The following is a 72,089-nucleotide window of genomic DNA, read 5'->3' on the forward strand; positions in this document are numbered from 1 at the left end:
AGTAATGCACTGGGGACACTCGTCTGTATGGGCCGGACACTTTGGGTTTCAAAAAACCCTCCGTCTGATTTCTCGACAGTACCGATGGCCTCATATGAACCAAGATATCCTTCAGTTTGTCACGACCTGCCCCACCTGTGCCCGGACCAAGTCTGTTGTGGGGCGCCCCTGGGGGAATCTGCAGCTCTTGCCCATTCCTGCAGCCCCTGGGAAGAATTGTCTATGGATTTCATTACGGATCTTCCCCGCTCCCAGGGGCACACTGTGATATGGGTGGTGGTAGACCGGTTCTCCCGCATGGCGCACTTCGTTCCCCTGCCAGGGCTTCCATCGGCAGCACGGTTAGCCCAGCAGTTCATCCAGCACATCTTCCGGCTCCATGGGCTACCAGTCAGGATAATCAGCGACCGGGGAGCCCAGTTCACTTCGCGATTCTGGAGAGCCCTGTGTTCCGCCCTGGGGGTCGTCACCTATTTCTCCTCTGCCTACCATCCCCAGACCAACGGGATGGTCGAGCGGATTAACCAGACGTTAAAGGGATTCTTGCGGGCTTTTGTCAACAGGTGGCAAGATAACTGGCCATCTCTTCTCCCTTGGGCCAAGTTCGCTTATAACCACAGTGAACACTCTGCTTCCGGGCAGTCTCCATTCTTCATTGTGTACGGACAACATCCGCGGCTTCCTCTGCCCATTCCCTCTGACTCCTCTACGCCCCTGGTTACTCAAACCCTTGCTGACCTGCGGGAAGTCTGGAACATGGCCCAAGAACATGTTGACTCTGTCCCATTAAACCATGTTTGTTTGTGCATTCAGTGATTTTATTCTTTATAATAGTTTCCACTGTTTTGCCCAGCACTGATGTCAGGCTTACTGGTATGTAATTTCCCGGATCACCCCAGGATCCCTTTTAAAAAATAGGCATTACATTGGCCACCCTCCAATCTTCAGGTACTACAGACAATTTTAACAACAAATTATAGATCACTAACAGCAAATCTGCAATTTCTTCCAGTACCCTGGGGTGTATACCATCTGGTCCAGGCGATTTACTACTCTTTTATTTGTCAGTTTGGCTCAGTACATCTTCCAGGTTCACCGAGATTTCTTTCAGTTCCTCTGCATTGTCACCCTTGAAAACCATCTCTGGTACAGGGGGATCTCTTACATCTTCTTCAGTAAAGTTCAAGGCAATTCATTCAGCCTCTCTGCTATTTCCCTGAGTGCCCCTTTACTCCTTGATGATCTAACGGTCCCACAGATTCCCTCACAGGCTTTCTGTTTCTGATATACCTGAAAAAGTTATTACAATGAGTTTTTGCCTCCGAGACAAGTTTCTCTTTTATTCTCTTTTGGCCTTCTCTATCAATTCTTTGCATCTAACTTGCAACTTGTCAGTGCTTATGCTGCTTCTTGTTTTCTTCATTCAGATCTTTTTTCTGTATTCTGAAAGATGTTCTTTTGACTCTAATAGCCACTTTCACGTCTCCCTTTAACCATGCTGGCTGTCATTTGCTCTGCTTTTCACTTATATTAATACATTGAATACATGTGGTCTGGAATACCAAAATGGTATTTTTAAACAATATCCATGCCGGATTAAAGTCCTAACTTTTGCATCTGAGTCTTTCAACTTTTTTAAACCATTTTTCTCATTTTATCATAGTTACCCTTTTGAAAATAAAATGCTGCTACAGTAGATTTCTTTAGTGACTGCACTCCAATTATTAAGTCAAATTTGATCATGTTATGATCACTGTTTTCCAGTGGACCCAACACCATCTAAGTCCTGCATTCCACTAAGGACAAGTCTAAAATAGCTCCCCCTCTATGTGTCTATTCTTTCCCTTCACACTTGGAGTGTAGTGGATCTGTGTGTCTCTGCTGTGTGCTATTACTGGTTATGCAATGCTGAAATTGTGTGTTATTGTAGTTCCTTAAAAATGTTTTTTGAAAAGAGATGGAACCATCCCAATGAACAAAGCTACATAGTAAATAAACCAGATTGATCCAGGGACCCTGACCTTGCCAGATTAGAAACACGTTATTTTGTTATCAACACACAAAGGTTTCATGCTGTACAGTGATTTGCAATCCTAAACACACAGTTGAAACCACTGTGTAGTGGGTGGGTGGTCAGAATGTGTCATGGAATTTATTTTTAAGGTGAAGGCAAGAGTGAGATAATGATTTTTAGATCAGCATATATGACTGACTCTCTCTGTCTCTCTCAACAGCCCTGATTTACACTCTCTGAGGAGGTGCATATTTGTGCATGGGCATTTGTACCCTATTACAGCTGCTTCTGGGTGCCTATTTTAGAAAGCCATATAGGCACCTACATTGTCTTTATAAAAAAGAGGGGGTAAATATTCAGCCGGAGACAGTGAGCATTTTTCCAACTGCTGCCTGAGCTATTTCCAGTTATTCAATGCTGAGCTAACATATGGCCAGTTAAGTCGATATTCAGAACTTAACTGGCCATGGGTTGCTGCATAAAGATAGAACTGGCTTTTATGCGGTTAACCTGGCTGGTTAAATGCTGAATATCGGCACTTGGCCAAGTGCCGACTCCGCCCCTGGAATGCTCCCAAAAATAGCTGGCTTTTATTTAGGCGCTCTCCGCTAATTTTCAGCAGGGAAAAAATGGTTATGTGCTGCTGAAAATTAACAGATAGCCCAGAACAAACAATTTAACTGGTCGAAAGCCATTTCTGTCCGGTTAAATCATTTGGAATACCTACCAGAAGGTGCCTTTCTGGGCTTCTCACATAATTACTCTGTTGTAACATCACCGCTTGTATGCACACATTTGTTTCTCATTTGGAAGCAATCACAAAAGTTCCCCCACCTCCACTCCGATTTTGCATATGTATTTTTTACCCAAAGGTTGTACATTTACAGGCAGGTTTCACAATCAGGCCTTCCTCATGAAGTCATTATGAAAAATCTTTCTTTTTATCAACCTCAGATTAAAAAAAAAAATGTTTTCACCCCTCATCTTCTTAACTCTATCTTATAGGTATTTCACAAGACCTGAAATACCAGTGCAAGCCAATGTAGGCAAATATATCTCATGCATATTCATTAAAGGTGGCCTGTAATCTCAAGGAATGGGATGGAATGTAGTGTAGCTTGCATCCTTGGTTTGTTGCTTGGCACTTCAGTAAAAACAGCAGTGATATCCACAGCAAAAGATTATGCTCCTGATTACAGAGACTGGCAATAATGGCAGAAGGTGATCACAGCTGAGTCTAATTTAGTCTACTTTTTTAATGCACAGATAAACAATTAACTTTCACTCATCACCTGGAGACTTTCTGTATCTTGGGATATGTTATTTCTGTTTGGATTTAATGGAAATTCTAGGTCTCCTGGTATGTGATGCAACTTTTACAGCCTTCCCCACCTGATCCTGGAGACTGACCATCAGTTTAGTTTAGTTTATTCAGGTGTATGCTATACCGCTCCTTGTCTGAGACTTCAGGATGGTTTACAATCACAAAATTAAAATAGATGAGACAGAGAACATGGAAAGATCATGAGCAAGCCTCTGGAAGCAAAGGACAGAATTTTTGTTTTTTTGTTACATTTGTACCCCGTGCTTTCCCACTCATGGCAGGCTCAATGCGGCTTACATGGGGCAATGGAGGGTTAAGTGACTTGCCCAGAGTCACAAGGAGCTGCCTGTGCTGGGAATTGAACTCAGTTCCTCAGGACCAAAGTCCACCACCTCAATACAGCTTACATGGGGGAAGGGAGGGTTAAGTGACTTGCCCAGAGTCACAAGGAGCTGCCTGTGCCTGAGGTGGGAATTGAACTCAGTTCCTCAGGACCAAAGTCCACCACCCTAACCACTAGGCCACTCCTCCACTCCAGAAGGGAAAGAGCACCTGTCCTTTTAATCAAGATGTCACCCTTCAGGTCAGAAGGCTGTTTTTTTTTTTTTGTCAGCTGTCCGATCTTCTCATGCATTGGCTCCATATTAGAGAGTTGCATGGGTACAGAAATGTTACCTATTCCCAGCCATCCCTGCTGGAATCTAATCCATCGTCCTCCTGTTCCCACTGGAATCTCCTCTGCCCTCGCCCATCCCCGCAGGTAATCTCTTCCATCCCCGCCCGTCCCCTGTGCTAAAATAACCCAACTTGTGGTACAATAACTCAACAGTAGCCCATGTTGATAATTTCCCCTCTCAGTGCTTATGGGGATTTCAATGCTATCAACCATATCCATTAATTATTTTAGTGCTATTATAATTGCCATGGCTCAAGGAAAGGATTGGTAAACTGGCCTGACACCACACTTCTGCAGGAACCCCGCAGGACCTGCGACCATCCTCACAGGATCCTGCAGGAATCCCGTGGACCTGTAGGGGTTCCCTGCAGGAATCCAACGGGAACTGCAGGATTCCCGCTAACCCCATTCCCATGCAGCTCTCTACTCCATATCTGAGCAGGAAATGAAGGACTTTACTAAAGCACATTAGTAGTTTGCTTGCTTACTTTTCTTTTTTTGGTGTGGTGGGGGGGGGGGGGTGGAGCAAGGGGTAAGGAAATCATATAAGCTGTGGAAGGAGAGGGACTAATTCAGCATTAATACCTGCAATATTTGGGGAGGGGTCACCCCAAACTATGGATTTGCTAAAGCAGTAGGACTTACAGCATGGGAGGAGAAATAAGCCACGTTGCAATCTAATTATAGACCTGATTCTCAGCCCATTACATTATTCATCAGGTTAATTTTTCACTCCAAGAAAATAACCATGAAATAACTGCATCTTTAGGGATTTAAGATCCTGAAGCTCTCTTTCCCTTAAGTGAAAATCTAGAGAAAATTACGGAACTCTGGATGTCCTTGGTTAAAAATAAACATCAGGAAAGAATCAATCAGGTACATTAGAAGGGTCTGTTTGTTCATGAGGATTTATCAGCCCATCACAAAAAACAGTCGGTACAGTTCAGATCAAACTTCCTGATTGATCATCAAACTCACATTAACTCAGAAGCTCCTGCAAAGCAAAAAAGGTTAATTTGGAATTCCTTAAGGATAATTTCATTCATTCGCCTGTTTTAATTCAGCAAAAGGGCATGTAGTCTGAGGGCCAGCCGGGGCATGCTCTGTCTTTAAAAGGTCAGTGGATAGCTTCAGGCTATTAAAAATAAGCTAATCTACTCATACTTTATGTAATTAAATGATTTCCTCTAATAAAAGTAGGAATATAAATCGAATAGAGACCAGTACCAGGACTGAGTCAAGCTGTCTCCATGATAACCTTGAAGGACCTTACTGCAGCAATGGAAGAACCATCACTTGTAAAAGCAGAATTTAGACATCTATGCATGCAAGGAGGTTTGATAACAGGAGATACAATGAGCCTATCTGGCCCATTATGTGGGCTGAAGCCAATAGGCAGAGCTCGTTGCCCTATCAATGTTATTGTTTTGGGTGTACCAAGATGGCAGAAGTTATATTGGAGAGAATTAAAACCTCCTTGGATGGAGTGGGTGGAGACCGACTTCAGCCTTGTGGCATCATGCCATCTCCTGTTATCAAACCTCCTTGTATGCATGATAGAGGTCTAAGTGCCAGTTTATGGACAACCAGTGTTAATGGTGCTTCTAAAACAAGCATCTTAATATTTATTCATTCATTTAAAAGAAATTTGACACACCATCTTAACTAACCAGTAGATCTAGGCGGTGTACAATAAAAGCAATAACGGCAATCTTGTGAAAAAGAAAAAGAGTAACTACAAAATGAGATAGGAAAGGATAAACATGCATTCATCACTATCTAAATCAATCAATGCAGAGGAAAGGATAATGGAGTTGAAGGGATAATGAAGATAAAAGAGAGGATAAGATGGGGAGTAGGGCTGGGATAATTTGGGGGGAACAATGGTATTAGCAGCACACAGTCCTATGGAATGTTGAATGCCTGGCGAAAAAGCTAGGTCTTTATAGCTGGTTTAAATTTTATAAGGACAATTCAGCTCTGATATCACAATAGAGAGAATTCCAATGAAAGAGAGGTACAAAATAAAAAGCATAATGTCTGGTAGATTCTAAAACAGTTGCTTAGGATGAGGCAAAACCAAGTGATAGTCATTGGGAGAGTATGGAATAATGAGATTAGATAAGTATTGTGAAACACCCATCCATAAAGCTTTAAAGGTGAGAGTTAAGAGCTTGTGGATGATTCGCTGCTCAATAGGAAGCTAATGGTATTTCTGAAACAAAGGTGAGGCATGGTCAAATTTCATAGCATGGCTAAGTAGCTTGATTGCAGTGTTTTGTAGCATTAGCTCACATTTGAACAACAGGCTTATTTTTGAAAGAGAAGGGTGCTCATCTTTCAACACAAATCGCAAGATGGGCGTCCTTCTCACAGGGTCACACAAATCGGCATAATCGAAAGCCGATTTTGGGCATCCTCAACTGCTTTCCGTCACAGGGACAACCAAAGTTCACGGGGGCATGTCAGAGGCGTAGTGAAGGTGGGACTGGGGCATGCCTAACACATGGGCATCCTCGACCGATAATGGAAAAAAGAAGGGCGTTCCTGATGAACACTTGGACGACTTTACTTGGTCCTTTTTTTCTTACGACCAAGGCACAATGTGCCCTAAATGACCAGGTGACCACCGGAGGGAATCGGGGATGACCTCCCCTTATTCCCCCAGTGGTCAATAACCCCCTCCCACCCTAAAAAAAATGTAAATATTTTTTCCAGCCTCTATGCCAGCCTCAAATATCATACCCAGATCCGTGACAGCAGTATGCAGGTCCCTGGAGCAGTTTTAGTGCTTGCAGTGCACTTCAGGCAGGCGGACCCAGGCCCATCCCCTCCTACCTGTTACACTTGTGGTGGTAAATGTGAGCCCTTCAAAACCTACCAGAAACCCACTGTACCCACATGTAGGTGCCCCCTTTCACCCATAAGGGCTATGGTAGTGGTGTACAGATGTGGGGAGTGGGTTTTGGGGGGGGGTTGGGGGGGCTCAGCACACAAGGTAATGGAGCTATGCACCTGGGAGAAATTTTTGAAGTCCACTGCAGTGCCCCCTAGGGTGCCCGGTTGGTGTCCTGGCATGTCAGGGGGACCAGTGCACTATGAATTCTGGCTCCTCCCACCACAAAAGGGCTTTGATTTGGTCATTCCTGAGATGGGCGTCCTTGGTTTCCATTATCGCCGAAAATCGGGGACGACCATCTCTAAGGTCGACCTAAATGTTGAGATTTGGGTGTCCCCGACCGTATTATCGAAACAAAAGATGGAAGCCCATCTTGTTTTGATAATACGGGTTTTCCCGCCCCTTCGCCGGGACGTCCTGCGAGAACGTCCTCAGCAAAACTTGGGCGCCCCTCTCAATTATGCCCCTCCACATCTCCCAGGTCATTTCCAAATCATTCACAACTCTCTGGAAGCTTAAGTGCATCAGGCCCTACTTTACATCTGGAACCCTTAGCCTACTGGTTCAATCTCTAGTTCTGTCACAGTTGGATTACTGTAACGCTGTATACTCGGGTTGTAAGAAGCAGGTCCTAAAAAGACTCCAAACTGTACAAAACACAGCTGCTCGATTTATTTTTAAAGTACCCCGTTTTGAGCAAGCCAGTCCTTTATTAATTAGATTACATTGGCTTCCCATTAAAGCCCAGGATCTCAATCAAGCTATGTACCTTTATATTGCAGATATTGCATGGACTGGCTCCAGATTATATGAACAAATTTTTAATAGAAATATAGTCACATAAAGCCTTCCTTGGAGCCAGGGACCCTTGCATATTTTGTCCACCAAATTTTTAAAACATCTATATACTATAATAAAACTCACCCTCAACGTTCTGAAGACAATGTTCTGAAGTCACTCAATCACTCCCTGAAGGGTTCGTGGATTCATGGTGGTGAAGCCAGCCAGCCTATGCCCCGCCCTCGCGTCAAACGTCAATGGAAGAAAACATTCACATTGCCAGGCAACGGTAATCACGTAGGAGGCATGAAGGACCGATCAGAAAATACCACACACAATGTGAACCGTTACCAGGCAATGCAATGCGACGTTAGGCGGACCAATCACAGGAACGTACAAGGCAAGAAGGGAGGAGTATTCAACAGCAGAACGCCACATTATTGTGCAGCACAGAGAACAGAGGAGCAACGCTAGAACGATAGCACAATATTCCTACTGTGGGCATTGAAGAGCGGATCAGAACGGAGAGTAGAGGACCACCGCTACCTGTGGGTATGTGCGAAATACTTGCATTCCATTCACGTGGACTAGGTGGAGCCGAAAAACAAAAGCATGCCCCTCACCATCAGGGACGTCGCCGCCCACAAAAAGCTGTCACTAACAGAAACCTGTCGCCCAGCTGGAATGATTAGCCATGAGACAGCCAGTAGCAAACAGCGACCGACACAGGGGGAGGAGTGTTTCCCTACTCCTCCCCTGCCTCGGAATCACTGGAGACTGGCTGCAAACCTGCAAAACCAACCCCACACCGACGCACCCCCCCCCCCCAATTCCCACACTGACACACCCCCCTTCAAGCGTTTCCCTCCAGCGGACTGCAAAAGACAAAATGTTCCGGTTCACCCCCCGACGCCCCAACAACGTGCTCTTCTCCCTTCCGACTCCGGCAAGTTGTTTCACAAATCCACGATGCCAACAAACCTTCCACAAGACGTTCCCGTTCACTCCCCCCCCCCCCCACGCCCCAACAACGTGCTCCTCTCCTTTCTCACCTGGGGAAATCGTCAAAAAAATCCAGGATGCCCACAAACCTTGCAGAAGACGTTCCGGTTCACTGCACCCCTCCCCCACGCCCCAACAACGTGCTCCTCTCCCTTCTCACCCGGGGAAATCGTCAAAAAAATCCAGGATGCCCACAAACCTTCCACAAGACGTTCCCGTTCACTCCCCCCCTCCCCAACAACGTGCTCCTCTCCCTTCTCACCTGGGGAAATCGTCAAAAAAATCCAGGATGCCCACAAACCTTCCAGAAGATGTTCCGGTTCACTCCCCCCCTCCCCCATGCCCCAACAACGTGCTCCTCTCCCTTCTCACCCGGGGAAATCGTCAAAAAAATCCAGGATGCCCACAAACCTTCCAGAAGACGTTCCGGTTCACTCCCCCCCCCCCCCCGACGCCCCAACAACGTGCTCCTCTCCCTTCCACCTCGGGAAAATCATTTCACTAATCCAGGATGCCAAAAAACCTTCCAGAAGCAAAGCACTTCTCTCTTCCTCCCTTACCCGACACAAAATAACATGCTCCTCTTCCTTCAAAAAATATAAAACAACAATGCTCTTCAGCAAAACAAAGAAAAAAAAAACTTATCCAACAATCAGGAAAGGATAACCCCAAGACACACATTTACATTTCTGAAAAAACAACTCCACAAACCCCCCCCCCCCCGATACACAACAGCACACCACGTCCCTCAAACCCCCACCCCCCCCCCCCCCCAAAAAAAAAACTGAACAAACACTTATATCCCTTAATATCAAACAGGAAAAACAAAAAAATAATAACCTAAACCATATGCTAGCGCCCGTTTCATTTGTTACGGAAATGGGCCTTTTTTACTAGTGGTATATAAATTAGTATTTTCTGCTGATTTCACCTATAGTGGAACCAAATGTTGGAACTCTCACCCAAAATCTATTATTATTATTACACTTGTATCCCACATTTTCCTACCTATTTGCTGGCTCAGTGTGGCTTACATAATACCATGAGGCGTTCGCCAAGTCCGGTAGGGAGACAGATACAAGGTGATGTTGTGGTAGAATAAGGTATGTGTGTTTCAGGTACTATGGGGGTTGAAGAAAGGAAGGTTATATAGTGTCCAATAGATCCTTTATCTATTTTTTCATTTTCTTCCCATTGTATTATATATATCAAGTACTGAGCTTTACTTCTTCTTAAATCCTTCATTAAACCGTAGTGAATGAGAACTTATATGGAGACTGACCTTGAGACAGCCATCGGCAAAACGTGAATACATGTGGTTCGAAGTGTCTCCTACTATGATTTTATTTGCACTCTATAATGAAGGATTTAAGAAGTAAAGCTCAGTACTTGATATATATAATACACTGGAAAGAAAATGAAAACATAGATAAAGGATCGGTGATGATTACAGGCTCAGCCTTATTCACTTATTCATGCTTGGCTCAAATAATTTAGCCTAACGGTTGAAGCATGCGTATCTGGCGGATCCAACAGTAACTCTACAAAGTATTTCTAAAGTGTTTGTTGGTGAAAAATGATTATTGGAACTAGGCTTGATAGTAAGGTGAATATTATCTAAGCCAGGGTAGGAGTGTATAAACTGGACTAGTATGTGCAGCTGATGTCACTCATTCTGTTTTTGTGTGTGTGTGACAAGCAAGTTAGTTACTTCTACCATTAAAGGCCTGGTTAAGAGCCCTGACAAGAGCATTGACAAGCTTAAGGGTTAATTGGCAATTTGAATTTTAATCATTACAAATGACCATTATAACAGCATTGGGTTATATGTAATTTGCAGTATCATTAGTTACCCCCACTATTCAACAATTTGGACACAGCATACCTTAATCATATGTTATGTGAAGTCAGCATACAAAACAATGTGCCAATATAGGAAGTGGTGTGCTGGAGCCAGCTCACACCAGCTTGCCAGAGCCACTTGTTATTTTTGAAAGAATTTTGGGAGCCGGTTGTTAAACTTTTAACAACCGGCTCCCAAAATTTGGGCTGGGGTGACTCAGGTCTCCTCCTGGTTAGGGTTACCGTATTTTGTCCCCCCAAAAGGAGGACACATGCCCTGCCCCCTTTCACACCCCACCCCACCCCCTTTCATGCCCTTGCTCCGCCCCCTGTCACATCCCCCCCCCCGTCACACACCCCATCACTCCCCCTCCCCATCACCCCCCTCCCCTTACCTTACTACTGCCCTGGTGGTCTAATGACCTCTTCGGGGCAGGAAACAGCCCCCTCTTTCCTGCCCGGAGCGCTGCCCTGCATACATCCTTCCTGTTCGTGATCTCGGTGCCGATTCAAAATGGCCACCGAGAGTTGAAGTCTCGCGAGGTCACAACTTTCCTGCCCCGAAGGCGGAAGAGGTCACTAGACCACCAGGGCAGTAGTAAGGGGAGGGTAGGCTAGCAATCTGCCCATTTGTCCGGATTTCTGGACAAACGGACAGGCTGGCGGGCGGTCTGGTTATAGGGACACTGTAGCATGTGTTGTAATTGTCCAGAGATTTTTTTCTCCTGGTAAAGGGCCACTAAAACAGACATCATGCTATGAGAATCAGGTGCTCAACATTCGGCGTTCCTATCTATTTATTTACTTATTTATATCCCACATTAAACATGAATTAGGTTGAAACCTGGGAGCATTTAAATATTTTTTTTCCTGTGCCTAGATCAAAAAAGAAAGATGGTTGGCATCCCTGCCAGCAAAGTTATGCCTAGCGTGCCCGCATAAGGGGGAGGAGAGAGAGGAATGTGTTGCTCCCCCAGTCCACCCCGGGCCCCCCGCCCCTCCCCACCCCAAATTGCATGGCAGGCTATGCCCGGAGAGAACCTGTTGTTAAAAATTTTTCCAGCACACTACTGAATATAGCCATCCCATTACAGGGTGGGTTGCGTCAGAGTCACACAGTTACAACACCTGAAAGCTGCTACATTTTGGATTCTTTTGCAGAATTAGGTTATAAATGCGTACGTACAGACTGTAGACGTCTCTGTACGACATCCGTCTTTTTGCTTAACCGAGACAGCTACTAAAGCACTGACTGGTTCCACTTTTGAGCCACTTAGCCCAGTCTTCAACTGTCTACACACCTTGTTCTGTCCAAGTCTGGGGGTTATCACATGCTTTTTCCTTTTTTCCTCCATGCTTCTCTGTCAGTCCTCATCCATTAAAAATGTGGGCCGAGTATTAAATAAATACAATTAATGAAATATAAATAAAATGGAGTCTGTTAGTAACAGCATTTCTGGCCTGTGAGTCATGAACAGGTATTGCGATCATTGCTTAGCAGCTGAGTTCTCTATGTAAATAAGATAGTCAGCGTATCAAACACGGATTCCATCTGCTGAAGCGGAAAAGGACACATTTTAATCCTCATTTGGATAGAAAAATATTTACATTCCAATGAGGGAAATTAAAAATGGAGCTCTATCAGATGACTTGGAGTCAACTGCTTAAAGAAGGAATTAATAAAAAAATGAAAGCAGGATTGTAGTTAAACTTGATGATAATATAAGGAAAGCTTTATGAGTAGAAAGAATTGGAGGATAGCCATTGATCAGATCATGCACCACCATGCTGAAAGGCTGTTAGAATCAGGGCTGTAATCAGGGGCATAACCAGACCTCGAGGTGGGAGGAGGCCAGAGCCCAAAGTGGGTGGGGGGGGGATGGGACATTTTGGTCCACCGCCATGCCCCCCCCCCCCCCCCCCCCGCCACCCTGCCGCTCCCCAATCCCCGCCAGCTGATGCCTTTGTCCAGTGCTGATCTCCGGCACCGCCATATTTGCTTCCACTTAAAGAACGTATTGCGTTCAAATTTTGCACCCTGGTTCATAAAATTATTCACAGCGAGGCCCCAGTCTACATGACAGACCTCACAGATCTACCAACCAGGAACACAAAAAGGTCAGCACGCACATTCCTGAATCTCCACTACCCTAGCTGCAAAGGACTAAAATATAAATCAACATATGCATCCAGCTTCTCCTACATAAGCAACTTCTCCTACATACTACTACTACTACTTAACATTTCTAAAGCGCTACTAGGGTTACGCAGCGCTGTACAATTTAACATAGAACGACAGTCCCTGCTCAAAGAGCAACTATGGAATGTACTACCAAACGTCATAAAAACAATGCACGACCTAACAAACTTCCGAAAATCACTAAAATCCAATCTGTTGAAAAAGGCATACCACAATGATCCATCCTAAATACCAGACAACGAAACTTATACCAGAACTGGACAAAACTGAACCCTCTATACTTGATTGCTTAATTTACTCTGTCACTAATGAACTTTAACGCAATACCGCTGTATTTCTCATTCCGGAAATGAACACTCTATACCTGACTGCTTAAAATACTCTGTCACTTATGAACTTTAATGCAATACCACTCTGTATTTCTTATTCCGGTAATGGCGATCGCCATTACAGCATAATTTAAGCCACATTGAGCCTGCAAAGAGGTGGGGAAATGTGGGATACAAACGCAACAAATAATAATAATAATAATAATAATACCCTTCTCTCTCTTCCCCTCACATCCGGCATGCTCAGTTTCACTAAATGGAGCGTGCCGCACCATGAGGGGAACAGAGAGCAAGGCAGGCAATGCAGCAGTGCCGGAGACCAGCACTGGACGAAGGCTTCAGCTGGCGGGAGTTGGGGATCCCCACCAGCCAAACCAGGGGCCCAGAGCAAATTTGGGGCGGCCCAGGGCCCCATGTAGCTACATCACTGGATGTAATGAAAGTGTATAAGGTGTTTTTTTTACATTGCATTACTTGCCATTTCTATCAAGCATTAGCCGTAAAGGGGGTTGGATGATTCTATATATGGCGTCCAGGGCTGCCGAGAGACTGGGCCAGGCCCGGGACAAGGCTGCCCCCGGGCCCCTGGCCCGGCCCCCACTGCCACCCCCCCAGGTTGTCGCCGCCCCCCCTGAGGGAGGCCCGGCGCCACAGTCCTACCCGCCTTCACCACCGGGCCGGGTCCCTTCCACTCGAACCCCCGCCAACAGAAGTGCTGTCTTCTGACTCCGGCGAGTCAGAAGACAGCACTTCTGCTGGTGGGGGTTCGGGTGGAAGGGGCCCAGTGGCGGTGACGGGTGGGACTGCGGCGCCAGGCCCCTCTTGGAGGCCCGGGCCCTGGGAATTTTGTCCCCCCCTGTCCCCCCCCCTCTCGGCGGCCCTGATGGCGTCTAAAAAATCTGCATGGAAAACATTTCCACCTAAGCATACTCTATAAGCAGCTCCCCTGGCGACTCACCTAGCTACACCTCTGAAGAGTAAGTATATCTTTGTCCGGTTCCAACTTAACCGGCCAGCGCTGAATATTGGCTTGGCCAGTTAAGTTGGAACTGGCCAAAAATAAACCGAATATTCAATGCCAGTCACCGGAAATGGCCTGGCATTGAATATCCAGACTCAGCGTTGACTGCAGGAGGCAGCCCAGCTACCTCCCGCGGTCTGAACATTGGCCTCAGTATCACATTATGAATCCAAAATTTTCCAAAATAAAAAAAAGATTTTAATGCTTTTTGAAACAATCCGTAAAATCCCAAAGACCTGATTTCTAATGAGCATTAGCTACGACATGGTTTGTAGTTGATGCTAAAACTGATAAACAAGCTTAGAAAAATACTGAGAAAAAAATGTGCTAAAAATGAAAAGATAAAGATGGGCTTGTCAGGACACCCCCCCAAGTTTCTGTAGAACCTAAAGGAAAGAAATGGAATGAAATGCAAGAGAAGCAATAGCTTTAGTATAAGGGAATATAAACATCTGCTGTAAGTGACAGTTGCTATACGAATATGCAGCTAGAAAGAAAAGCATGGTGTTGACCAGAGGCATAGCCAGACTCAGTATTTTGGATGGGCCCTTCCATCCCTTCCCTCCCCCCAAATATCTTTACAGTGATTCATTCTCGCTACTTGAGCCAGCCCTACAGACTTCCATCCGCCGCGTGCCCATGTCCCGCCCTCACTGACATCATTGCCTGTTTCCAGTTCTGCTGGAAGGGTCGGCAGCTCACTCCCCTCCTCCCACCTGGGTTCAGCATCCTCCCTCAATCTCCCCACCACCACCACCAGTCTACCTTAAAGGTGGTCCCCAGAAGAGGCAGCGTGCTACACAAGCTGCCTATGGCCTTCTCCAAAGTGAAAGATGGCAGAAGAGATGTTTCGAGGAGATAGGAGACTCTGCAATGTGACTAATATTTTAATTGTGAGTAATGATTAATGCATTAATCACAGAGTTAACTGTAATTAAAATGCAGTTCTAAAAATAATAGAAAAAAATGTAATTGGTTGAGAAACCTTTGTCACACATCCATTTGGCACAGCAGAAGAAACAAAACTGAGGAGCTGAGAAGATCACTGTGCTCAGGAAATAGCCATGCATGCTCAGAACCTTACACTAAGTTCTGAGCTCTGGGCGAGCAGATCCATTGCGAGGATGTCGAATGACATCACTCCACTTGTGTGCCTGACTCAGTCAAATAGGTGAATAAAACAACCTCCATTTGGGTATTTTTATGACACTTTCCCTCACTGTAAAACCTGTTGTACACATGGAAAAGGTGTTCCTGGGGACAGATTTGTCATGCTTATGTGTATTTTTTAAAATACATACCTAGGACCCTGTTTACTAAGCCACGCTATAGGCGTACTAGTGTTTTTAGAGTGCGCCAATGGTAGAGATACCCATAGAAATATATGGGCATATCTAGTGTTTAGCACAAGCTAAAAACGCTAGCGCACCTTAGAAAACAGGGCCTCGAGTACACGCCCACATTGACACCTGCCTCGGAGCAGGTGTAATATTTTGTATGAAGAATGTGTGTGCTATTGAGGATAGTTCTGGCTGGCTATTTCATAGAAGGTACAGAGCCTCCCTTTTCAATTTTCCACATAGGTGCCCTTATTATGTCTATGTTCAATTTATTATTTTCTTTATTGTAAAAATAGCATTCTTAAATACAGATGGCTCTCATGTATTTCAGCTTTGATATACTGCCAATTGGAATACTGTCACGTCAGCATTTATAGGAAAATAAATGGGAAAGAAAAAAGGGATGGCTTAGGAATCAAAGTTACATAATTGATGAGAGAGAAAATTAGGTATAGAGTCCAGGTCTTGAGGTAGCCTCTGCATCCCAGGTTCCTGCCTTGGGTATAAGTCTGAAACAAATATGTCTTAAGCCATCTTTAAACCAGTGGAAAGAGATATCAAGTCTGTGATATAAAGAAGGAATAGTTCTAGTGTGGGTCCTGTTAGGCTAAATAAGGCATGATGGATGGTATTGCTTCTAGTATGCCTAAAGGATGGTATAACTAGGAGATTTTATTGAGCAGATCAAAGTGTTCTCAAGGGGGAATATGGTATCAGATTCCTAAATAAAAATAAATAGACATATGCTTGTAGTGAATTTTATGAGCTATGGTTAGAATTTTAAAAGGGGTCCTTGATGAAGTAGGTAGCCAGTGCTCAGCCTAAGCCTCAGTCAACAGATATTGCACTGGACCCTAATATGTTTGAATGTAATAGAGGTTTAGATCATGCCAGAGGCAGATAATTCAGTGAGGGTTCAATACACCATTTTAAAACCACCACATTGAAATGGAAAAGCTCTATCGCTCCCCGGACGTTTTCTCAGCCAGCTGTGACCTCTGCTGCCCGCTGCAGATGATCAAAAACCAGTTTGAAACCCAGTATGTTTTGTTCTTTCCATGTGGGAATAAAGCTGTCAGGATTCCAAATTTATACTTTGGTAATTATGTAGTGCAATGTTAGTTGGAAATCCTGCAGCATCACTGACTGCATTCTAGGCGTATTCCATTGTGTATGAATAAAATCAATAAATACCTTTGTCTTGCTGATAAAATAGCATAATTTTTCTCTCCCATTTTTGGCATGTTTTGCCCAAGTGATCGTGCGTATTGATGAGGTTCCATTCGCCTGCCTGTGTCCACATCATAGGCATAAATACACAAACAAAAACAGATATACACATGTATACACACACGCACACACACCCTATATTGTCACACAAAAGGTGTGCATTTCCACTAGTTATTGATGGTTGACTTTCTGTAAGTGTTCAATATCTCTTCTAACATAAGACGTTAATACTATAATATATGATATGATATAGTACTTCTATTCTGCCAACGCCCAAAATTTGGTTCAAAGTGGATTCCAAGTACAAATATAAAAATAACCTAAACATTACAAACAGGATTTCTGAAGCAGAAAAGTCTTCAAACTCTTCCGAAAGGAAAAGTAAGTGGGAAATGTTCTCAATGAAATAGGTAAAGAATTCTAAGTTTGAACAGCTTGATACAGAAAAGATGTTTGTAAAGATTTTTTTAAATATTTTACACCAGTAAATGATGGAAAATAAAGATGATGATAATCACCTGCTCTAGAGAAAGCAGGGTCTAAAGGAAAAGAAAAAAGATTGGCCCAATATTCTGGACAAGAACCACTGAACATTTTGGAGACCCGACTGGCCAATTCAAATGAAACTTGAGCATCCACAAAAAGCCAGTGCAGCTTAACCAAACAAGCGGTAGCATGGTCAAATCTTTTCTTTTTAAACACCATCTTAGCTGCAATATTTTGTAAAAGCTGTAATTTTGAAATTAACTGATCAGATAGAAGACAATATGGGACTTATTCTATGAAGGGTATGCTCATAAATTTACACTCTTAAATTTATGCTCATAAATTTAGGAGCATAATTTATACTCCTAAATGCATGCTAAATCTATGAGCATAATAGGCCCTAAATTAGGAGCAAAAATTTAGGAGCATAACCTTTATAGAATAAGGCCCTATATGCCATAACAATAATCTAAAAAAGATAGAACAACAGACTGAGCCAACACAGAAAAATGCTTTTGTGTTAATAATGTATGAATATACCTAAGATGATGCAATTTAAAAATATATGGCCCAGTTATGGCATTAACCTTAAATAGGAAATTGAGTCAAATAAAATAAACATTCCACGTCACAGATAGCAGTGTGGAATCATTATGGATAGACATTCCATCTGTGAAGGGAAGGAGTGTTCTTGTAGGGCTGTACCACCGTCCGCCGGGACAGAACGAACAGACAGATGAAGAAATGTTTACAGACATTAGGAAAGCTGGCAAATTGGGCAACACTATATTAATGGGTGATTTCAATTACCCTGATATTGACTGGATAAATGTTACATCAGGGAATGCCAGGGAGATAAAATTTCTAGATGTAATAAACGACTGCTTCTTGGAGCAACTGGTCCAGGAACCAACGAGAGGGGGAGCCATTTTGGAAATGTCCTTGGTGGCGTGCAGGGCATAGTGCGAGAGGTGGTAGTGTTGGGTCCCCTGGGAACAGTGATCATAACACGATCAAGTTTGAGCTACTATATGGGATGAACCCACAAAGGAAATCTACTGTAGCTGCATTTAATTTTTGAAAGGGTGACTATAGTAAAATGAGGAAAATGGTTAAAAAGAAACTAAAAGGATCGGCTGCTAAGGTTAGGACACTAAATCAGGCATGGACATTATTCAAAAATACCATCTTGGAAGCCCAGTCCAGATGCATTCCACATATTTGCAAAGGTGGAAAGAAGAGAAAACGTCAGCCAGCATAGTGAAAAAAGTGAAGGAAAAGAGGTCATTACAGCCAAAAGATTGTCCTTCAAAGAATGGAAAAAGGATCCAAATGAAGAAAATAAGAATCAACATAAGTACTGGCAAGTCAGATGCAAAACATTAATAAAGAAGACTAAAAGAGAATATGAAGAGAAACTTGCCACAGAGGCTAAAACTCACAGTAATAACTTTTTCAGGTACATCAGAAGCAGAAAGCCTGTGAGGGAATCCGTGGGACCATTAGATCACAAAGGAGCAAAAGGGGCACTCAGAGAGGACAAGGCCATAGTGGGGAAACAATGAATTCTTTGCTTATGTCTTTACAGGAGAAGATGTAAGAGATCTGCCTGTACCGGAAATGGATTTCAAGGGTGATGATGCAGAGGAACTGAAAGAAATCTCGGTGAATCTGGAAGATGTACTGAGCCAATTTGACAAATTAAAGAATAGTAAATCACCTGGACTGGATAGCATACAACCAAGGGTACTCAAGCATGAAATTGCTGATCTGCTGTTAGTAATATTTAACCTGTCGTTAAAATCATCCATAGTACCTGAAGATTGGAGGGTGGCCAATGTGATGCCGATTTTTGAAAAGGGTTCTAGGGGTGATCCAGGAAATTATAGACTGGTAAGCCTAATGTCAGTGCTGGGCAAAATAGTGGAAACTATTATCTCTATATATATAAAACGCACCTCCAATGTTCTAATGAAGCCTCAGCCGGAAACTTGAGGTGGCATAGATATCCGGTTTAGTGTCTGCCCCGCCCTCTCGTCACAACGTGATGACGTCGAGGACGGAGCACTGACACTGAACGAATGGCATCGCCTTGCCAACCCGTTGCTCAGCAGCCTGCAGCGGTGAAGGCGGCTCTGCACCAGCGAGGGGCAATGGTCTGCGTCCTCCTCTCCTGCTCCGCTGTCTCCTGCAGCCGTTACCATGGAGGACTGTCAGGCAGGCAAGAAGCTCTACCGGGCCGAGTACGCCAAGAGTGGCCGAGGTTCGTGCAAGAAATGTGGGCACAGCATCGCCAAGGACTCGCTGTGACTGCCCATCATGGTGCAGGTAGGCACGCGCGCTGCAGCACATGGGGGCGGGGAGCAGGGCTCACATACCGGCGATCATGCTGATCACTCAAAACCTTGCTAGCGCCCGTTTCATTGCTTTCTGAAACGGGCCTTTTTTACTAGTAAAGAATAAAATTACAGAACACTTAGACAGAGCAGACTAAGAGCCAGGAAAGCCATGATTCAAATGAAAACGATAATGGAATTCAAACATGCGTGGGATAAACATAAAGGAATCCTGTTCGGAGGAAGGGATCCTCAGGAGCTTAGCGGAGAATGGATGGCAGAGGCGAGGCTGGTGGTTGGGAGGTGGGGTTAGTGCTGGGCAGACTTATACGGTCTGTGCCCTGAAAAAGAGAGATACAAATCAAGGGGCTGGTGGTTGGGAGACGGGGCTAGTGCTGGGTAGACTTATACGGTCTGTGCCCTGAAAATGACAGATACAAATCAAGGTGCTGGTGGTTGGGAGGCGGGGCTAGTGCTGGGCAGACTTATAAGGTCTGTGCCCTGAAAAAGACAGATACAAATCAAGGTAAGGTATACACAAAAAGTAGCACATATGAGTTATCTTGTTGGGCAGACTGGATGGCCTGTGCAGGTCTTTTTCTGCCGTCATCTACTATATTACTATGTTACATGGTTTAATGGAACAGAGTCAGCATGAATTCAGCCAAGGGAAGTCTTGCCTCACCAATTTGCTTCATTTCTTTGAAGGTGTGAATAAACATGTGGCTAAAGGTGAGTCAATTGATGTAGTGTATCTACATTTTCAGAAAGCTTTTGATAAAGTTCCTCATGAGAAACTAAGAAAATTAAAGTCATGGGATAGGAGGCAAGGTTCTGGTGTGGAGTAGGAATTGGTTATTGGACAGAAAACAGAGGGTAGGGTTAAATGGTCATTTCTCTCAATAGAGGAGGGTGAACAATGGAGTGCCGCAGGGATCTGTACTGGGACCGGTGCTATTTAACATATTTATAAATGATATGGAAATTGGAACAACGAGTGAGGTGATTAAATTTGCAGATGATACAAAACTATTCAAGGTTGTTAAAACACATGCGGACTGTGAAACATTGCAGGAAGACCTTAGGAAAAAGACTGGGCATCCAAATGGCAGATGAAATTTAATGTGGACAAATGTAAGGTGATGCCCATTGGAAAGAATCATCCGAATCATAGTTTCCTGATGCAAGGGTCTACCTTGGGGGTCAGCACTCAAGAAAAAAAATCTAAGTGTCGTTGTAGATAATACGGCGGCCAAAAAAGCAAACAGGATGCTAGGAATTATCAGGAAAGGGATGGTGAATAAAACAAAAAATACTATAATGCCTTTGTATTGCTCCATGGTGCATCCTCACCTTGAGTATTGTGTTCAATTCTAGTCGCCATATCTCAAAAAAGATATAGCAGAATTAGAAAAGGTTCAAAGAAGAGTGACCAAAATGATATAGGGGATGGAACTTCTCTCGTATGAGGAAAGGCTAAAGAGGTTAGTGCCCTTCAGCCTGGAAAAGAGATGGATAAGGGGAGATATGACTGAGGTCTACAAAATCCTGAGTGGTGTAGAATGAATAGAAGTAAATCAATTTTTTACTCTTTCCAAAAGTACAAAGACTAGGGGACACTCAGGGAAGTTACATTGAAATACTTTTAAAACAAATAAGAGGAAATATTTTTTCACTCAACGAATAGTTAAGCTCTGGAACTCTTTGCTGGAGGATGTAGTAATGGCAGTTAGCGTATCTGGGTTTAAAAAGGACAAATTCCTGGAGGAAAAGTCCATAGTCTCCTATTGAGATAGACATGGGGAAGCAACTGAATGCCCTGGGATTTATAGTATGAAATGTTGCCATGATTTGGGTTCTGCCAGGTACTTGTGACCTGGTTTGGCCACTGTTTGGAAAACAGGATACTGAGCTAGATGGACCATTGGTCTGACCCAGTATGGCTATTCTTATGTTCTTATAACCTGAGGTATCATTGATAAAAATGTGTCCAAAAAGACACCAAGTATCTTTGATACTTTTTCCAACTTTAAAATCACTAAATCTATAGCAATAGTGTTCTCTTGTCTACTAAACCAAAGAAGTTTAGTTTTGTCCTTATTTAATTTAAACCCATGTATAGAACTCTGATTTTCAATTGTATTTATACATGACAATACATGTGATAAAGTAGATGTCATCATTAATCGGTATTAATACAAACATGTCATCTGCGAATGAAAAAAAAACTATAGACCCAACATAGACCTAATAGTAGAAAAATCATGGCAGAAAGAAATATAGATATTTAACAAAAACAGGTTGCGTAACATCCAACTGTGCACCCTTAAGAATTGGTGTTAAAATTATACCTCATAATGAAGATAGAAAAATACCCATCTGTAAAAAGTCATTCTCCAAAGCTACAAGCTATTCATTTATAGACTGGAGGATTAGCTATCAAATAAGCAAGACATGTATTCAGTAGGCAATTAGATTTAGAAAGTATTTTCAGCAGAGATTTAGCTTTATCAGTCATTACAAGAGGGAAATCAGACTATAATCTATCAGCTGGATAGCAATCAGATGCATTAAAAGAGATTGAATTAATTCTAGATCAGGGAGTGTATGAAGTCCTAATTTTATGAATTTTCTCTAAAAAATAAGAAGCTAACTGATCAGCAGGACACGACTGAATATCGGCATTATCTGATTTTGAAGTTGTCAACCTATGAAAAATATTAAAAAGCTTTTTTTGATCTGAAAAACTGTCTTTTATCTGAGAAGACACTATATTGCACTGGATGAGCAAAGGAATTGTTCCATCATCTATCTTCTATTTTCCATAGCTAGGATTCAGGAAGCGATAGTGTGAAGCGATGATGTATTTAATGTTATATTGGCATCCTAATAAAAAGCGATATATTTAAGGATCAGTTTAAGAAAGGTCGCCTAAAGTGAGATGCTAAAATGTAATGCACAGGGGGTCCAAGATGGCGTCTTAGTGAGTCTCTGCACCAGATGCTCTCAGATCTGCTCTGTGTTGGCGCTGAGAAGGACTCCTGAATTTCCCATGAGAGAATGGGGAAAAGGAGAGGGAAAGTAAGGGATTCTCCCTTAAACCCCTGCTGGAACTCACCCATCTCAGCAGCCGACGCTGGAGCGCTTTGGGGAGACAATGGGACCTAGGCATGCTTCTTCTCCTACTATGGTGCCGATACATCAACTTCGGCAGTGTAGATGGGGTTTCTTTAAGCCCCGTCAAGCGTGCGGCACCCCCACAGCCAAGAGGAGGAGGTATGGAAGCGGGGCCTGCTATTCGGTCTCCAGAGGAGGGGCAGAATATTCAGGAAGGGAACCTAACCATACCAAAGGAAGTGGTGGAGAGTGGTCTGGTAGGTGAATATAATTCATGTTTCCCTTAAAGACAATTGAAAGTTTGAACCAGATCTTACAGGTTCTCCTCCAGCTGTTACTTTGGGGTTACAGACTAAACCTGCCGTAGTGACATTGGAGTCACTCTGGGACTTGACATTTTCACTTCATTCTTCCTTACAAATGTTGGTTTCCAAAAATTCAGAGGAGATTAAGGTTTTGACCAAAACACTCCTATTTCAGGAGCAGATAAATAAACAGCAGAACTTTGAAATGAAACAATTTGAGAAAATTTTACAAAAACTGGACAGCCTGTCTTTAGTTTCAATTAAGGAAATAAATTTTACATTGCGCAGATTGGAATATTTGGAAAACCAATCTAGGAAACGTAATTTAAGATTTACGAATTTTCCAAGGTCTCCATTAATTTCATCAGTGGACATGGTTAAAAAATACATGGTGGAGGTTCCAGGGATGTCTAAAGATTCACTGCCTCCTTTAGTGCGGGTTCAATATCTTCAGTATAATGTAAAAATTGGTAATGAGACTTTACAACCCCGTATAGGAGACGGTATGAACTGGAATCATCTTTGGAAATAATTACTCAAAGGACTACTGCTGTAGTAACATTTGCCCTTGAAATAGATTGGGATGTTGTTCTTAGACTTTTCTTCAGACATTTAGATTCTCTTTTTTTGGGCTCCAAGATAAGAATATATCCGGATTTATCCAGGGAAACACAGAAGAGACATTAAGACTTTTTGTAAATGCGTCAGCGGACTTTGGCTCAAGGGGCCAGTTTTATACTTAAATTTCCGTGTATTTGTCGAATACTGTATCAGTCAAAAAATTACCAATTCTTTGAGCCTAAACAATTAGAAGAGTTTTTGCTTTCCAAAGAAGGAATGAATGTGAAAGTAAATGTTTAATTAACAGGTGCACACTGTAAGAAAGATTGGGGGAACCAATAGATCAGCAGAGACTCCTGGGTTTAATTAATTACTAATAATGTAGTAATAACTATATTACATTATTATCTTCTTTTTTTTCTTGGACTTATATTGCTTATTATTTAGGACGATGTATTTTAATAATTTCAATTATGTAAAGAAAATTTTGGTTTGACTAAATATTACAGATTGCTTTATTGTTTCAGTTTTGGCTGTATAATAATATAAATAAGAAAGATATAAAATATAATGCAATGCACTCTGGGCAAATTCTATATATGGGCTTGCTGCTGAGATGTGTGTGCAAATGAATTGGTTAACGAGCTCTTACCAATAACTGAGTGCCAAAACCAGTTATTGATGTTAATTGGCACTCACTAAGATTTGTGCGTGCATCTGGATACGCTATTCTATAAGGCATGGCGTGTAACTCAAAAGGCGATATGGCTGGGGCAGGCCAAAAAAGTTTTAGAATACAGCCTCAGCACGCCTAGCTTGGGCACCAACATTTACACCAGGTTTCAGCAGGCGTAAGTCTAGTACCTAAAGTTAAGCCTGGGAATCGACGCTAAGCACAATTCTATAAAGAGTGTTCATCGTTTATAGAATAGCGCTTTCTGCTGATTTTTTTCCGCAGCCATTTTGAGCATCATTTATAGAATCCACCCCCCCTTTACACACACACACTATAGAAAAGAGTCATAACTCACGCGTGTGACTGCAAACTACTGCCAATTAGTGCTAATTAAGGACAGTTAGCGCCAAGAAAGAGCCAATTAAGCAATTAATTTATGCACATAATGGTACTATTCTATATTTATGAATGTAATTATGTGGTTACAGGGGCAAACTAACAGTGACCTGGGTCCCCAGGTAATAAGAATCATTGGGGGCCCCCATCCCATCCGTGTCAGAACCCAAGCAGTAAGAATGGGAAGGAGATGCCGAGTCCACACTTACTATACTGAGGCCTGATACGCTAACACTAGAACCTCCCAGTGCCGCGGCCCCTATGTCAGAAGCAGCAGGTCACGGCAGAGAGAAGTTCCAGTGTCAGCGGACCAGGCCTCAGGATAAGTGCGGACTTGGCTTCTCCTTCCCCATCTCAGCACTTGGATTGGAAGCTCTTTTCTCACTCCAGGTGGTGGTGGTGATGGTGGGGGTTCGGAGATGGCAGCATGGAAGGGGGTGTCCTGGTCCTGGGGATGGAGGAGAGAGAGAGATGTTGGGCACGTGGGAGGGAAGTACTGGGTCCCCCATTGCCTTGGGCACTGCTTGGTTGCCCAAATGGTTAATGTAACTTTTTCTATAGTACTGACTATGCCATCAGCATGGGAAAGAGAAAGGGGATGGGATGCAATATACCACTGTTCTGTGGTTACACTTAATGCGGTTTACATATTATATACAGGCACTTATTTATTTATATATTTGAGATATCACTGTGGCCTAACAAAAAGACGTAAAGCGGTTTACAAAATAGAAAATCTACTTTACAAAGAAAAATAAAAAGCAATTAACGTTACACATAAAGGGTCAGATTCTATATATGGCGCCTGAAAAATCCATGTGGTAAAAAAAATACGCCTAGGTGTATTCTGCAAAGTACGCCTACATGTTATAGAAAAGGCTTAAATTTCCACACAGTATATAGAATACGTTGAGCGCTCACCACATGACCAAATTTGGTCGCGTTCATTTAGGCTTCGTTTTACTTGGTGTAAATCCCAATGCCTAAATTAGGCACCGATCAGGTGCATTCTATAATACTGCACATAGATTTTAGAAATACCCACACCCCGCCTTGGCCATGTCCCCTTTTCAACTATGTGACTTAGAATTTAGGCGCACCACATTATAGAATACACTTAGAGAATTGTTCATGTAAATCTCAATTAATGCCAATTAGTGCTGATAATTGCTTATCATCCAATTAACAGCGCTGATTAGCTAGTTAACCAATTAAGTTATGCGCATTGTTATAGAATATGCTTCGGTTTCCACGCGGATTTTTAGTTGCCAGATATAGAATCCAGGGGGACATGTACAATAAAAACAGAGTTTAAAAAATGGTATCATGAGGAAGAGGGAAAGATCAAGGAAAACAGATAGATCTTCAGGGTTCGTTTAAAGGTCGGGAGAGAGGATAGATTATGAATACTGGAAGGGAGGTTATTCCATAGTTTAGGACCAAGATAGCTGAAAGCTGTGTCAAGGGTAGTTGTTAAACAGATCTGTGAAGGAAAGGGGAGGGTGAGTGGGTTGTGGTCTGCTGAGTGAAGGAAGTGTAAAGGTGTGAGATTAAAGAGATAGGAAGGAGCAGAGAAAAGCTTTGACTTGAATATGAGAGTTAGAATTTTGAACTATATACGTGCTGATAAAGGAAGCCAATGTTCAGAGGCAAGATGAGGTGTAACGTGTTCAAATCTGTGTGCATTGTAAAGAAGTTTAATGTTCAATTTCACTAAAAGGAGCGTGCCCAACGTGAGAGGAAGAGAGAGCAGGGCAGGCAATTGCTGCCGCAGACCAGCACTGGACGAAGTTTTCAGCTGGCGGAGGTTGGGGACTCCCCCCCCCCCGCAAGCCAACCAGGGACGCAGGCCTCCACGGCCCCACCTAACTACGCCACTGTTTTGTAACTCCACCCATATCTTTGATAGCGTATAGTTTGCAGGTGGAGCTCACACTTAAGCATGGACCTCAGAGAATACTATAAGTGAAATACATATCTGGAATTTAAGTGCGTGCATTTACTCCAGCTCTGTGGCTGGAATACATGCTTGTGCCTAACCACATACACATAAATATCATTTATTGTTTAGTCCAATTTTCTGTACACAGGTCTAAGTGATGTACAGGCTAAAAATATTAAAAGGAAAAGAACGCCGATACTGAGCAGAAAAGAATAATCAGTTATGCAGCAGACACAGGCCAAAAGAATAACATAAAATTAACAATGAATAAAATAAAGTATGATCACTTGGCTATTTGGTAAAATAGGTTCCCACCTTCTAGATGGCTATATTTAGGATCACCTTTTTTAGAATTGCTCTCAAATGAGAACAGTTTGCAAAGTAATATATCCAGGTAAATGGACTGCCTGAAAATGTCCTACTTTTCCTTTGAGTAAAAGCATATACTGATGGTTCTTTCAGTTTGTGTGGCTGTCAGGACTTATTTCTGTTTTGATTGCGCTGATCTGTGCCACCCCCCAAAAGCTGCTGCCCTAGGTGACTGCTTAGTTTACCCAATGGTTAAGCAGGCCCTGGAGCCTTTGGAAAGGCAGATTATCAACTGAATTCAGGGACCTGTTGAGTCCTGGAAATTAGGGTCCCTGAATAAGGGTCATTAGGATCTGGGAGGAAATGGAGCACCATCCTCTGAAGATAAATGATATGTACAGGACAAAGGGCAAGGGCAGATCCTTGGGTAACTTCTAATGTCAATTAAAGTGCTTGTTAACACCAATTATTGATTGCTATCACCAATTCAACCTATAGTTTTGTACGCAGGTCTAGGATCCATATGTAAAATTGAGCACCCAATTTTGGGCGACTTATACAGAATTCCACTGATGCTGTGTCCCCTCTGGTCAGATTCAAATTTTGCCTGAATGCACACCAGAGGCTGCTTTTCCTATATCTGCTTTGCTTTCCAAAGCCTGAATCACAGGAACATTTTATACTACAGTCTGACTCTCTCAAACTTTATCTATCTCAGACACACTCTGTCTGTCTGTCTGTCTGTCTGTCTCTCTCTCTCTCTAAACTCTCTCTCTTTCTCTCTCTCTCTCTCTCTGTCTCAGATACTCACACACACACACTCTCTCTCTCTCTCAATCTTTCTCAGACACACACTCTCTCTATCTTTAAAACTTTCTCTCTCAGACACTCACACACTCTCTCTTTCTGACTCTGTCTCAGAAACACAGACTTTCTCTCTCTCTCTGTCTCACACACACACACACACACACATTCTCTCTCTGACTCTCTCTCTCTCTTTCACACACACACACACACACACACACACACACATTCTCTCTCTCTCTCGCTCTCTCTCTCACACACACTCTCTCTCTCTCTCTCTCTCTCACACTCTCTCTCTCTCTCTCTCTCTATGTCATACACAGACACAGAAATGGATTCAGAGTTTCATTTTTTAAACTGTTTTGTGTCAGGTCATTGGCTTACAGGCTGGTTTCTCACCATGACTCTCTGGTTCCCAGTTGTACCCCTCTCCTTGCCTTATGCAAGAGAAGCATTTTTAAAATTCTCTTTGTTGTTGCTATTTAACCCCTCCTTCCTCATTCCTGAGACATTGTGTTCTGAGAACAAAGGTGATGCAATAGTGGAAAATAAGTAAACTGTACCAACATGAAAGCCTTTTAAGACATTGCCTCCCAGTCCATGAGCAATGACTGAAATTAATGATACCATATTAAAAATACAGGGTCAATTAAAAAAAACATGCAGATTTACAACTGACATAATTGCTTGAGAATTGTGATTTACAAAGCATTAATTCCCTGGAGTTGCTTAGATGGCATTTTGATATAAGTAAGAGGGAAATTAGAACAATAAGTCCATAGCTGCCTTAGAGGAAATGCTCTCCACCCTATTTGGTCTTCTGAACCCCATGCTTTGTCCTTGTCAGGTGGCTAATCAGTCAGGGTGTGCATTCGGTTCATTGGGTACCTTAAAGGTTTTGGTGCATGCAAAATGACTTGTGCAAGTTTTTAAAAAAGCTATTAAACTGAATATGCGAAACGAACTGAAAACATCTGAAATTTGTGAAAAAAAGCACCAAATGATTCCAAACCAAAAAACAACCTGAAAATTATTTGCCCATGCACAAACCTGTTTGCCATAGTATAGAACATAGTTCTTTTCTAGGGTGTAACTAAAGGTTTATTTTAAACAGCAGGCTAAACCAAACATTTGCTGTTAGTTTTAATAACATTTGTATTCCTGCCTCACTAGATACAATCCATTAAGAGAGGTGACAAAGACAAAATCACGTAATAACAGCTGGAGTCAATATTCAAAGTGATCTAAATGGCCAAGAGAGTTAGTGCAACTAAATATCCGCGGTTAGCACCTAAGCCAAAACCAGCTAATATGTGGACAGTCCAGGGGCGGAGCTGGCACTTATGTAGTTAAGTGCCGATATACATTTTTACTGCACATTGCTGTCAGTGGAAGCCTAGGCAGGGGCAGCCCAAGACAATCTGCCATCTGAGGTTAGGAATGAGCTGCCACCCTGGATCCTCCTCTGCCACCCCACCCTTCCCTGCCCCCACATCACGCCACGCCAGTGGCGATCCTAGGTCGGCTGCCACCCGGGGCGGATCGCCGCTGTGCACCTCCGCCCCCGGGTGCAGCGGCGTCCCTCCCCCCAGGGTACAGCGCGACCCCCCCCCCCCCCCGCGCAATGACACCCCCCTCCATGGCGCATCAAGCCCCCCCCCCCCGGGTGCATTCTTGGCTGCTGGAGGGTGCAAAGAGCAGCTGCGCGCCTGTCGGCTCGACTGGCTCCCTGCTCCCTCTGCCCCAGAACAGGAAGTAACCTGTTCCAGGGCAGAGGGAGCAGGGAACCAGCGGAGCCGACAGGTGCACGGCTGCTCTCTGCACCCTCCAGCAGCGTACACCCGGGGCTCACCACCCCGCCCTTGCTACACCGCTGTGCCACGCCATGATCTGACATCTCTCCCTTCCTTCCCCAATCCTCTTCCCCGAATTTACCTTTTCTTTTCTTATTTTTTAAAAGGTGGTGGCGACAGTGGCAGTGATTCCCATAGGTTGCCGTGTTGCCGGTCCCGGCCCCTTCTCTCTACTGAGGCCCGCCTTTGAGGAAACAGGAAATTACATTAGAGAGGCGGACCGCAGAAGGGGTTTAAAAAACAAGAAAAGCTAAGTTTGAAGAAGGGGGTTTGGGAAAGGAAGGGTGTGTGTGTGTGTGTGGGGGGGGGGGTGATGCCACCTCAGAAGAGTGTCACCTGAGGCCCTCGCCTCAGTTGGCCAAATGGTAGGACTGCCTCTGAGCCTAGGGATTAGTGCAGTGGCCTGAGGAACTGGGTTCAACTCCCACTGCAGCTCCTTGTGACTCTGGGCAAGTCCATTGTCCCAGGTACAAAATAAGTACCTGCGTATAATAAGTAAACTGCTTTGATTGTAATCACACAAAGCTGGTATATCAAATCCCATTCCCTGATCCTTTCTGTTAGAGTAGTATATCAAATTGTGAATAAACTGACTATTCAGTGCTTAACCGCACAAGACAACCACATAAATAGGATGCGTAAAATAGTCCTATATTTATGTGGTTCACCTTATATGGTTGTAATGAATATTGCTCTTAACCACATAAATGTTAGCCAGCTACATATGCCCAGATATTCACTGCTGGTGCCAGATATCGCCCAGCATTGAATATCTGGGGATAATACTGGTGATGGTCAAAATTATTCTGACTGCTACAGGCTGAAAATGTATTCCAACTGTATTAAATCACATTTTTAAAACAACTTAAATAAAACACAACATGTCTCAGTCACCATCTGTAGTAATTAATCCACGTCTGTTGTAATTAATCCAAGATACCTCAGCAAGTCAGCTCCATAGAACTTGGTCAACCCAGTCAGAATTCCAGATACTTCTATACAGATACTCAGGTTCAGGGTACTCACTTCTGGTTCTGGATCTGGGATCCTCAGCTCACAGCCAAGAACAGCATCTTGATCTCAGCGACCCGCTCCCCACCCCCTTTTTAAGTCCCTCAGGACTAATCTGGGTCTCAGATCTGGGATTGCAAGAGCAAACAAGCCCTTTCTGCTTGCTTGGGTTCTCTTCCATGTAGCGACCAAGTGACTCAGTCGATGCTCCTGCAGCTTATTACCCCAGTAGTCGGTGATTTGGAGACCAGCTTAAACACTTTTGGCCCGACAGCCCTGAATTCTGCCCTCATCCCACTTGCCATAAATGAACAGGACTGAGGTCAAGTAACTTGTGAATTATATAGACCATTGTGACATCACTCTTGTGAATTATAAGCCACTGTGACATCTCTCCTGTGATTTGCAGCTAGCTTATTCTGGTCTCACATAAAATGAGAACCTGGTAAACACTCATATGAAAGATACAAGAACAATCATTGATGCACAACTCTTGGCCACCAAGAGACAAAGCTGGGCCCATGCAAAAAATCTTCAGGGCCCCGTCACTGCTCCCCCCACACACACTCACACACACTGCCGCCGCTGCTCCCCCTGCCACTACCCCCTCTTTCAGCAGCGAAAGAGAGAAAGAGTACTCTTCCGGTTACAGGTCCTTCTTCCTGCCACGTCCCACCTCCTGTGAAGTAACTTCCTGTTTCCACATAGGCAGGATGCAGCAGGAAGAAGGATCTGTGGCCGGCAGAGCAGTCTCTTTTGATTGCTGGCACTGGGCCCTCCTTGGAGGCCGGGCCCGGAGAATGTTACCCCCTCCCTTCTCGGCGGCCCTGAGGAGTGCACACTGATACATGCTTTAGGACACTGTCCCATCTCCAGCTCTGTTTCCCTCTCCCCCCCCCCCCCCCCCCCCCCCCCCCCCCCCCCCCCGCCGATCCTGCACCTTGTAGCTGCTTGTGCCAATAACCTGGACTACCCTCCCTGTACACACATGGGAGGGAATTCTGTAAATTTTGGCACTGAGATGATCCGCACTAAGCCAGTATTCTGTAAAAGTCTTTCTGCGTACTAGCTTAGCTTGCATTTTGCACCTAAATTTGGGTGGAAGCATTTCTCAAAGGCTGGTGTGGATACTTGTGCCCTACTAATGGCAGTTAGATGCACAAGTGCAGGTATCACTGCACCTAAATTCTGGGAATGCTCCTGACCCGCCCATGCCCCTACCATGGCATTGTGCGCTATGAAAATTAGGTGCACATGGGGCATAGGACGGATCTCCAGATAGCTCCTAATGACTGCCAATCAAGTACTTGTTAATCCCAATTATTCACTGTTGTCGCCAATTAAGCCAATTACTTTGTGACCAGATCTTGGATCCATGTGTAAAACTGAGCACCCAACTTCGGGCTACCCATACGGAATTCCCCTGATGCTATGCACTCTTTCTTGTCAGATTCAAATTCAGCCTGAAAGCACACCTGAGACTCCTTTAAAACTTAAACCTATCCCATACATACACACTTCTCCAGTGGCACTCTCACTAGGCCTCACTGTGGGCATCTGGCCCCACCACATTACCTTCAGGCCTCATGACTTGTCTTTGGGCTCCAGGAGCATAATCGGTTAATTTCAATGTATCAAGAGTGGGCTCAGCCAGTCCTGGTTGTAAGGAATCACATGTATGGAATTCTACATCGTTCCAGTATCTGAAGTAAAAACCAACAGGTCTCGACGATGTCAATATAGAGTCAACAGAACAAAACCTAGACTCATTCAGCCTGTTCCAGATGGTCCTGAGTAGGGGGAGGCTCCTGGCTGGTTATATTGCTTCTGGCCAGCTTCCTGATGATTTTCAGTGGCACATGACCACACAAAGAGCAGTCTGTCTTTGCCCAGTTAGTTATCTGGGCACCAGCACTAAATATTCTATTTTATTCTAGTCATAACTTATATTCCGCGACCGCTACATCTCCAAAACCATTCATTGCGAATTACAAGAAAATAAGCACCTCAAATAGATGGAAGTACAACATAATAAAAAAATAAATATTAAATTAATCTGAGTTTATATCTGAAAACCATGGAGCCTTCAACTTTTTTCTAAACAATAAGACCAAATAGACCTAACCTGATACTGTATGTCATGCCAAATCTTTACTGCTAAATATTGAAAAGAATTACTCTTTTCAACTGAATTTTGCCCGCCAAAGCTTTGAAAACCATACAAGCAATTTTAAGCCTAATGCGAGAATGAACCAGATGCCAATGCAATTTATTAAGAAGAGTTACTCTACCGAACTTATTAACTCTCAAAATCAGTCTAGCCATTGTATTCTGAAGTAACTTAAATCTTTGCAACAACTTTGATGTTAGACCTCCATACTGTATTTTGTACTATTGTTTGGTTAATAGACTATTGTATGCCACATTGAGCCTGCCTGCTGGCGGGAATATTGTGGGATACAAATGCCATAAATAAATAAATATAAAGAATTACAGTAGTCTAGATATGGCAAAAAAACTGACTGAGCAATACTTCGAAAACATTCCATACTTAAACTATTTCATATGGCACTCAACTGACGCAATTGAAAATTAAACCTTTTTACTAAAGTTATAATTTGATCATCAGAAGACAAACTAGAGTCTAGTATTATACCCAAAACCTTAGACTTGTTCATGAGACTCCAGCGGGAGGTTCCGGTGGCCATCTTGGGATTGGAAACAGTATAAGCAGGAGCAATTTCCAGTTGCTCCTGCTTATGCTGTTTCCAATCTCAAAATGGCCACCAGGACCTCCTGTGGCAGTCTCGCGATGCTACCATGGGACGTCCCGGCAGCCATTTTGGCTGCGGAACTGGTGGTGGCATGAGTGACTAGGGATCACTCTTGCCCTGCGGACCCAGTAGACCACCAGGATGTTTAAAGGTAGGACTGCAGAGCTCCTTTGGATGGTGGGAGGGAAGGAAGGGGGTGCTGAGAGTCATCACGAGAGGAGGGGACAGCAGCATCAATGAGTGATTATGAGGGGAGCGGGGGCCACTGAGAGTGATCACGAGGGAAGGGGTTCAGTTTTGGTTTAGGCCGAAACCAAATTGCAAATTTCACTTGCTGTTTCACTTTCAGTCAAAACTGAGAATCCTGTTTTCGACCAGCCTCTTGTCAAGGATTAACCTGTTCTTTAAGTACTCTGCCCCGTCTCCTCTGAGAACCCTGAAGATCAGAGATAGAGATGACATCATGACCAATTTTGTAAAATAACTTCACCTAACAATGAATTGGGATACAATTCAATTTTTCCCATCTCATGTCTTATGGTATTCTGGGATATGATGCCCTGGAGTTGCTTTGTATTACTTTGAGCCAAAACTGAATCTGCACGACTGATGAAACTCATTGCCTGGTTTTGGCCAAATCTGAAACTTTTGTTATGTGAACCAGTGGGACAATTAACAAGTTTAAGCATTTATAGTTTGCCCCATATCTCTTTACAATTTCACCAAAAGGCCAAAGCATGAAGTTTTGACTTCTGCCAAAAACACAGAGACAGTTTCAGCTGAAACCAAAAACAGGCTGAAATTTTTAATGGACCTATTTGCTGAAACTGAAATCAAGCCAAAAATAGATTAAGACAGTTTGGGCACCAAAATCAAAGCTGAAATTTGGCTACAATGTCTAACTACAATGTCCATATGGACACTAAATAGGACAGGATTAAGCCCAAAATTACACAGTCTAGATTTGGGATTACTTAGAAACATGATGGCAGATAAGGGCCAAATCATGGCCCATCCAGTCTGCTCATCCTCAGTAACCACTAACTCTTCCTTTCCTAAGGGATCCCACATGCCTGTCCCACACTTTCTTAAATTCTGACACTGTCCTCTTCTCCACGACTTCCATGGGGAGGCCATTCCACGCATCCACCACTCTTTCAGTGAAAGAGTATTTTCTTAGATTCCTCCTAAGTCTATTCCCTCTTAATTTCATTGTATGACCCTCATTCCAAAGTTTTGCTTCATTTGAAAAAGGCTCGCCTCCTGTGTATTGATGCCACTGAGGTATTTAAACGTCTCTATCATATCCCCTCTCTCTCGCCTCTCTTCCAGCACATACAGGTTGAGGTTCCTCAGCCTGTCCCTATATGTTTTACGACAGAGACCACTTACTAATTTTGTAGCCACCCTCTGGACCGTCTCCTTCTTGTTTAACTCCATCTCAACTTATCATACACTACCAAGCCCAACTTTACATTATTTCACTACTGTTTTTGAAATTTCTATTCTATAACTTTGTATTGCAAATTACTATGTAAGTCGCATTGAGCCTGCATTGTGTGGGAAAGCGCGGGGTACAAATGTAATAAATAAATAAATACATCTTTTCGTAGGTGCGGTCTCCAGAATTGCATGCTGTACTCTAAATGGGGCCTCATCAGAGACTTATACAAGGGCACTATCACCTCTTTTTTTCTTGCTGGTCATCCCTCTCCTTATGCACCCAAGCATCCTTCTGGCTTTGACCATTGCCCTTTCTACCTGTTTGGCCACCTTAAGGTCATCAGACACAATCAAGTCCTGCTCTTCTTTCTTACACAGAAGCACTTCACCCCTATAATGTACCGTTCCCTTGGATTCTTGTACCCCAAGTGCATGCCCTGCATTTCTTAGCATTAAATCTTAGTTGCCAATTATTGGACCATTCTTCAAGCTTCGCTAGATCCTTCTTCATACCATCCACACCCTCCGGGTGTCCACCCTATTATACAGTTTGGTATCATCCGCAAAGAGACAAACTTTACCAGACAGTCCTTCTGCAATATCACTCACAAAGTTGTTAAGAAGAGCTGGCCCGAGGATTGATTCCTGTGGTATACCGCTGATAACAGCCCTTTCCTCAGAGCAAGCTCCATTTCCACTACCTTCTGTCTCCTTCCACTTAACTAGTTTTTAACCCAGTCAGTCACTTTGGGTCCCATATCAAGGGCACTCAGTTTATCAGCCACCTGTGCGCGACCGTGTCAAAGGCTTTGCTAAAATCCAAGTACATCAAATCTAGCACCCTTCCCACGTTCAACTGTGTGGTCACCTAGTCAAAGAAATCAATCAGATTTGTCTGACACGACCTGCCTCTAGTGAAGCCATGATGCCTCAGGTCCTGCAGTCCATTCAATTTGAGAAACCTCATGATCTTCCACTTTAGAAGCATTTCCATTAGTTTACTTGCCATTGAGGTCAGACTGACAGGTCTGCAATTCCCAATCTCCTCCTTACTTCCACTTTTGTGCAGAGGGACCACACCTGCCCTTCTCCAGTCCTCCAGGACCACTCCAGACTCTAAGGAAGCACTTCCTCCTGTCATTTATATAGCTGAAAAATGTTTACTGTATCGGCTATCCCTTCTTCCATTTGCATCTTCGCATTCCTGACAGCTTTTCCAGGTATTTTTGCCTGTCCTCCTCTTTCTGAGCCTTCTTGTAATGTATGAAGGCTAATCTTCTTTCCCTTATCTTGTCAATTACTGTTTGAGAACCAGAGTGGCCTTCTTTTTCTCTTACTTTTTATGTAGTTCTCTAACATAAAAGTTTGTCACCTTTAAAATACCTCCTTTGAGTTTTGCCCACTGCTGTTCTATTTCCTTCAGCTGTTCCCATCCAGCTAACTCTTTCCTGAGAAATTCCTCCATCTTGGCAAAGTTAGTTCTTTTGAAATCTAGCCCCACACCATTTGGTGGTCACTAGATGCCAAAAGCCACCGTAACATCAGAAACATTTTCCCCGTTTGTGAGCACCAGGGATAGGATAGCTCCATCTCGCATCGGTTCCGTTACCCACTGCTGAAACAATTCTTCATGTAGAGAATCCAAGATCTCTCTACTTCTAGACAACCATGCAACAGGGACGCCCCAATCGACTTCCGGCATGTTGAAATCACCTATCAGTAGTATTTCCCCTTTTCTAGCTATTTTCTGGATGTCTTCAATTAAGTCTCTGTCCATTTCTTCTGACTATGAAGGTGACCTGTATATTACACCAATGTAAATACATTTTCCTTTCCCTCTTATCAGTTTAATCCATAGTGCTTCTTCCTTCCCCATACGTCCTGCAGTTCTGTCACTTCAATAGAATGTATGAAGAAATCCTTTTTGAAAAAAACAAGGCCTGGTGATGTTCTTTTTGTAGTACAATACCATCAATTTACTACAGACTGTCCATTTTAAGATGAAATATGCATGAATGGACAGTAGCCAGGGCTGAAGCTTCTGTTCACAAGTTTCAAACCTCTGCTAATTCAACATCTTTTTGTGCCTGTTACCATATGGATACAAACGTGAACAATGCTCAAAACAACCATGCACAACATGCGTAAATGCTGACATGCACAATGTTCGGCCCTTCTTTATAGTAATACTTTTGTGTGCAGTTTACGAAAGCACAAAGGTTTATTTAAATTCACATTGAGCTGCTGTGAGGCAAAAGCATTCAAAGCAGCCCAATTTCAAAGGAAACAGACATACAAAAATGGTTTCCCAGGCTCGTTTTGCACAAAACATAATTACACATCACTGACTTGTGTTTGGCTCCAAGGCAGCTGGCAGAAGGATCTTTTTGGCATGCAAGTTTGCTATGAAGCTAATTTGCATCTATAGCAAACTTTCCTGTGAAGAGGTTGCTAATTTATGAATATATCCTGAGGTTAGCAATTTGGCCTCTAGGACAGTGAAATAAGGTTCTCAGGACAGGGTAGTGTTAACAGAAATGGGAAGAGCTAATCTTGGCTTTGCAAGCATTTATACATTTGTAATTACACTATGAAAAAAAAGACCAGGACTGGACTAGCCATACTGCCATGATCTGGAGGCATAGGCAGTGGAATGGGGTAAGCTCAATCACCTTTTTGCCCACACAGCCTTAGCAACATCTAGGAAGCTTGGAGGCCAGAGGCAGAGATGTTGTTGGGGGTTTTTTGCTTCTCCCCCAAGAAAAAAGGTGGTCCACTGTCCCAGCTTGCAGTGAGTTGCACTGGCATTACTTGATGTGACATGCAGACTTCAAAAGGAAATCAAATGGCTGGTTACAAGAAATCTGATTGCTAGGCTCTGTGTGTGTGACCTAAGCTGAGCCATCTTAATTATCTCCCTGCTTCTCAGTTAACCAACCATATGTGAGTGGTAAGGATAGAAATAAATGACAGATCATATCAACACCTGAGATGCCAGTTCAAATTCCTCCTTCTCTAATTCTGAACTTGGTTAAATCACTTTGGGGTCGTTTTACAAAGCCACAGTAAAAAGTGGCCTGCGGTAGTGCGAGTTCATCTTTTAGGTGCGCGCTGGGCCATTTTTACCGTGGCTGGGAAAAAGGCAATTTTTTTAATGGGCCGGGAAATGGGCCTGCGCTAATAAAACTAGCACGCGCCTATATACGGCCTGAGCCCTTACCAGCACCCACTGACCTAGCGGTAAGAGCTCACGCACTACCCATGCGGTAACCATGCAGCGCACGCCAATGTGGACGTGCTGACGCTTACTACCGGGAACGCCCCTGCTGTAGAAAATAGAAATGTATTTTCTATTTCGGGGATTCGGCACAGGCCAACATCAGAATTACCACTGGACACACGCGTTACCCCAGCGGTAGTGCCGATTAACCTTTCCATGCCTTTGTAAAAGGGCCCCTTTATGTCTCTGTGTGTCTCTGTTACCCAGCTGTTATGGGTTACAGCAACATTTTCCTTGCCTGTCCTTTAGAAGCTTTGCCTACCATCAGTTAGCCTAGACTTGTGCATGAGGTTCTCATCCTGCCTTGTAAAATTGTGAAGGCAGCACAGCAGTAGCTTTTCCTCCCAGCTGCAGGGCAGGACATTCTTAGAATGCCTAGGAAATGATTCACTCAGCAACAGAGAAGTCAACACCCCCTGCATTTGTTCTGTGATTTTATCTCTTTTGCAACAAAAGCTCACTCTTCCTCTTCCCCCCCCCCCCCCCTCCTGCAAACAAATCAGGTTTGATCACCAGGAAGGAAGTAATGTAACCAGAAGCAGGAGGCACCAACTGTATTACCTGGTAGCCTAATTTTTACAACATAAACCCTTAAACAAAAGAGGGAATACACAGGAAATACAGAAGTTGGAGATGCTTATTCATTTCAAACTACCCAGAACACCATCAGTGAGGCCATTTTAATATCAGTGCCCATTTTTAAACTTTGAGCAAGTTGTTCCTGTACTTTTACCTGGGATCATAGTAACATAGTAGATGACGGCAGAAAAAGACCTCCACGGTCCATCCAGTCTGCCCAACAAGATAAACTCATATGTGCTACTTTTTGTGTATATCTTACCTTAATTTGTATCTGTCATTTTCAGGGCACAGACCGTATAAGTCTGCCCAGCACTATCCCTGCCTCCCAACCACCGGCTCTGGCACAGACCGTATAAGTCTGCCCAGCACTATCCCCGCCTCCCAACCACCAGCTCTGCCACCCAATCTCAGCTAAGCTTCTGAGGATCCATTCCCTCGGAACAGGATTCCTTTATTTTTATCCCATGCATGTTTGAATTCCGTTACCGTTTTCCTCTCCACCACCTCCCGCGGGAGAGCATTCCAAGCATCCACCACTCTCTCCATGAAAATCATAATCCCAGATAGGGTAGAGATGTGGAGGAACGGCCTAGTGGTTAGAGCACCAGGCTTGAAATCCAGAGGTAGTGGCTTCAAATCCCACTACTGTTCCTTGTGATCTTGGCCAAGTTAGTTATGTAACCCTTCATTACCTCAAATAGCATCTTTGATTGTGAGCCTGACAGGGAAACATCCAGTATACCTGAATGTAACTCACCTTGAGCTACTAGTGAAAAAGGTGTGAAAAAAATCCAAATAAATAAACTATTGAATTGAGGACTAGCTTGAAGTGTTTCCTGATGTCTTAGAGTTGGCAACTTTGAGAGTCTTCTCAGGGCACATGGCCTTATGCCAGCTCTTCTTTCTGCAAAAAACATAGGTGCCAACATTTCGAAACATAATACTAATTACTCTTCCCTGGACACAAATGAAGGTGCTTGTTAATATTGTGGTGGTGGTGGTGGTGGGGGGGGGGGGGGGGGGCTCAGCACCCATTGCACCTGCAGAGCTGGCTCCTATGAAGGATATTAGGTTAGTCTGAAACCCTGGTTCTTCCTCATCACATTCTTGTGGAATGTAACCATGTTTCAGTTCCTGAAACCTCCTGATCTGTTGTCCCTTGATTTGCATTTGTTGTTATTGTCAGGGTCAGCAAACAGGGCCATTGTCCTGGGCTCCCATGCTACAGGGGACCTGAAGCTGAAGGAAATGAACCATGCTGATGAGTATAGTAGATCTCCTAAACTTCTAACCAGAGCCCCAAAATGTTTAACCTTGGTTATCCTTGACATTTGTTTCATTTTTTAATTAGATAGTAAGCTCCAATGAGTAGAGACTTTTTTTTTCTTTATAATTATAAACATAGGACCCAGTTTTTCAAAAGGATTGAGGGGTGCAAAACGCAACACTATTTCTCCATCCCCGATACAGTGAAGGAGTTTGTGCAGTGTGTATGGTGCTCAGGTACCCACTATACCCACAGTGCTGGTACCTATGGTTGTACCCAGAATTAATAATGCTGCCCGGTTTTCTTTTTTTTTTTTTAGCAGCTCAGGGTTTGATTCTGAGATCTGAAAGTTATGTGAATGCTTCTCAAAATCCAGAAGGGCATTTGCAGTGGTGTGCTGGAGGGGGTTCTCACAGGCTCGTGAGAGCCTGTTGTTAAGTTTTTAAGAATTTCAGGACCTGGTTGTTAAAGTAGACCCCCCCCCCCCCCCCCATAGCTACTTTAACAGCTGGCTCCCAAAATGTGGGCTCGGGGCAGGCGGGCCCCCTCCTGAATTCTCTTTTACTTTGCTGGCAGGGATGCTGAGCCCTGCCAGCCAAGTAAATAGACTGCTGCTGCTCCCCACTCCTTGTTTCCAGCTCTGTGATATCTTGTGCATGCCTGAGAAGTCCCAGCTTGCTGCTCAGAGCCAGAAACAAGCAGTAGGGAGTGATGGTAGTCCATTTATTGGCTGGTGGGGCTCAGCCAGCAAGGGTATGCTTATGCCTAGTGTGCTCGCATGGGGAGAGGGGGGAGGGAAGAGGGGCATACATTGTCCCTCCAGTCCACCCCTGCCCCCCACCCCTAAATTGCAGGGCTGGCTATGCCCGGAGAGAGAACCCATTGTTAAATATTTACCAGCACACCCCTGGGCTTTTTCATAAAACGTTTTATACCACCGGATAGCAGAACTGGCAACTGCTCCAGGTCATAGGGAATAGAACTGCGCCACGCCTGGCTTTATCCCACTGCCTCTATAGACTTATTATTTTAATTTATTACATATTGATGGAAAGAGAGAAAATCAGGGTTAGAGCTACCTGCAGCTTACAGGCAATTCCGGACTGGACTCCACTAGCGCAATAAAAGTCAAAATAAAACAAATAATCTTGTTTGTTTTAGTTAAAAGTTAAAAGAACAGCAATAACAAAAGTACTGTATCGTTGCGCTTATTTTTCGATGTGAGGGCTGCAAACGAACATCACGTTTGTTAAGTATTTATTGTATACTCCTTACCATGAATGGAAAAGGGAACTAAGCTTATAGGAATACATACAAGCAGCATGGGAAAGCTGGTCAAAAGCTTCTTCGGTTATACTGGTGGCATAATTGGAACTTGGATTTCGGTATTTCCCCACTCTCGAGGAGGTCTTTTCGGTAACGTTAGTTCAACTTGCGTCGATATTTTGTGGTACTGTAAATGTGGGGAGGGGAGGTGGGGAGCGAGAGCACGAAAAATGCCGGCGCTCTAGGACCCGGGAGCAGCCGGAATGCAGCGGCGGCTCTGGCCGTTTTCCTGGGCGGTAATTGGTTGGCGGTGGGGGTGGGCGGAGTTGTCCCGTATAGGCTTTGTGTTAGCCGGTGGTGGTTGCTTCGGAGTTCGGAGTGGACGACGGTCGGGGCAAGCGGGAGCGAGGATCGAAGGAGGTGAGTATATGCGTGCGTGGTGGGTTCCGCTGCTTGCAGGGTCTCGGATCCGGACTCTTGGCACTTCCTTTGCACTGTGCAAGCTCGAATTGCCCGGGACAAAGTGTCACACGTTCCCGTACTGTCGATCGGTCTTTTCCTGCACTTCAGATCTCCTAGGAAGGCGTGGTGCCCTTTCGCCTATATCAGTGCTGCTTAAGGCCATGCTCAGTCCCTGCATCCCATTAATCCGGGCAATACCCCTTTCTCCGTATCACAACATTGCCATAAGTAAAACATTTCCCCTCACATCGTAGCACTAGTTAAGGCAGTGCTATTCTTGCCGGCATCCCCAACATACCTCTGGATCAGATTCCTCCCCCACCCCTAGCAGCCCAACTCTGTTCCGCGAGTCTTCTTGCCTTGTAATTTCTGTTTGTCTTATGCCCTTTTTATATTCTCAGCCCACTTTGTCACTTTGAAATTCTGACACCCTCTTTCCTTTCCCCCCTCTCCTCTTATCTCTTCGCCATCCACCCTAGCAAGCATGTATGCTTTGGCCTCCTCCCCAATGTTGATGTCCACTGTGGGCACAGAGGCCAGTTTTCAGACATGCGAATCATTGCCCCTTCCACACACACCCCAGCACTGCATGTCACCATACAGCTGCCTTTCTTATACCTAAATCCTGTTCCTCCTGATAATCTGAGAGTTCAGCAGTCAATGGACCACCAGATTACCACATCAAATGTGAGGGCATCTAGAAGATTAGCAAATATAGCCACTGGCCATGTGCTCTGTGCAGTTGTGCCACCAGCATAGAGCAGTTTACAGTTCTGGTCTTAAACCAGTGTGATGATTGAGAGCATCTCTAGCTCATGCTGTATGATGGGAACCTCTAGGAATGTTTACCCAGGAAAAGCAATGACTTAAGGTGTGTAGTGAAGAGGGGGGGGGGGGAGGGTCATGATTACACTGTACAAATATTTGTAATGATAAGTCTTAACACTGTTCTCCCTGCTTCTAGAGGGGTCGATACAGAAAGCCATGCAGTAGAGCTGTGTGCAGATGGCAGAGCATTCAGGTTATACCACAAAAATTAAACGTGTGTGATGTAGTAAGCTAATTAAATATGAATTTCAGGCATGAAGAAACTTGTCACATTAATCAGGGAATGGCTGCCGGACACATGCACACACAGGTTCTGTGCAGATGGTGGTTTACTGCGCGCGTGTCCAGCACATAAAGTTCTCGCGAGGGTGATATTTATGCGGCTGTAGAGGAGTAGCCTAGTGGTTAGTGCAGTGGCCTGGGAAACTGGATTCAATTCCCACTGCAGCTGCTTGTGACTGGGCAAGTCACTTAACCCTCCTTTGCCCCAGATACAAAATAAGGACCTCTGTATAATGTATAAACCACTGGAGTGGAGGAGTAGCCTAGTGGTTAGTGCAGTGGCCAGGGGAACTGGTTTCCATTCTCACAGCAACTTCTTGTGACTCTGGGCAAGTCACTTAACCCTCCATTGCCCCAGGTACAAAATAAGTACCTGTATATAATTTATACACAGTGCAACAGGTCCAGATGTGTGCGAGCACTTGCATATATTTTTTTTTTCAGACATGAGCTCTTACCTCCTGTCTGTCTTGTAAAGTTGCAGCCACTTGTTCTGGTCACTGAACCCTTCCCCCCCCCCCCCCCCCAAAAAAAAGAAAAACAAACCCTATTATTTAAACCCCACTCAGCCAATCTTTGTACGCCGTCCTGGGCCTGGTGAAAATGTTCTTGTATTGTTTCCTTCTGTCCTCATTACCGTACATTTTAATGCAGTGTGCGCCCATGTGTATCATGTGAGTTAATCCCCCCCCCGCACTCAACCCCTTTCTGCATCAGCCCCTTGAGCGAAGGAACTGAAACTGCCAGGAATAAACTGAAATTAGAGCAGCAGCTCACCATTTCTTCTGCTTTGGTGGTGAAGAAAGAGCACATTCAGCAAAGTGAAAAACTTCAGACACTGAGCTGCTTCATAATTATTCATGAGCTGGGAATCAAATAAAGTGCATCTGCTATGCTAATGCTTGTAGGCAAGCAGGCAGGGTTTCCTTATCCGTCAGATGGGATAGTGATAGGGGGCACTTGATATGCTAAATTATTCTTGGAAAAAATGAACTGAAACTTGTTCCTGGAGCCTCTGTGTCGTCATAGCTTGGCCTTCATCATCGTGTGTGTCTTAGGCCCCAACGCTTAGAACCAAACGCGGGCTCTGGAAACCATTAGCGCTGGACTAACAACTGCATTAACTAGCACAGGAAATAATGAGCGCGCCAAGGATTAGCGCAAATAGCATTGTAATGTAGTAAAATGGATGTAAATGAGGTCATTTCCAATGCTCAGAGAACAGTGTACAAAACAAAGCTGCCTTACCGCTGCAAGAAATGACGCCAGGCGTTAGGGTGCTGGAAGAGAGGATTTCTAATAATTCTTTCTTTAAAATCTGCTAGTTTTGATTGGTTTTGGACGCAAAAGGAAGCCCGTGCAAGCCCCTAAGTGTTGGTTGTGAGAAACGAATGTGAGCGTGTTAGAGCAGACCCAAAAGTAAAAGCATACCTTGGCGCCTGTTTCCTGCGTTTAAATATAAGCATTCCAAGCTATTTACAGGCGCAAAAAAACAGACACCAATGTGTGGTTCGGGTTTGCCAGGCGCGTATGCACAGGAGCTGAGCTTACCGCGGAACTCCTGTGCACATCTGCCAAGCACATTCCCCCCTCCTTGCTTTCACTTTAACAGCGTGCATATGATTAGCATACAGTTTGCTTTGAGCATTAGCGAGCTATTTTTCTGCGCTGTTCCAGCAATATTTTTTCTGCATTGTTGGCTTACCTTATTTGTTTTGAGCATCGTGGCCTTAATTTCTGATAAATCTGTATTTCTATGTGTTTGCTACTGAACTCAGGGCTGCCGAGAGGAGGGGCAAAATTCCCCTGGCCGGGCCTCTAAGGGGGGGGGGGGGGAGCTGGTGCTGGCAAGCTTCCTGCCTTCTGAGTCTATCCTCTCTTACATACCGCCCAGGACCCAAATGATTGCACGGTATCACGTTAATGCAATCATCCGGGTCCCACCAGAGACAGGAGCAGGAGAGGATAGACCATGGGAGCAGGCAAGCAGGAAGAGGCTTGCCGGGCCCGAGCCCCCCTTTGAGACAGAAAGTTAAGTGGGCGGGTGGGAGGGAGCGACGGTGTGAGTGGGAGGGCGGCACACGGTGGTCTGGTTCTGTTCCGGGCCCGGCTGTGTCTGTCTGAGGCCCTGACTGAACTTGGGGGATTCTGGGTAGATGTACTCATGCAGAGCTGTAGTGCTCTTTTGGGTCCTATTTGTTTCTAAATCCTAAGTCCTTTCCCTTCTAAAGGGGTCTCCCATCCCAGCAGAACTAAACGATTTCACAGGCTTTGCAAGAATGTGAAAGCTGGTCTCTTGATTTCTTATCTGCCTTCTTTGCAGGCACAACAGGACTGCAGCCATAGAGCTGCCACACTGGAGAGCAGTCTCAGGGCTGTAAGAGCTGGTTTTCATGAGATTCCTGTAGTTAATTATTGCTTTAGGTTCCTTGGGCCCAAAGCATAGTAGAGGGGAGTCACCTCCCTGCATTTGTTCTATCTTATGCTTAGTTTGAACTGTGGGGACTGATGAACAGAGCTTCTTACATAATATATGTGGCATCAGACAACCCCCCCCCCCCCCCTGGGGTTAGTAACTGCCACAGAAGGGACATGAGGCTCAATGTACCCATCCACCCAGCATGTGGCAGCTCTGCTCACTGCTGTAGCCATTGTCCAGAGTATCATGGGGTTTTGATTTTGGCAGGGTGCCATAACATCTATCGGTTCTCTTAAAAAGTGAAGGGAAAATAAAGAGGCCTCCAGTAGGTTATATACATGTATTTAGCTCAGTAGAGGAAACCCGCATAAAAGATGTTTTTATTTTATCCATTGGAAGAGAAAATAACAGCACTGAAGACTTCTCTTTACCCTCAGCATGTAGATAAGGGAGGAAGGGTGGTCTCATTAGATTCTCCTGCAGGAAACAAGTGAGGAGTGACTTGTGGAACAGAGATTCTTACAGTTTGAGTTATATGTTCTTATTGGCTACTTTTAATTCACTCTACAATTTTTGTTTTTAACGTTAAGACATGTCTCTGGATTGTGCAGGAGCCACAATTTGTATTTATTCTGGAGCCGTTATTTCTTAGTTTTCTTCTGTGTAATTAAATCCCTGTCATTGAGCTGGACAAGTATCTCATCGCCATGCTGATTTCACAGTACAATGGGCCCCTTGTGTACTTTTTGGTTGGGGTAGGAAGTTCCTTGCCAGCAACTGAATAGGGGAGGAGGGAGGGAAGGTGATATGCCAAGGCATGCCTGCCTCTCATTGCTTGTAGGCAAGGCTGTCTAGTATAACACATCCTTTGGATGCTCTTTGCAAAGCTCTTTTTGGCAGATGGCAAGAGAGGACCCTTTACACCTCCAAACACGCACAACCCTGCTGTCAGTTCATGCATGACGTTCTGCAAGGACAGTTCCTGAAAAATGCAGTTTGTTGTCTCTTAGGAGTGTCCCAAGCCATGAGGTTCCCAGTGGAATTGTTATTCCTAGCTAGTTTGCTTTTTTGGAGATAATTCATTAACTTTCCAAATGTTCAGGTCTAAGAAAACCTGCTGGAAAAAAAAAACCAGATTATTTAGAAGCAAAGGGGTTCCTGCATTCCTGTAGTTTGGGGTTTTTTTCCCCCCAGACATCCCTGATAGGCTTGAAATCAACCCCTTATGTAAAGTGTTGAGATTTGACTTTGGTGGGACTGGAGAGAAATGGGGATGAATTTATCCCTGGGAATCTACTGCTGCAGAGGGAAGATGGCATAAGAAACTTGGTTTGTGTTCCTTGCACGGTCCACGATTGTTACTGTCTAATGGCAACTGCTTTATTGTCCCAATATCCCGTATACATCATTTTAAAATATTTTTGAAACAGTTAATCAGTGTTTTAGCTAAGTTAGTGGGCTCCTGTGGAAAAGACATTTTAGAATCAGAGGTGGGGTTGTAGATTCTGGAATAACACTAGGAAATATTTTTTCACAGTCTTTTTATTGTTTGTCTTCTTCCAGGATTACTAGTCGGAAAATGTCTGTAAGCAGCCACGAAAACCGCAAGTCACGCTCGAGCTCTGGCTCAATGAACATCCAACTCTTCCACAAGCCAGGGCACGCAGATAGTCTGCTGACACACCTCAATCTCCTGCGCAAACGCTGCCTCTTCACCGATGTGGTGCTGCTGGCTGGAGACCGGGCCTTCCCCTGCCACCGAGCAGTGCTGGCCTCCTGTAGCCGTTACTTCGAGGCCATGTTCAGTGGCGGACTCAAGGAGAGCAGGGATGCTGAGGTCAACTTCCGTGACTCCTTGCACCCAGAGGTGTTGGAACTGCTACTAGACTACGCCTACTCTGCCCGGCTCATTATCAACGAAGAAAATGCAGAATCCCTCCTAGAGGCAGGTGACATGCTCCAGTTTTTGGATATCCGAGAGGCCTCAGCGGAGTTCCTGGAGAAGAACCTCCATCCTGCCAACTGTGTCAACATGATGTTGCTTTCAGACACATATTGCTGTGAACGACTCTTCGAGCTGTCCTGGAGGATGTGCCTGGCCAACTTTACCTCCCTGTACACCACAGAAGATTTCCTGAGGCTCCCCAAGGACAAACTCCAGGAACTAGTCTTAAGCGAGGAGCTGGAAGTTGAAGATGAAAGCCTAGTCTATGAAGCTGTCATTGCCTGGATGAAGTATGACCTTCCCTGCCGTCATGATGACCTGCCAGACCTGTTGCGCTGCGTCCGCCTTGCACTGTTGCCAGAGGCATATCTGAAAAATATCGTGGCCCAGGACGAATTGGTTCTCAGCCACAAACTGGGGATGGAAATTGTGGAGGATGCGGTCCGCTGCAAGATGAAGATTCTACAGAATGATGGATTGGTGACGGGCTTTTGTGCTAGACCACGAAAGGTGAGCCAGGCACTGCTGCTGCTTGGTGGTCAAACTTTTGTATGTGATAAAATTTACATGATTGACCGTGAGACTAGTGAAATCATCCCCAGGACGGATATCCCCAGCCCCCGCAAGGAGTGCAGTGCCTGTGCCATCGGCTGCAAAGTCTACGTCACTGGAGGGAAAGGCTCCGAAAATGGTGCTTCAAAGGATGTATGGGTGTACGACACCCTCCATGATGAGTGGTCCAAGGCGGCCCCCATGTTGGTTGCCCGATTTGGCCACGGTTCTGCAGAACTCGATCACTGCTTATATGTAGTGGGTGGCCACACTGCACTGACTGGTTCATTCCCTGCCTCGCCCTCAGTCTCTCTCAAGCAGGTGGAGCAGTATGACCCCCAAGCGGACAAGTGGACCCTAGTGGCCCCTCTCCGGGAAGGTGTGAGCAATGCTGCTGTGGTGGGGGCCAAAATGAAGTTGTTTGTGTTTGGTGGCACCAGTGTCAACAGGGATAAGTTTCCCAAAGTGCAGTGCTTTGACCCTTGCCAAAACCGATGGACTGTGCCCACCAGCTGCCCCCAGAACTGGCGTTACACAGCAGCTGCCATGGTGGGTGGCCACGTCATTGTGATTGGTGGTGACACAGAGTTCTCAGCCAGCTCAGCTTACCGTTTCAACAGCGAGACCTACCAGTGGGCTAAGTTAGGCGACGTGACTTCTAAGCGGATAAGCTGCCGGGCTGTTGCTTCAGGCAACAGACTCTACGTTGTTGGTGGTTACTGTGGCGCCCAGAGGTGCAAAACCCTAGACTGTTACGACCCGTCTTCTGACACCTGGAGCAGCGTGACCACAGTACCGTACTCCCTAATCCCCACTGCCTTTGTCAGCACATGGAAATATCTCTCTGCCTAAAGATTGCAGGTAATTGTTCATTAGCTTTATGATGGGGCTGTCTTGACCCAAATGGTCTTCCAGTAATATGTGCAACCAACTCTTGGGTGGAGGTCACGCTATTGTAACAAATGTTTAGTAGTAATGTAAGCATATATAGCCACTAAGAAGTGTTAATATATCTTTTTCTTTTTTTTTTTCAAATTCCAAATCCTCATTTCACACAGAAAATGTCCCCCTGTAGGGATGCCACTATGCACCCTGTTACATAGACGATGAGTCCAGATGCAAAGAGTAGGCATGATAGTTAAAGATAAGCTGCTTGCTTATGGCGCTGGTATCCAGTGATGTAACCAGTAATACGAAGGGAGGGGAGAAATCCAGATTTTTGCTCTTAAATGTATTTCATATCTTAACATCGCAATCATTTTCTGTTCCTCCAACTCCTCCCTCTTAATACGTTAATGTTCTATCTGAAGCCTTTTCCCACAAAGTCTCACCAGGCCTGAAAAATGGGAAGACTAATTAATGCAAATCCCAGGGCTCCAATAAACTTACAAATTTGATGTGGCTGAGAAAGTTTGCTTTGTGCTTGCCACTGGTAATCCAATGAGTTCACCTTTCCTGAATGCCCATCATCCTTTGGCTATACGAGTTAAAAGTTTTTAATAAATGTGTGTTTGTGTAGGAGGGAATGGTTAATACGTATTGAGGTGGACTAAATCCAGCAGAGTTACAATGGACACTGGTGATGGGGCATCTCTTGTTCTGTAGGAGTAAAATTGACAAGAAAGTTTTCATCTAGTATTATCTTCCCTAGAAACAAAGTTGGAAAGACTTCCCAGAGGGCCAGTTTGACATGTTTATTGCTTGGTGTCCGGTGCCTTTGAAAATGATGCCAGTGCTACTCCTTAAATTAAAATAAACAGTATCCTACCAGTGCTGGAAGGAGTATCAAGTTCTGGGCAGTCTGGGAACTGACTGATTTTCCAGGCTCTTTGGGAAGCAGTAAAAGTGTCCTAGGTGAAGGAGTCAAGCAGCTGTGAGGAGGGGGGAGTGGCAGAGGAGATTAGAGCTTAATAGTTGGTATGATGGGCAGACTGAATAGGCTGTAGGATCTTTACCCTCATTTTCTAGGCCTGAAGCATCTGGTAAAGAGGCACAGCACTAGGTGAAGATGGCAAGTCTGCTGCTCTTGTTCCCTCAACAGTAATGGATTTTATCCTTCTTAAATGTTTTTGTTAGTATTCATATTTTTATGCCTGATTTCTGGGATCCGTCTCCTCTGGCATTAATAGAGATCCCTTAAGCCTGTACTGGAAGTGGTAGAACTAGAGGTTATGAAGTGAAGCAACATCAGGAAATACTTTTTATATGGAAAAGGTGGTGGAAGCTTAGAGCGCCCTCCCAGTGGAGACAAGAACAATGACAATTCAAAAACGCACGGGATCTCTATATAGCAAGAGGATGGAATCCAAACAAAACGTGAATAACTTTCACATTTTAAACACCCTGCACAGAGCGGCAGGTAGAACTCTAGCCACCTTGTTGATAGACTAGATACTGCTTACTACTATTACTAATTATTTCTATAGCGTTACTAGATGTATGCAGTGCTGTACACATTATATACAGGTACTTTTTCTGTCCCTAGAGGGCTTACAAACTAAGTTTTTGTACCTGGGGCAGTGGAGGGTTAAGTGACTTGCCCAAGATCTTTATCCACTATCATTTACTACTCTACTAACCAGGGGCGTAGCCAGACCTCACGGTGGGGGGAGGGGGCACATTTTAGTCTGCTGCCATACCCCCACCTCGCCGCACCGCCCTGCCGCTCCCCGCCCACTGATGCAGCAAATACCTTGGCTGGCAAGGGTCCTCAACCCCCACCAGCTGAAACCTTCTCCAGCACCAGTTTCTGGTGCCTCCTTGTTGCCTGCCCTGCACTCTCTTCCTCCTCACATCCTGCACGCTTCTTTAAGTGAAACTGAGCATGCTGAATTTCACTAAAAGAAGCATGCAGGACGTGAGGGGAAAAAGAGAGCAGGCCAGCCAAAGCGGTAGCGCCGGAGACCAGCGCTGGCTGGGGTTGGTGACCCCTACCAGTAAAGCCAGGGGCCCAGAGGAAATTTGGGAAGGCCCAGGCCCCCGTGGCCCCACGTAGCTACGCCTCTGCTACTAACCCAGGCACCCAGCAACCCAACCAGAGCTTGGTAAGGTTCAACCCTTCTCCCAAAAAACAATGTTTAGTGATAATTAGTGTAGAGGGAAAGTGAATGAAATGCATAATACTTATAATTCATCTTTATTTGATATGTTACCCATCAAATGACACATCTAAGCGTTACAGCCTAAGAATAGAGGAAAATAAGGTAAAAACACACAGGAAAGCCTAGTTTACATCAAATATTAAAAATAACTTAACTAGAGAGATGACAAAGCAATCAATTATCCTGGTATAAATACACCTTCTGGGACCCCCCCCCCTCCCAAGATAAGATGCACAAATTTTCCTTGACTTATTCTGCATATTCAAATGGGCTAATACAGCATCTTCACTGCTTTAGCCTTTAAAGTAGGGCTTCCCACACTGGGTCATGACCCCAGATGGGGTTGTAAAACCCACATTTGAGGTCACGACCTAGGCAGTCCCTCCATAAAATGACATTGGCATTGGTGGGGGGGGGGGGGGGGGTGCTACAGAAGGATTAAAAAGTGCTGCTTTAAAGAGACCAGTGTTGGCTCCAGCTGAAATTGGTTGAGGCCCATCTGATCTGATCTCCATTAGCACAGGTTACTATCATAAAGCAATAAATACAGACTAACAGCTTGTTGATACCATCCTTGGGCCGTTCCTTTAAAAGTATTTTGGTTTTGTTTTATAAAATTTAAGGGTGCGTTTTTCCAAAAACTATTAAGATTTTTACGCAACGTGCTTTACTTGACACACTTGGGTCTGTTTTAGTAAGGCATAATTTGCAACCTACCTGGTCTCTGGAGCCTGTTCCCCACCATCCCTAGTGTAAAATTGTTTATCTGCACACCTCACTGTGATTCCTGGTCCTTAATGGCCCTCCTACCTGGAATAAAGTAAAACTGTAATCTGCACAGAAGCCCAGCAAACAAGAATTACTGGTTGCCCCATGAAAATTACTAATCACAAATCTAAGCACTTTTTGTTTGTCCTGTATCTTTTATGTGCTTGTAGTTTGAGCATGTATCAGTGTGGTGACAGTAGTTTTCAAGTAACAGTGTAGAGTAGACTGATTTGTGGAACAGACATTCTCTTTAAGAATAGCTGTTGTACAATTGTGGTTTATGAGCACTAAAACTATATATATTTTGAAATTTGGAGTGCTTTGGAGTACTGCCTGTCTCGCTGGTGGGGATTTGAAGTTCTTGGCCTTTTTCCTAGGTTACAGTAAATCCTCTGTTGAATACACATAGGTAGCCTTGGTGCCGGAAACTGTAGTTCATACACAGATTCCAGGCCTGGGGTTGCACCTCTCTGCTTGTTCTATACAAACAGAAAGGGGTGAGAAATAACCTTGTAACTATTTGGTATTCTGGCTATAAGCAGTCAGACTTTTAATAACCATCTGTCACCTGTGTCCATAGGTTTAACTGCAGAAGAGAAATCTGCATCAGAGTCTTCACCTGGAGACAAGCCAGGCGACTACAAGCAAACACTGTTGCCACTGCAGCTGCCACAGGGACTGAAGTAAACTGTCCTTTTGGAGAGATTGAAATAAGAATATTCAGCTACCTTGAACTTCTGGTTCTTAAAAGATCAGTTGTGAAGCATTTTTCTTTACAAAGAAGCTGAGAAGTTGAGAGGGTTTGCGGTGAACTTAAGAACTAGTTTTCTGAGAGTTTGTTTTCTTTTCGGGAGGGGGGTCTGTGCTTTCTGGAAGGCAAATGTTATTAACATGGCAAAATGAAGTACAGAAAAATGATGAAACTGTGAAAGCCGCCTGTAGCCTTGGGGATCTGGAGGGCTTTGTTTAAAGCGGCCTCTCTGAGGCCTGTGAATAAGACTGTTACTGAGTAGGGGACAAACTGGAATTAACTCATGCCTTCATGTTACTGAAACACATGTTGAGTGAAACTCTCCCCCTCACCTTTTTTTGGTGACTGAGTTTTTGATTTTTATTCATTTTGTAAGCTTGTGGGAGAAGAACATAACCTCCAATCTTCAGGTCCTTAAAGCAGACACTCCCAGAGAAATTCCTCTTTTCTTTTTTGGCTGTTGCACCCAAGAATTGGCCATCCTTTGTTAATAAAGTCCATGACGACTTTTGGTAACCTACAAAGTATTTAAAGAGACATTTTTTTTTGGTCTTTAGGTTTATCAGTAATGGCCTTAAAGGTGGAACATATCCTCTGTCACCTGAGGCAATGTACTTCCTGCCATTCCCTCATGAATTGTTAAAAACAAGAAAGGTGGGGAATTGAATTGTTTTTCCAAACTGAAATTATTGGATAGAAAAGCTTGTATGTTAGAAGATGGTGGGGTGGGGGAAGAATTTTCTGTGGAAGGTCTGGATCAGGCTGAGTGATCAGACTCCATAAACTCTGGAGTCTTTAATAACTAATTTTTCTTTTTTAAAAACAAAGGTTCATTTGCACTGTCTACTGTTGTTACATAGTGGAGGTTTTGTAAAATGTTGTATTCTTATGTATATGTGTATGCGTTGTATATATATTTTTTAATAATATTTCAGCCGGGAGCTGCTTTGATATCTATAAATAGAACCTCTTAAAATACATTTGACCAGTGTTTGTACAGTTTTATCTCTGCACCCTTGTGGTTATGTGTTTGGGTTGTAATTTACAGTTAATGAAAAACCACTGAGCTGTTCTCTGTGGCTGAACCTCCGTCTATTCCCATATCAGCTTCAGAGCAAAGCAGTGGGAGACCATTTCTGTATGGATTCTGTGGTTTCATGCAGTGGAAAAGAGAGAGGGAGGGCAGTTCTGAAAGCCATTTCGGTGGGTATAGAATTTCATTTGGTTTTTCATGTTATTACAATTTATATGCCGCTCTTATTCAGAGTGGAGTACAAACCTATAAAACAATTAATATACAAACAAACAAGATCAAGCCCTGCACTTCAATCAACCAAAAGTCTTTCATAAACCTGCCTGTGCTAACAGATGTTGTTTCAACAATTTTTTGAACACTGGTAAGTTTTCTGGTTCCTGAGAGCCACCAGTAGCTTATTCCATGAGACAGATCCTGCAACGGAACAAATCCTCCTCCTTGTGCACTCGAGTCGAAATAGCCGGAAATCAGGCACCTCCAACATACTGGAATCATTGGAACAAAGTGATCGCTTTGGTCTATACCAGGGGAGTCCAACCTTGGCCTTTGCCAGGTCAGGTTTTCAGGATTTCTCCAATGAATATGCATGAATCTATTTACATACAATGAAGGCAGTGCATGTAGATAGATCTCTTGCATATTCATTGGGGAAATCCATACAACCTGACTGGATTGTGGCCATTGAGTTTGGACAACCCTGGTCTATACCAATGAAAGCGATCTGTCAAATATTGGGATGACTCCTGATCTGTACTCTGATGAACTAGAACTAGCAATTTATATCTAATCTGCTCCAGCACAAAGGCAGTCTGAAACCTGTGTGGCTAAATGTTTGCACTGTGGTCCACAACACCTGTGATTTCTTATGTATTAAGGGGTGGTGTTTCTGGGAGCATGTTGGGATTAGGATAAGGAGGAAAAGGCATACCTGGAGGCTATTTTTTAAATATTTGTGCATGTTTCACAAGTCAGGAGGCTGCAGGCAGGATCATACTCAGCTATGGTTAAGTCCTGTGTGACTCACCCACTGGTGCACCCTCGGCCTACCTGCTTCACCAGTGCCAATGAGGGGAGATCAGAGGCTGGGAGCAGTTTTGTCCCTCCATATTTACACCTGTGCAGCTGGACTGTTGCACTGCCCTTGGTACGGTGTAGGCTGTGGGTATATGTTTATTCAGACTTGATATATCTCAGTTACTTCAATCAAAGTGAAACCGATTTACAATAGTACACTAAAAACAAAAAGGTATCAATATAGAAGAACGCCAATTAAAGAAAGAAAAGAATTAACAGCATTAAAACAAAAAATAAACACATTACAATAGTCTGCCATAATAGTGAACACACTTTCTCTGAACCTGCCTTCGAAAACCAGTCTAAAGACAGTGAGTACATGAAAACTTTGTACCAAAGGGGCTTGAAGACTGGTTATAAAATTAGCAGGTGTAGAGGTTTGTGCATTGGCATGAACCATTGGCGTAGCTACAGGTGATGTGGGCCCCCTCAAATTAGCTCTGGGGCCTCTGGTTTTTCCAGCACTGGTCTCCACTGCATTGCCTGCCCTGCTCTTCCCCTCATGTCGCATGCATGCTCGTTTTAGTGAAGGGCAGGCAATGCAGCGGAGACCAGTGGTAGGGGAGGCAGGCCAAAATGTATTCCCCCCACCACACACACACACACTTTGGGTTCTGGACCCCCTCCACATTGAGGTCTGGCTATGCCACTGGCATGAACATAGGTCCTTTTACTGTACACATTGCTGTTGGGGTGTGGTCTGGGTGCCCCATAGGCAAAGTCATTCAACTGCATGTGTTGATTACAAACATGCCAGTCTTAAAATCTGTGCCTTCAGTGTACAGTGTTTGCTCAAGTATTTTCTAAAGACACAAAGAGGGGCATTTTTGACATGACGTCTAAGTTGGACTTTGGACACTTTGCATTAAACATACCAAATCCGAATAGTAAATGTAACCATTTTTGCAAAAAGAAAAACATCTATATATTTTTTTTTTTCAAAAATTACCATTTCGAACAAGGTTTTGTGCTTTGTATGTTTAACTTTTTAGGCCATTAAAAAAAAACCACACAAAATCAAGCCGTTGGCATGTAGGAGGGGCCAGCATTTTTAGCAGACTGGTCCCCCAGACATTCCAGGAGAGCAATGAGCACCCTAGAGGGCACTGCTGTAGACTTTATAAAAATGCACCCAGGTACACATCCCATCGTTACACCCTTGTCTGTTGAGCCCTCCAAAACTCATCCATAACCTACTACCCCAACAGTATACCACTACAATAGCCCTATTGGGTGAATGGGGGCACCTATGTGTGCGTACAGTGGGTTTTTAGTGAGTTTTGGAGGGCTTACAGTTTCCAGCACAAGTTTAACAGGTTGGAGGAGGTATGGGCCTGGGTCCACCTGTCTATAGTGCACTATACCCACCATTACACTCTCTATTGGACCTGGCTATAACATCTGAGGCTGTCAGAGACGCTGGTGAGTAGTATTTTTATTCACATTTTTGGGGGGTGGGAAGGGGGGCAGTAAGGGGCGGTCATCCCTAAATCCCTCCAGTGGTCTGGTCATTTAGGGCACCTTTTTTGTGATTTATTCATTAGAAAACAGGTGTAGATCAAAACGTTGACGTTTTCACCCTAGACATTTTGATTTTGTCCCATTATGGCTGTAACACGTTAGGCACGCCCTAATCCCGCCTTCAAAATTCCCCCTTGTGATTTAGCGCATGGCAAATAAAATGCATAGATAAGCCTCTGCAAAATAGGATTCAAAAATACCGATTTGGACGTTTTGAGAAGAAATTCAACTAAATGGTGCTTTATGACACTTTTTGGATGTTTTTCTCTTTCAAAAAGGAGTCATCGATTTGCTGTTACAAAATAGGGCCAAAATTGCTACCTTCTTATAAAATTACCCAGAACCTCTCACATTCTTTGTGTTAGAGATGTGCATGGAAATAAATTTACTAATGAGCTTAGAAACATCAATAATTGGGTGCAAACAACCAATTATTGATGTTAATTGGCAGTCTTAAAAATTTGTGTGTGCATCTCAAAGAACGGCATGTAAGTTCCATTGCGTGAATCTGAAAAGAGGGCATGTCAGGGGCATTCCAGAAAGCTGCACACCTGCTAAAAGGCACTGGTTCCATGTCAAATGTGGAGCACGCTCCCAGCGCTTAGCACTCAATTTTTTCATGGTTATTTATTGAATTTCTTCCAATATGTTTAGAGCAGGACTTCTCAACCAAGTACATAAGTATTGCTGTACTGGGACAGACTGAAGGTCCATCATGCCCAGCATCTTGTTTGCAACAGTGGCTAGTCCAGGTTACAAGTACCCGGCAAGATCCCAGAACAGTACAATACATTTTATGCTGCTTATCCAAGAAATAAGCAATGGATTTTCCCCAAGTCCATCTTAATAATTGATTATGGACTTTTAGGAAGTTAGCCAAACCTTTTTTTAAACCCTGCTAAGCTAACTGCTTTTACCACATTCTCTGGTAGCGAATTCCAGAGTTTAATTACACGTTGAGTGAAGAAATATTTTCTCTGATATGTTTTAAATTTACTACTTAGTAGCTTCTTTGCATGCCCCCTAGTCCTAGCATTTTTGGAAAGAGTAAACAAGCGATTCACATCTACCCATTCCACTCAGTATTTTATAGACCTCTATTATATCTCCCCTTAACTGTCTTTTCTCCAGCTGAAGAGCCCTAGCCACTTTAGCCATTCCTCATCCCCTTTATCATTTTCATCAACCCTCTTCTGTGCCTTTTCTAAATTCCACTATATCTTTTTTGAGATGCAGTGACCAGAATTGCACACAGTATTTGAGGTGTGGTTGTACCATGGAGGGATACAAAAGCATTATAACATCCTCATTTTTGTTTGCCATTCCTTTCCTAATAATACCTAACATTCTATTTGCTTTCTTAGCCACTGCCACACATTGAGCAGATGGTTTCCACGTATCATCAACGATGACACCTAGCTCCCTTTCCTGATTGGGGGACTCCTAATGAGGAACCTTGCATCAGGCATAGGAGCCGACGCTGTGGGTGCTTGAGCACCCCCAATATTGAGAAAATTCCTTGTATGTGTCCGAGGAAGAGTTATTTCCACTGGGCTTAGTACCCCCAATAATTTTGAAAAGTTGGCTCCTATGGCATCAGGTAACTATAGTTCGGGTTCCTCTTTCACACATGCATCACTTTGAACTTGCTCACATTAAACGTCATCTACCATTTGGATGCCCAGTCTCTCGGTCTCGTAAGGTCCTCCTGTAATTTTTCACAGTCCTCTTGCGTTTTAACAACTTTGAAGAACTTTGTGTCATCAGCAAATTTAGGAGTCCTTTTACCAAGCTGCAGGAAAAAGGCCCTGCGCTAGTGGTGGGGGTCATATTTCCCATGCGCCAGGGCCCTTTCTACTGTAGCGGGTAAAAAGCTCCCAGACAAGCATGGCCACACGGTAAGAGAATTCTTACCACGTGGCTATGCGATGAGGAATCCTTGCCACCACCCATTGAGGTGGCGATAAGGGCTCCTGCAGTAACCAGGCAGTATGTGGCGATGCCTGATTACTGCCAGATTACTGCCGCACAAGCCATTTCCAGGGGCATTCTTTTCCCTCGGAAATGGCATGCGCTCAGGGTGGGACTACTGCTGGCAGCTGCATTGGGCCACCGGTAGTCCCAATTTAGCGTTTGCTAAGCCTGCGTTGGGCTTACCAATGCTTTGTAAAAGACCCCCTTAATTACCTCACTAGTTTCTCCCATCTCTAGATCATTTATAAATATGTTAAAAAGCAGCGGTCCCAGCACAGACCCCTGGGGAACCAGTCTTTAGGACACACCTAGCTAGTCAGGTTAGCAGGATACCCACAGTGAATATGAATGATAGAAATATGCATGCACCACCTCTGTTGTATGTAGATCTATCTTCATTTATTTATTTGTTACATTTGTACCCCGCACTTTCCCACTCATAGCAGGTTCAATGCGGCTTACATAGTAGTAGAATAACAAATTATAATGTAGAGAAAAACAGGCTAAACTTAGCAGAATAATGGGGTTGTGTGGGTAGGTAATATTATAAGGGAGAAGGGTTGGAGGAGGTAGGAGGAGGTGCTAGTATTAGGCTAGATTGAGATAATCAGGGATAGGGTAAGGATAAGCATAGAGAAGATTGGCGGAGGCGTGGTCTGAGTCATTGTCGTTGTCACAGGAACAGGTGATGAGTAGGTGGGTTCATAGGGTTAGGTCATAGCGTTGGGATAAGCTTCCTTGAATAGATGGGTTTTCAGCGATTTTCTGAAAGGTAGGTAGTCTTTAATAGAACAAATGTATCTGGGTAGGGCGTTCCAGAGTTGACTGCCTTTGAAGGAGAAGTTGGAATCATACGAGGATTTATACTTGAGTCCTTTGCAGTTAGGGTAGTGGAGGTTGAGGTAATTTCGAGAGGATTTCGACGTGTTTCTGGTGGGTAGGTCGATCAAGTCAGTCATGTAGTTTGGAGATTCTCCATGGATGATCTTATGAATCAGTGTGTGGACCTTGAAGTTTATTTGTTCTCTAATAGGGAGCCAATGAAGCTTTTCATACATATTCATTGTGGGTATGCTGAAAACCTGACTGGCTGGGTTTGTCCCGAGGATTGGGTTGAGAACCCCTGCTTTAGAGAAAAAAAGAAGGCTTTGTGTTTACTTTATGTACTTAAAAGAAGGCAGTGAGAATTCTCTCCACAGAGGTGAGGGCAGACATGAATTACAGCTCCTTATCTTTGGCATGTCTTCCATTTCAAACTTCTCATACCAATGCATGCAAACCAGATCTTTCTTGCTGAGTGCAAAAATAGTGCAAATAGTTTATTCTGAAATTGGATTTTCTGGTTGCCTCTATAGTAATCCTTTTGAATACTGACAATGGTAATGTACATTTCAGAACTAGTGCCAGCTTGCCTCTGCTAGTTCCTGTCACCTTGTCTTCACTTCAGAGTAAACTTTCCCACCAATGTGTTCAAGGATCCTGTCTCTTAATTAATATGCATAGATATGTAGATTTAAAGCATCAGAACTGGCCCCATTCCCAGCTGAACTCCCATGCTGGACTCATGCCAGCTGTTGGGAGTCTACTACACAAAATCCTTAACACCTTCCAATTTAAAAATCGGGATGAAGGGAAAATAAAACATGGAACTGAAAATATGGGTTTAGCAGGACTCCAAGAGCCAACTGATGATTTCAATATTCCATGGATTCTCAACCCAGTCTGCAGGACACACCCAGTCAGTCAGGTTTTCAGGATACCCACAATGACTATGCAAGAAACATATGCATACAATGGAGGTAATGCATGCAAATTTATATCAGACATATTCATTTGTAGATATCCTGAAAATTTGACTGGCTAGGTGAGGCCCGAGGACTAGGTTGAGAACCCCTGCGATATTCCTAGCATAGCTGTAGTTAAAGCCTTTTTCCCTGATTCTGCTATCTTCCTAAAGGCTCGGCAGTGAAGTTCCAGGGCTATAACTCTAATTTCATCAGTTCTATGTTTGCACAACCAGGTTCAGTACATAGGTTTTGTTACTAAATACAAATATTTTAATTGGAGTCAGCAGAGAGGGGAGAGGATTTGTTTTGGTCGCTGATGGGGACAACTGAAACCTAATTAAGATGATGATGGTATTCCATTTAGGGGGGATTCTGACTTAGAGGTGTTAAATCATAATCCCACAGATGGTAACTTCACCCCATTGGCTCCTCAGCCAAGCACATACACCAAATGTCTGAACCTGTGGTTCCTCTCATACTGAGCAGGATTACTATCGCAACAACGCATCATCAGTAGGGTAAAACTAACCTGTCTCATGATGATCTAAACCCAGCTTACTTTCCCTATTTTAGTTTTTTTTCTGGAGGTAGCTGGTGGTTACTTCAGTGGTATCTCCCTCACAAGAGATTAATCAGGTTGCATCATTTCCAGAAGAGATGTGCCAAATTTTGTGACTGGAATTCCTGTCTAGTAAGAAGCCTTGTGAACTTGATTTAGAGTAGGAGGTGACCAACGATGGTGTCCAAATCTGACATTTTCATGTTAACTTTTTCCCTGTAACTTTATTATTCGCCAAATCCACCACTGGTACTCTGAGTGAAGCACAGTTAATAATCTACAATAGTTATAGGTTATTATTTATAACCCACCTTAATCCAAGGTGGACTACAAGCCACATCACAATAGACAAACACAAGGACAAACACACCCCTCCTGGATTCTATATATATCACACCGAAAGTTGCATGCCTAAGATGCAGGTGCAACTGAATTGATTAATGGGCCCTTAACTAGCAATAATTGGGCACTAACAACCCATTATTGCAGTTAATTGGCTTGATTGGCAGTTGCATCCACATCTTGCTGTGTGCTATTCTATAAAAATCAGCACACAATTTCTATAGCGTGTATCTGGAAAAGGGGGCATGGCTGGGAGCGTGTAGGAGTCATTCCCAAAAGTTGCATGCAGAATTATAGAATTAGGTCGATCTGCACCTAAGTTGTGTCATGTCCCCTACCTCAATGCAAGCAGCGTCCTCGGGCTGTGCAGGGTCCCGTCGACATGCACACTTGACTGGCACAGCCCTGAGCCATGTGTGTTTAGTTCTTCTCTGGTTGCAGGCTCCTTGATTGCTTTGCTTCCATGCACCTGAGTCTGCTCTCTCTCGGCCTGGCTTCCTTTGCTTCTCTCCTATTGGTCTTCTGGTTCCTCCTTCCCCTGCTCTTGTCCTATGACTGTGCCCCTTCTCCCTGCTGGTTCCTGCTGATGTCAGACACCAGCATTTTATCAGCTGAGCTCTCCCTGGGCTCCATGCTTCGGCTTCTACTTTGGTAGGTGTTTCTAACTCTGTAGTCTGCTTCTTATCTACTGGTCCCTCGTTGCTGACTTTGCCTGTACCTAGATTACCCTTCTGCCTGCCTACTGACTTTTGCCTGCATCTGGATTACTCTCTTGTTTGCCGCCTGCCTACTGACTTTGCCTGTACCTGGATTACTATCTTGCCTGCTTCCTGCCTACTGACTTTGCCTGTACCTGGATTACTCTCTTGCCTGCTGCCTGTCTACTGACTTTGCCTGTACCTGGATTACTCTCTTGACCTGCTGCCTGCCTACTGACTTTGCCTGTACCTGGATTACTCTCTTGCCTGCTGCCTGCCTACTGACTTTGCCTGTACCTGGATTACTCTCTTGACCTGCTGCCTACTTGGCCGATACATTCACCACCCCCCGCTTCCAGCTCCGTCTCCTAAGTCCTGCAGGCCACCCGCACCTAGGGGCTGAACCTCTGGGGAACGGCGGTCAGCGCAGGTGAAACCCGGGGTTGTCCGGCCGCCAAGCAGAACCTGGTCCGAATACTGGGCTCAGCAGCGCTCTACTTGGTACAAGAACTCACAAGTCTGACATTAAGTGCCAGCATTTACACCTGTTTTTAGCAGACATAAGTCCTGCGTTTGATGCCTAAGTACATGCACCCTTTAAAGAATCATGCTTAGCGCAGATTTTTATGGGCATGGAATTTTGAGCGCCATATATTGAATTCCCTCCACTGTGTAAACAAAACTCAAAATGCCAGATCTAATGGTCACAGTTCCTCATACTTAATTTCAAAATGGGGCAAATTGCAGCAGTAATAAGTACAGCTCAAAAATTAAACCCTCTAGGCTACATAAAGCAACAACAAAAAAATTGAAAGGATAAATGCTGAGAGCATCAAATGTTGAACAGAATATTTAAATTCCAAGAAGCAAGAAAAGGCTTGGAAGAATAAAGGGATGTTGACAAGCAATTAGTTCTCCCCTCTGAGAGAAAGCAGGGAGAATGAAAACAGCCATCTGTCTCTTCCCCCTGCCTGATGGCAAGACCTGCCTTTGTGCTGAGGACAAGTGTTAGGAGAAAGGAAAATAAAATGTACTTGGCACTGGCAGTACTAAGACTTCATGGCACAGTATAAGGGTAGAGCTTAGTGGAGGAGTAGCCTAGTGGTCAGAGCAGTGGGCTGAGAACTAGCTAGAGCCCCGTTCAAATCCTACCGTGGCAAGTCACTTAACCCTCCATTGGCTCCGGTTATTTTATTTATTTATTTGTTACATTTGTATCCCACATTTTCCCACCTATTTGCAGGCTCAATGTGGCTTACATAGTACCGTAGAGGTATTCGCCAGTCCGGTAAAGAAACAAATACAGGTAGTATTATGGTTGAATAAGGAACATATGTTTCAGTTACAATGGGAATCAAGGAGAGGAAAGATTAGTGTCCAGTACAAGCTTTGGTTGTGTTGTGTTGCAGAGCGCAGGCATTTATGTTGGGTCAGTGGGGTATGCCTTTTTGAACAGATAGGTGTTTAATGATTTCCTGAAGTTTAGGTGGTCATAGGTTGTCTTCACAACTTTTGGCAGTGCGTTCCATAATTGTGTGCTTGTATAGGAGAAGCTGGATGCATAGGATGTTTTGTATTTAATTTTTTTGCAGTTTGGATAGTGGAGGTTTAGGTATGTTCGAGATGATCTAGTTATGTTTCTGAGTGGTAGGTCTATAAGTTCTGTCATGTATCCTGGGACTTGGCCATAGATAATTTTGTGGACCAGGGTGCAGATTTTGAACGTAATACATTCTTTGATTGGCAGCCAATGCAGTTTTTCACGGAGGGGCTTGGCACTGTCGAATCGCAATTTGCCAAATATTAGTCTGGCTGCTCTATTCTGAGCGGTCTGGAGTTTCTTTGTTATATTGTAGGTCCTCCACTGGCCCTCCCCCCAAAGAAAACTTACTGTACCTGAATAACTGACCACAAACTGCTATTGAGAACAGCAGCTAAATCCCTTCCTTCTATCTGGATTCTGATCATGCCTCTGCTTTAAAGAATTAAGGGACCGTTTTACTAAGGCGCATAAGCGTCTACGCGTGCCCAACATGCGCCAAAATGGAGTTACCGCCCGGCTACCACGTGGCTGTTGCGGTAATTTCATTTTTGGCATGCGTATCCGAAAAGTAATTTTTCAGACGCGCATATTGGATGCATGCCAAGTGGCATTTGGCGCGCATAGGTCATTACTACACGGTTATCGCGTGAGTCTTTACTGCTTGGTCAATGGCTGGTGGTAAGGTTGGAGAGCCAAAATGGACGTGCGGAAATTTTGATTTTGCTGCGCATCCATTTTTGGCAAAAAGTTTTTAAAAAGGCTTTTTTTTACAGGTGCGCTGAAAAAGGGATCGGCGCACCCAAAACCTGCGCCTATACTACCACACCCATTTTTCAGAACATCTTAGTAAAAGGACCCCTAAATCAGGTTGTTGATTTTTCAGAATTGTATATTATTTTATTTCAAATTTACCTCACTATTAGTATAATGCAATAAATGCATGTACTGTAGTGGAAACATCTTACAATATAAGATGGTGCTCAGGACTTAACTATGTGTTAAAGACTGGTTTGAGCTGCTGGGTTTTGAACTTTAAAAGCTTCAAAATAAATGTTTTGCACTTATTAAAAAAAAAAAAAAACCCCAAAAGTTGGAAGTTTAGTGCACTTACATTTTCTGTTGGAGGCCATGTGATACTTTTTATATCATCCTGCCAGTACACACCTACTAGGAAAATTTCCAAATACACACACACACACATAAGGAGCAGGCATCCCCATCAGCTCCACACTTCCAGCTGCTAGTTTCTTATGTTATAAGATAGTGGTCTTCACTAATTTTTAAGGCAGAGTCACTTTGGATTCAACAGAACTGAAGGAGAGCCTCCAATATCTTCCTATGCAGGGCTGTGATACTATTGACCAGCCTGTATCATTGACATCCATCCCACCTTCATTTTTTTTCATTGGGGGTTTCCTCAAGGGAAAGGAAAGGGAAATGGGACTTGATATACCACCTTTCTGAGGTTTTTGCAACTACATTCAAAGCGGTTTACATATATTCAGGCACTTATTTTGTACCAGGGGCAATGGAGGGTTAAGTGACTTGCCCAGAGTCACAAGGAGCTGCAGTGGGAATTGAACCCAGTTCCCCAGAATCTGAGTCCGCTGCATTAACCACTAGGCTACTCCTCCACTAGCAACAGTCCATTAGGAAGCCTGCCCTTGCAGATCAGCAATGCGGCCGCACAGGCTTCTGTGTCTGTGTGTCTGACGTCCGCATCTCTTGTCTATTGAGAAATGTCTTGTTATTCAATTATGCGGCACTTCTCCCTTTCTGTTGTGAGCTTGGTTAGAGAGACAGATAGTAGCAGAAAAATACAAACCTGAAAGATGATGGGGGCCACCCCTGGCCCCTGCACTGAAGAACACTACACTTTAAGAGATACATTCAGCACTTCAGATTTCCCTACGTGCTATTTCGCCCATAACTTGAACTATTTCTTCCAAGTCTATTATGCACCACCCTGGGCTAGTGCAGGAGCACCCACTGGCATGCCAAATTAGACCTCTACAGTCGTGAGGGAGAGGGGGGGGGGGGCTGGGGGATACTGAAATGAAAAGGCAAAGCCTGCTGAAGAATGAATCCATGGATGAAGGTAAACATTAGCTGATTTAACAGTTTAACTGTCAGATGTGGGTGAACAAAATGCAGCTTTCTGAACAGCAGTGCACAGGTTTCAACCAAGGTTGTTCCACGGCCTGGCATTCCTATTTAGTGTTATGGGGGGGATGAACATAAGAATAGCCATACTGGGTCAGACCAATGGTCCATCTAGTCCAGTAACCTGCTTCCAACAATGTCCAATCCAGGTCATAAATTCCTGGCAGAAACCCAAATTGTAGCAACATTCCATACTACCAATTGCAGGGCAAGCATTGGCTTCCCCTATGTCCATCTCAATAACAGACTGTGGACTTTTCCTCCAGGAACTTGTCCAAACATTTTTTTAAACACAGATACACTAACTGCTGTTACCACATCCTATGGCAATGAATTCCAGAGCTTAACTGTTCATTGAGTGAAAAAATATTTCCTCCTATTTGTTTTAAAAGTATTTACATGTAACATCATTGATTGTCCCCCAGTCTTTGTACTTTTTGAAAGAGTGAAAAATTGATTAACTTTTACCCGCGCCACACCACTCAGGATTTGTAGACCTCAATTATATGTCCCCACATCCATCTCTTTTCCAAGCTGAAGAGCCCTAACCTCTTTAGTCATTCCTCATACAAGAGAAGTTCCATCCCCTTTATCATTTTGGTCGCTCTTCTTTGAACCTTTTCTAATTCTGCTATATCTTTTTTGAGATACAGCGACCACAACTGAACATAATACTCAAGGTGAGGTCACACCATGGAGCGATACAGAGGCATTATAGTATTTTTGGTCTTATTCACCATCCCTTTCCTAATAATTCCTAGCATCCTGTTTGCTTTTTTAGCCACTGCTGCAAGCAGAGCAGAAGATTTCAGAGTTCATTTCATGTTATGGCTTCCCCCTCCCCCCCACCCATGGCAAGCACAGATATATTCTTCTGTGTGGCTGCTAAACAAATTCATTCAGTGGGATGACAATAGAGCTCAACAAAGAAATATGTGTAACTTAAAGACTTTCTCAACCACCTTTTGAGAGTTCCTGGCCCTTCTTCGGGTCATTTTGCTTTGATGCAAGGAAGGAAGGAAGTGTAGTTCCTGAAAGTTAATCCAGAAATTAATTAAGTCTAATCAAAAGGAACCACATAATCTGCTCGGTGTGCAGTGGCAGCAGCCAAAAAAGCAAACAGAATGTTAGGAATTATTAGAAGAGGGAATAGAGAATTAAACAATGAACATCATAATGCCTCTGTATTGCTCCATGGGAAGACTGTGTCTTGAGTATTGTGTGCAATTCTGGTTGCCGCATCTCAGAAAAGATGTAGTGGGTGGAACTGGAAAAGGTTCAAAGACGGGCGACCAAAATGATAAAGGGGATGGAAGGACTCTCATATGAGAAAAGGCTAAAGAGGTTAGGGCTGTTCAGCTTGGCGAAGAGACGGCTGAGGAGAGATATGATCGGACTGGAACGGGTAAATATGAATCGATTGTCTTTCAAAAAGTACAAAGATTATGGGGTTCTTTTACTAAAGTGTGCTAACGGATTTAGCGTGCTCTAACGATTAGTTCATATTGAGGGGCATAATCGACCGCAGACGCCCATCTCCATGGGCGACTATCTCTGAGGATGGGTCTGCGAAGGGGTGGGACAGACCGTATTTTCGAAAAAGATGGGCATCCATCTTTTGTTTCGATAATACGGTTGGTGCCAGGCAAATGCATCGGATTTGGGCGGATTTGAGCTGGGCGGTATCGGTTTTTAGCGATAATGGGAACAAGCCGCCCAGCTCAAAAACGAACAACTCCAAGGCATTTGGTCATGGGAGGGGCCAGGATTCGTACTGCACCGGTCCCCCTCACATGCCAGGACACCAACCGGGCACCCTAGGGGGCACTTGTAAAAATTTAAAAAATAAAATACCTCCCAAGTCCATAGCTCCATTACCTTGGGTGCTGAGCCCCCCCAATCCCCCCAAAACCCACTCCCCACAACTCTACACCATTACCATAGCACTTATGGGTGAAGGGGGGCACCTAGATGTGGGTACAGTGGGTTTTGGGGGCGGTTTGGAGGGCTCCCATTTACCAGCACAAGTGTAACAGGTGGGGGGGGGGGGGGATGGGCCTGGGTCCACCTGCCTGAAGTCCACTGCACTCACTAACAACTGTTCCAGGGACCTGCAAACTGCTGTGATGGAGCTGGATATGACATTTGAGGCTGGCATTCAGGCTGGCAAAAAAGTTTTTAAAGTTCCTTTTTTTTTGTGGGAGGGGGTTAGTGACCACTGGGGGAGTCAGGAGAAGTCATCCCTGATTCCCTCCGGTGGTCATCTGGGCAGTTGGGGCACTTTTTGGGGACTTGTTCATGAAAAAAAAAGGGTCCAAAAAAAGCGGCCCAAATTCTCGCTACTGCCGCCCTTCTTTTTTTCATTATCGCCCGAGGGCGACCATCTCTCCTCGGCTGATAAACACGCCCCAGTCCCACCTTCACCACGCCTCCGACATGCCCCCATCAACTTTGTTCGTTCCTGCGACAGACTGCAGTTGGAGGTGCCCAAAATCGGCTTTCGATTATACTGATTTGGGCACCCATGAGAGAAGGGTGCCCATCTCCCGATTTGGGTCGAAATATGGGCGTTCTTCTCTTTCGAAAATAAGCCAGATTAAATGCTATGAAGCTCATTTTATAGTTATGGGCTTCTTACTACTTCTACTATTTAGCATTTATTTATTAGGATTTATTTACCGCCTGTTTAAAGGAATTCACTCAAGGCGGTGTACAGTAAGACTAGATCAAACATAAGCAGTAGGCAATTGGAGCAGTAAAAATATTCGAAGAGCAATACAAAGCATGGCATGGTATACCACTTGCAATGACAACACAATGTGCACTAGAACACTATAATTGGCAGTGAGGGGTAAGGCAAAGTTGCAACACATAGATGAGCAAGAAAGCAGGAAGAACTAGAAAGTAAGGTGACTGATTTGAAGAATGTTGCAGGTGAGGTCAGAGAGATGGTTAAATATTATCTCAGCTAGGGTAGGAGTGGATAAACATGTCCTGCTGCAGTATGTGCAGCCCGAGTCAATCCTTGTGTGTGTGAGTGAGACTAACAAGTTAGTTACTTCTTCCATTAAAGGTTTGGTTGAAGAGCCAAGCTTTCACCTGCTTCCTGAAGTAGAGGTAGTGTTAAGTGGAGCCTTTCAGGCAATGCATTCCAGAGTGTGGGGGCTACTCCAGAGAAGGCTCGCTTGCCGGTATCACATCTTGTAATGTCTTTTGGAGAGGGTGTAGTTAGTGAAAGTCCTTGGGAGGACCTTAGTGTCCTTGGCGGTGTGTGGAGGATCATCCTATTCTTCAGATACTCGGGGTCATTTCCTTTCAGCGCGTGTTAAATCTATTAGCGCATCTTAGTAAAAGGATCTCTGTGTAACTTCATGGAAAGCTATCCTAGTAGCACATTTTTAAAACAAATAGGAGAAAATATTTCTTCACTCAACACACAGGGCTTCTTATCAAGCTGCGAAAGCAGTTCCCGTGTGGCAAGGGCAACAGAGCCCGTTCAAAATGAATAGGCTTTGTCAGCATTACTGCACCAAGAGCCGCTAGCGCGGCTTGATAAAAGAGGTCCATAGTTAAGCTCTGGAACTCATTGCTGAAGCAAGTGGTAAAAATAGCTAATATTACTGGGTTTTAAAAATTTTGGACAAGTTCCTGGAGGAAAAGTCTATAAACCATTATTAAGTTAGACTGGGGAAAGCCACTGCTTATCCCTGAGGTTAAGTTGCATGTAATCTTTCTACTTTTTGGGACTCTGCTAGGCACTTGTATCTTGGACTGGCCACTGTTGCAAACAGGATACTGGGTTAGATGGACTCTTGGTCTGACCTAATAGGGCAACTCTTATATTATATTTTTTTGGTTGATTGGTTGACCTTCTTCCCTTCTTAGCAGAAATGTGCTGCTCAAGACTTTGCACAGGGTTAGCTGATGTGCAAAACTCCTTTCTGCCTCATACACCCACATAATTGTGTGCTAAAGCCACACTAACCCTACTTACAGCCTGAGCATACTTTATTGCATTGGCCCCTGAGACTTGTAAATCTGGAGATGTGGTGAAGTAAAACGTGACTGTTCCTCCTGACACTGGGCTTATCCCATCCCTTTATTTCTGAGCCAAGACCAGAGGGGCTGGCTGAGCCATGATAGATGAAGCACAAAATGAAGCCTCCTATGGGACACTGGATAGGGCAATTATTGCAGAAACAGCTGGAGACTTAACACAGGAGGGCCAGAGAAATCTCTAATTACCAGTTTGAGTTTGTGCTGTGTAAAAATCTGTCAGATCAAGAACCTGAATTCTTTCAGTCCTGGCCAGTTTTCTCCCTCCCCACTCCCCAAGAGAAGGAGTGACAGGAGATGCCTGCTTGAAAGCTGTTCTCTCTTTTGCTATGATGCCTGTTTGAAAGCTGTTTCTCTCTTTTGCTATGGATAGCTTAAGGCAAAAACCAAAGGATTAAACAGGATTGCTTTTCTTTTTCTCTTGAGAACAGCTAAAGACCTGTCTGCTCTGGCTTCGCAGTCATGGAATTTAACACCTGCCTCTGTGTTAGGGCTTTTCAAAACTCAGCCTCCTTTTATTGTGACCAGGGCAGTTCCTGGACAAAATGGCACCAAGAGCAATAGTTAGTTTCGTGCCCACCCTCCCTCCTTCCCTTTTTATGTTCTTGCAGTGTGGTAGCCCCCCCCCCCCCCCCCCCCCCACACACACACACACATATGCTTGTGGCAGTCCTAAGTGTTAAAAATGAAAACACAATTGGCTTTCAAGTCTTCTAAATTTAAAACTCTATGTTTGATTTTCAAGGTCCTCAGACAAAATGGGCCAGAGTATTTAAAGAATAAGTTAGCTCTTTACACACTTTTGAGACCTCTAAGGTCCTCTCAAAGAGCATCACTATCTGTATCCTCATCAAAATAAGTGAGCCTTCTCAGGAGTAGCCCCCACACTCTGGGATTTACTCCCAGAGTGGCTATGTCTAAATCAAGACTATCTCTACTTCAGAAAGCAGGTAAAAGCCTAGCTCTTTTCCCCAGGGCCGCTGAGAGACTGGGCCGGGCCCGAGATTGCCGCAGCCACTCCACCCCCCCCTGAGGTCACTGCCGCCGCTCCCCACGTGCGTCCGCCACCGGGCCGGGCCCCCTGCATTGAAATCGCAGTCTCACCTCCGTGAAAGCAGCACTGCCAGCAGCAGAATGCCTCCCTTCGGCCCTCCTTCCCTCCTTGTGTCCCGCCCTCGCGGAAGTTACGTCAGACGAGGGCGGGACACAAGGAGGGAAGGAGGCTCAAAGGGAGGCATTCTGCTGCCTGCAGCGCTGCTTTCACGGAAGTGAGACCGATTTCAATGCAGGGGGCAGACGGTCGACGATGAAGGGTGGGTGGGACTGTGGCGCTGGGCCCCCCTTGGAGGCCCGGGGAATTTGTTCCCCCCTGCCCTCCCCCCTCTCGGTGGCTATGCTTCTCCCAAGCCTTTAATATACACCACTCTTTACCTGGATTAGCTTGCTGCACCCACTGTACTTAGACCAGTTCCTTATATGTTGCTTAACTGTACAAAAACTTGTCTTGAGTTTAGTCACCCATTTATTTATTCCAGCTTACTCTGTACCACCCATCTTGTCCCCATCTATATATCTGCGTTTGGCCCCTCAGCTACATGGTAAGCTGTATTGTAGAAAAGTATTTGTATCATATCTATGTTATTCGAATGCTCAAATGCATGCTTGTTAGGCGTTTCAGTAGTATTATACTGACATCGTATTATATCTATGTTATTTGAATTTCAGTGCTGTTACGTGTGTATATTTCATGGTAGTCCTATAATTAGGTTTTAATTTGCTGTTCTCAGCTTTGCCTCATTTATTGTATTTATGTTTATATTTGGTCATTTTTACTATTGTTATGCTGTTAACAAATTTTTTTAAGTTTTATGTTAAACTGTACCTGCGGTGCAGTGAATAAATCCCAATAAATAAATAAATACATACATACATATATAAATAAGTTATATCTGGACCAATATATTCCATCTGGTTTGTTATCTGTCTTTCTAATTAGTACTCTAATTAGTGGCTTTTACAGCATTTATAGTGTCCTAAGCAGGAGATGCTTTTTTTTTTTAAGGGTGAAGCATTATGGCCTTTGAATGGAAGTGGAGAAGTGTGTAGTTTTGCATGTGTTGCGATTAAATTCAGAAATGGATTTAGGGAAGCTTGGCCCTGCCCCTGTAGCCCTCTGTAGTTCACCCACTGTGCTCCATTTCAAAGTGTCCCTGATATTCCATTACAGAAATTCAGTACCCCCTACACAGGAGGTGGTTAATCTTCAATCTCCCTCTGTAAGTAGAGTGGCTTAATCCTAGCTGCCTGTACTGATGCTAGGGGTCACTTCATGTGAGCCAAAGCCTTAGAAGTTACCGACTGTGGCAGACGGATGTAGCCACAGCCAGTGCACAGAAATTCAGTAGATAAATACAGATCACAGACTATCTGAAGGTTGCTATCAACCTGAATTAACCCAAAATGGAAACTGGTTTATTTTATTGACTGATGTAGCATAAAAGCCTTGTAAATTCCTCAACAAAACAAACTACAATATTTATTTATTTATTTATTTATTATTTATTTGGTACATTTGTATCCCACATTTTCCCACCTTTTTGCAGGCTCAATGTGGCTTACATAGTACTGTAAACGGCGTTAGCCGATTCCGATATGAACAAGGTGATATTGAGGTACATGTATGGTAAAGACCATTGGGGGGAACTTAGAGAGGGAGAGGAAGGATTAAGATATGTCCAGTTACGGTCTTTGGTTACATTATGTCGCTGGTATCCCTTGCCAGTCAGGATTTCAGGATATCCAAAATGGAGAATGCATGAAAGAGATTTGCATATAATAGAGGCAGTGTGTGCAAATCAAGATCATGCATATTCATTGTGGATATCCTGAAAATCAGTATATCAAGTTTGTGGTTATCTTATGGGAGCTTAACATGGTTAGGCTGAGTCTCTGTGTCAGGGGACAGTAAATTAATATACAGGACAGACTATGACATTTATTTATTTCATTTATTTGCAACATTTGTTATACTGTCATATCATCAAAAAGTCATCATCATGGTGGCTTACATTCAAGAAATTTCAGTGGAGACAAAAGAAAAAAAGAGCAACACAGAAAGGAAAATATACTAAACACAATGGGAGATATAAGGAAGCAGCATGAG

General features: G+C 44.0%; 1 protein-coding gene and 1 long non-coding RNA gene across 2 annotated transcripts; both read left to right on the top strand.

Annotated features, from left to right (window-relative positions):
- Positions 1-5,479: 5,479 nt before the first annotated feature.
- On the top strand, positions 5,480-24,733 carry LOC115479601. The gene is made up of 3 exons (XR_003943724.1): positions 5,480-5,561; positions 11,129-11,132; positions 24,722-24,733. It is a non-coding gene; the product is annotated as an uncharacterized LOC115479601 (long non-coding RNA).
- A 16,677-nt stretch (positions 24,734-41,410) lies between these two features.
- Positions 41,411-53,153, top strand: LOC115480227 (ectoderm-neural cortex protein 1-like). The gene is made up of 3 exons (XM_030218744.1): positions 41,411-41,485; positions 46,620-48,414; positions 52,003-53,153. The coding sequence occupies exon 2, from the start codon at positions 46,636-46,638 to the stop codon at positions 48,403-48,405; it is 1,770 nt and encodes a 589-aa protein (XP_030074604.1). The 5' UTR covers positions 41,411-41,485; positions 46,620-46,635; the 3' UTR covers positions 48,406-48,414; positions 52,003-53,153.
- The last annotated feature ends 18,936 nt before the right edge of the window (positions 53,154-72,089 follow it).

This window comes from Microcaecilia unicolor, chromosome 11, assembly GCF_901765095.1.
Source record: "Microcaecilia unicolor chromosome 11, aMicUni1.1, whole genome shotgun sequence".
NCBI lineage: Eukaryota > Metazoa > Chordata > Amphibia > Gymnophiona > Siphonopidae > Microcaecilia > Microcaecilia unicolor.

Excerpts from the sequence above, each read along its gene's own strand:
- LOC115480227 (XM_030218744.1), top strand. The coding sequence starts at position 46,636 with ATGTCTGTAAGCAGCCACGAAAACCGCAAGTCACGCTCGAGCTCTGGC.